General features: G+C 36.2%; 1 protein-coding gene across 2 annotated transcripts; it reads left to right on the top strand.

Moving 5' to 3' along the window:
* The first annotated feature begins 14,113 nt into the window (after positions 1-14,113).
* LOC107922128 (auxin efflux carrier component 4-like) lies at positions 14,114-17,765 on the top strand. Of its 2 annotated transcripts, none has more exons than XM_016851979.2 (6): positions 14,114-15,709; positions 15,787-16,087; positions 16,214-16,299; positions 16,755-16,912; positions 16,995-17,071; positions 17,175-17,765. In XM_016851979.2, the coding sequence occupies exons 1-6, from the start codon at positions 14,452-14,454 to the stop codon at positions 17,239-17,241; spliced, it is 1,947 nt and encodes a 648-aa protein (XP_016707468.1). In that variant the 5' UTR covers positions 14,114-14,451; the 3' UTR covers positions 17,242-17,765.
* The last annotated feature ends 54,324 nt before the right edge of the window (positions 17,766-72,089 follow it).

Consider the following 72,089-nt stretch of genomic DNA (forward strand, 5'->3'; position numbering starts at 1 on the left):
CTTAAGTTTTGGGTTTATTTGACATGCATGACATTTAATTTGATTTTAGGATATTTAAACATGGATTTTGAATTAATTACGCATAAATTTTTGGTTTTTCTGATTTAAAACAATTATGAATATCACTTTTCCGCTACAATATCATGTAAATGAGATTTTGAAAAGTAAATAAATTGAAAATTAACTTTCGCTAATTAAACTTTAAAATTCATCGTTTTGGAAAATTTTATCTTTTAGTCAAAAGAAGATAACATGCTAAGTTTTTCTACCAAAGAAAGCAAATGTTTTAAAAATATTTTTTTATAAACTCCGATAGTTTTACTAGGCCATTTCGGTGGTCAATATAATCTTACGAATTTGACTGTAACATTTAGGTTGAGTTTGGGTGGTTACATTACAGAAGGGTGTAAAACCACTTAAATTTTACCCCAATGTCCACTTACATTTTAGTTTTACACATTTTCTTATTTTTTGTATGATTACTATTTTAACGATCTAACTGTCATATTTCATATTTCATTCATATAGACCATGCATATGTCAATTTTGGAGTAAATTAAAATTTTCTAACTATTTATTTTATGTAAAATATTTTCAACCATTCAATAAATATTGATATATAAAGTAATTTAGATCAATATGATAGATATATTAAATCGGTTCAAAATTTTACATGAATGACAAGTAAAATTATATCGATAAATTCAATAGTTAAATCATTAAAATTTTAATCTATAACTTATAATATATATATATAAATATAAGTTTAAAGAAACTTTTGAATGATGAGAATATCATTTATTGTTCACTGTATTACTAAATTAACATTAAAAAAATATTTTATTTTTTAAATAATAAAGTTTTTATTCATTTAAACTATACTATTGAGATAAAGTTGAATCCAACATATCAAGAATAAGTAATATTAATTATTATAAAATTGGGGAAAAAATATTATGATAATCTCAACCCAATTAAATAAGTTGGTTTGGAACAACATTTATAATGTTTAATTCGATAATATTTTAAACAATTTGAATTTATTTTATAATTAATAATATTGTTATTTGTATGTTAAAAAATAACATTTTTATTTGATTTTATATTAGAAAAATATAAAATATAAAAATGTTAAAAATAATTTTGAATATTAAAACTAAAAGAATTCAAATTAAAATTTAACATTAATTTTAAAAAATAATAGTTTATTCAATAATAAATACTGAAGTAATCCATCTTTAATTACACATTCATTATAATTTAAAAATAATCAATATCTTAGTGAAGGGTGGTCGGACTCGTATGGAGAAAAACATGGCAGATTTTTGCAATGCTCTACAAGACTGTGATATTAGTGATTTGGGTTTCTTGGGGCGTTGGTTCACTTGGGAGTGGGGCAAATTGGCTACAACTAAAATCCATGAATGGCTTGACAGAGGGGTAGCTAATTTAGAATGGTGGTGCAAGTTTCCAGGTTATATTGTTGCTCATTTGCCTCACTCTATTTTCGACCATTTTTCAGTGTTGGTGGATACTATGGGGCGCTGTTACAATTGGATTGGGAGAGGCTTTCAGTGGTTTAGGTTCCATGTAGACTGGTATTTGTATTGTTCTTTCGAGGAAGAAGTTCGGGGTTTTTAATTTTAGGTTAAAACTAATTTGCCATCTAAACTTGAGGGCTTGGGTAAGAGACTAACACACTGTCATCGTACGCAGCAGAGTGCGCGGAAGGCAAGGAAGAAGATTCTTGAAGACAAAATGGTTAAAAAGTATGCGACAGATCTAGATGATGACACCCTTGTTGAACTGACATAAGTACAACTTGGTTTGAATCTAGAGGCTGACTAGGAGGAACTCTATTGGGAACAATAGTCACGCCTCAATTGGCTCTCATATGGTGACCAAAACACAGCTTTTTTTCCATAGGACTACCTCGATGAAGAAATAGCACAACACTGTAAAGGGACTTCAAAATGATGTTGGTTATTGGATACCAAACGAGGAGGGAGTGTTAAGGTTGGCTACATCCTACTTCAAGAATTTGTTCATTGCTTATACCGCATAGGATGCAGATAGGATATTTGCCAATGTTGAAAGGAAAATTTCCAATGAGATTAACAAATTGCTGCAACCATTCACAGTAGAAGAGATATGGGTGGCTGTCAAGGATATGGCCCCTCTTCAGGCCCCTAGAGTTGATGGGTTTTTGGCCTTATTTTACCAAAAAATTTGGGAAATTGTGGGAGAGGATGTTACTACATTTTGCCTTGTCGTGCTTTAAGGTAAGATTGCAATGGAGAACATTAACAAGACTAATATTGTCTTGATCCCAAAGGTTAGTAAGCCAAGGACCATTATGCAATTTCGACTTATTAGCTTATGCAACGTGTTGTACAAAATCATTGCCAAAGTGATTGTGAATAGAATGAGTGGCTGCTTGGATTGTTGTATACATAAGGCCCAAGGGGCTTTCATTCCCTGAAGACAGATTTCTGATAACGTGCTGGTTGCATATGAGATTCTATACTTGTTGAAGGTTCGAAGATGGGGGGAAAAGCAGACACTTTTCCCTAAAACTTGATATAAGCAAAGCTTATGACAGGGTGGAATGAGATTTTTTAGCCGAAATGATGCTTCGATTAGGGTTTCATATGGATTAGGTGACTTTGATTATGCGGTGTGTAGCCTCGATTTCTTATATGATTGGGACTAATGAGGTTAGCAGTGCTAACTTTGTACCATCTGAGGGCTATGTCAAAGGGATCCTTTAAGCCTATACCTTTTTTTTTTATTTTGTGCACAAGGTTTTTTGAGTTTATTAGAGGAGGCCAAACAATCGGGTTTAATAGGGGGTGTTCGACTTGGTAGAGGAGGACTAGCACTTAACCATTTATTTTTTGCTAACAATTGTATCCTCGTTGGTAGTGTTTCGAAGGAAGGGGGTGATGTTGTCCTCCGAGTTGTATTAGAATATGAGCAGGATTCAGGGCAGAAGGTGCATTTTAAAAAGTCACTTTTGTATTTTGGAACAAATGTTGACGCGGTTGTCAAAGATCAAGTGGGAAACATACTTAGAGTTTGTGTAGTTTTAAACCCGGAGACTTATTTAAGATTGCCGATGATGGTGGGAAAGAACAAGCATCGGGCTTTTCAACATTATGTGGACAACTTTTAGAAGCAATTAGACAGTTGGAATATGTGAATGTTATTGGTGGCAGGGAAGGAGATGTTTCTTAAGGCTGTTTGCAATCAATTCTGATTTATACCATGCAATGTTTTCTTATGCTTCTTAAATTGTGTCGTCAATTGGAGAGTGTGCTCAACGCTTTTTGGTGGAAGAATAGTAGAACCCTTAAGGGCATATATTAGAGTACGTGGCAGTGTTTATGCTTAGCAAAACCTGATGGGGGTTTGAGTTTCCGTGATTTTGCATCTTTTAACGTAGCGCTACTAGTGAAATAGGGATGGCGTGTATTGACATAGCTTGATTGCTTGTTAGCGAAAGTTTTGCAAGTGCGTTATTACCCGACTGGGGATTTCAGATCAGTAAGTCTGGGAACATACCCTTCTCTTACCTGGCGAAGCCTTCTAAGTGCGAAGGGTCTCTTAGAAATAGGGTTGGGGTAGAGTATAGGTACAGGGGAATCGGTGAACATCTGGAACGATTAGTGGATTCCTAGACCTGGAGATGGTAAACTATACTATCAATCTATTGATATACTGTATTGTATGGTGTCTTAGTTGATATCTCACAATGCGTGAAGACCTTGTTCGCACCATTGTTGCAGATGAGCAGGCAGATCGTATCCTGGCTATCTCGCTTGCTAATCCGAAACCACTAGACACTCTATTTTGGCATCACAAGAGTACAGGGACTTACACTATCAAAAGTGGGTATAAGCTACTCTTCCGTTATAAGTTACAAAAAAAAGAAGCTTACAATACCCAACTTCCTAACACTACCAAGTTGTTTTACATAGAGATGTGGGCACTACCTATTCTCAGCAAAGTGAAAATACATCTACGGAAATCCTACAACTTTCTTCCTACTTTTGAAAGCCTACACAAATGTAACATGCAGACTACAAATTTATGCCCTTTATGCCAAGAGGTTGGGGAGACTATTGACCATTTGCTGCATTTCTGCTCTATCACTCGTCAAACTCTGACTGTGTTGAAGGCTAACCTACTCCCTGTGTGGGATTATTCAAACTACAAAGATTGGTTAGTAGAGTCGTTTCTTGCAACAACTACTACCAATCGAAAATTGGTGGCTATTACTTACTAGGCTATTTGGTATTTGCAGAACATACTAGTTCACAAGGGGATCAGACAGTTTGCGCTAAGCTGACTGGATTCATATTGGGTCATTTATGAGAACTTGAAGCTGTAGCAATTGTTGAATAAACGTTAAATGAAAGGTCAAGAGTTATGTTTTTTAACGGGTTTAAATTAGCAATTTTTTTAAGAGAATGAAAGGTCAAGAGTCATTGGTTTATGGCTATTATTAGATTTTAATATTTTCAGTTTTTGTTTTAAAGAGAAGACTATAGTTTATAAATAGTTTCTAAGCATTTGATATATATAATGAACAATTTTACAATGTGGTATCCGAGCTATGGAGAGTGTGGCCAGTAATATGCCGCTGCCTTGACTAACAAAGGTGAATTGCGAGAATTGGAGCATCCAAATGAAAGCTCTTCCCGGGTCTCAAGATGGTTGGGAGGTGGTCCAAGAAGGTTTCGTAGAACCGACAACTATTGCGGGATATATGGCGGCTCAAAACAAGACGTTGAAAGAAATACGATCGAAAGATAAGGCGACATTATGCATGTTATTCCGAGCTGTTGACGAGTCGGGCTTTAAGAAGATTGCAAGTGCGACAACTTAAAAAGAAGCGTGGGACATTTTAGCGAAGGTGTATAAAGGAGCCGACCGAGTTAAACAAGTCCACCTTCAAACTCTTCGCGGCTAATTGGAAGGCATGAAGATGAAGTAATCAGAAGGTGTCTCCGACTACATCACGCGTGTTCAAATCATGGTGAACCAACTCAACCAAAGCGGAGAAGCGTTAATCGATGCACGAGTTGTGGAGAAGATTTTGAGGTCATTAACTGACAGTTTCGAGAATGTCGTATGTGCCATAGAAGAGTCAAATGATCTAGCAATGCTCACAGTTGATGAACTTATCAATTCTCTCGAGGCACATGAACAACGTAAGAAGAAGAAGAAAGAGAAGACACTTGAGCAAGCACTTCAAACAAAGACATCAATCAAAGATGAAAAGGTTCTCTATTCTCAAAGCTTTCGAGGTAGAGGCTGTGGTCGTGGAGATCGAGGAAATGGTCATGGTGGAAAAGGTCGCGGTCAAGAAGGGCATTATGAGGAGAAAGAACAATCAAACCAACAAAATTGGCATGAAAGAAGACGTGGTCGTGGAAGAGGCAGATGGTTGAATTATTCCAACATCGAGTGCTACAAGTGTGGCAAATAAGGTCACTATGCAAAGGATTGTAACTCTGATAGTGTTACAATTGTGGTAAGGCGGGGCATTTCGCGAAAGAATGTCACGTCTCGAAAAAAGTGGAAGAGATAACCAACCTAACCACATAAAATGAGGAGGCGAAAGAAGGTTTTCTCTTGATGACACACAATGAAGTCAACACCAACAACAACATGGTGTGGTACCTTGACACGGGTGCAAGCAACCATATGTGTTGGCACAAGTACCTATTCAAAGAGATGCGAAAGATTGAAACGGAACATGTATCGTTTGGAGATGCGTCGAAGGTTGAGGTAAAATGCCAAGGTACTGTTTGTTATTTACAAAAGAATGGGTTAGTTGGGTCAATCCAAGATGTGTATTACGTACCAGACCTCAAGAGCAACATTTTGAGTATGGGGCAACTCATGAAAAAAGGTTATTCGGTACTTATGAAAGACTGGGTGTTACACTTGAAAGATAAGCAAGGGTGTTTGGTCGTTCGAGTTGAAATGAGGAGAAATCGCATGTACAAGTTGAATTTGAAAAGCGTTCGAGAAAAATGTTTGCGAGTTGACGTTGAAGACAAGGCACCGGTGTGGCATCTCCATTTTGGCCACCTACATTATGATGGTCTAAACGAGTTGGTGAAGAAGAACATGGTGCACGAGCTACCAGACATGGACTACGAGGGAAAATTTTTTGAAGAATGTATGCTCGGCAAGCATGCGAGAAATTCGTTTCAAAAGAAGGTAGAATATCGGGCTAAGCAACATCTCGAATTGATTCATACCGACATATGTGGACCAATTACCCCTGAATCTTTTAGCGGTAAAAGGTATTTCATTTCCTTTATCGATGATTTCTCACGAAAAACTTGGGTTTATTTTTGAAAGAAAAATTTGAGGCGTTCGAGGTGTTCAAAAAGTTCAAAGTGATGGTAGAAAAAGTAACTGGTAGACACATCAAATCTGTACGATCCAATAGAGGTGGCGAGTATACTTCGACGGCTTTCATGGAGTATTGTGAGGAGCAAGGCATAAGACGATTTCTAACCGCACTGTACTCTCCCCAACAAAACGGTGTAGCCGAGAGGAAGAACCAGATTGTTCTCAACATGGTTCGATCAATGCTTAAGAGCAAGAAGATGCCGAAGGAATTTTGGGCGGAAGCCGTGCAATGTGCCATCTATGTGCAAAATCGATGTCCACATGTGAAGTTGGATGATGAAACACCACAAGAGGCATGGAGCAGACAAAAATCAATAGTTTCTCATTTTAAAGTATTCAGTAGTGAGGCCTATGCACACGTGCCGGATCAACGAAGAATGAAGCTCAAAGACAAAAGTAAAAGGTTTATTTTTATTGGGTATGATGAGAAAACAAAAGGATATAAGCTACTCGACCCGATAAGTAAGAAGGTTGTGGTAAGTCGTGATGTACAATTCAATGAAGCAAGCAAGTGGGATTGGAATAACTCAACGGAGGTTATCATAAAAAATAGAGGTTCATCAACTGCTACACCAACAATCATACCGACAAATCTTGAAACTACCGATGATGAAGATAAACCGCAACAACCCAAAATGCGAAGTTTGCAATATTTGTATGATTCAACAAATAAGGTACTTATTGTATGTCTTTTTACAAATTCCAAGAATATAAGTTTTCAAGAGGTGGTGCGAGACAAGAAGTGGCAAACTGCCATGGACGAGGAGATTAAAGCAATTGACCGCAACAACATATGGGAGTTAACGGAATTACTGAAAAGAAGTCAGCCCATTGGTGTGAAGTGGGTGTTCAAAAGAAAGATGAATGCTCAAGGCGAGTTAGAACGGTACAAGGTGCGACTTGTTGCAAAGGGATACAAACAAAAAGAGAGAATCGATTATGACGAGGTATTTACTCCCGTTGCAAGAATGGGGACAATCCGATTACTTTTTGCACAAACGGCTCAATTTAAATGGTCGATATTTCAAATGGATGTCAAGTCAACATTCTTGAATGGTGTGCTCGAAGAAGAAGTCTACATCGAACAACCACTCGGGTACATGAAAAATGGAGAAGAGAAGAAGGTACTGAAATTGAAAAAGGTGCTTTACGGGTTGAAGCAAGCACCGCGGGCATGGAATACTTGTATGGATATATACTTCAAGAAGAACGGGTTCAAACAATGTCCCTATGAACATGCCCTTTACGTGAAGAAGAATGGAGGTAATATGTTATTTGTTGCTCTTTATGTCGATGACCTTATTTTTATGGGGAACAATAGTGAGATGATACTAGATTTTAAAAGTACAATGACACAGGAATTTGAGATGATAGATTTGGGTTTAATGAAGTTTTTCCTTGGTTTGGAGGTAAGACAAGAAGAGACAGGTATTTTTGTGTCGCAAGAGGTATATGCAAAGGAAATTTTGAGGAAGTACAAGATGGCATATTGCAACCTGGTATCAACACCAATAGAACCAAGAGTAAAACTCTCGAAATTCGATGAAGGAGAACGAGTCGATGCGAGCAAATACTGGAGTTTGGTGGGAAGCCTTTGCTCTCTCACTTGCACAAGGCCTGACATTTCGCTAAGTGTTGGCATTGTAAGTTGGTTCATAGAGGAGCCGATTTATTCACATTGGAAGGCGTTGAAGCAAATTTTACGGTATATCCAAGGAACGATGTCACTCGGGTTATTCTATTCAGATATGAAAGATTACAAGTTGATTAGGTACTCCGACAGTGATTGGTACGGAGACTTAGATGGCCGAAAAAGTACATCGGGATACGTGTTCTTTATGGGTAACACGGCATTTACTTAGCTTTCAAAGAAGTAACCAATCGTGACACTCTCGACATGTGAAGCTGAATATGTGGCAGCATCTTGGTGTGTGTGTCATGCTATATGGCTCAGAAATTTTTTGGGCGAGTTGGAGCAACAACAACTCGGTGCAACTCAGATACGAGTTGACAATAAATCAGCGATTGAGTTGGCAAAGAACCTAGTGAATCATGAGAGAAGCAAACACATTGACATTCGCTTTCATTTCATCCGAGATCATGTAAAGGAAGGAAGTGTGAAATTAGTGCACATGGTAAGTTGGGACCAAGTCGCGGATATCTTCACGAAACTGCTACCGATGGTACTTTTCAACAACTATAAGAAAATAATCGGCATGAAGGATGGCAGAAGCATTTAAGTTTATGGGGGAGTTTTGTTGAATAAACGTTAAATGAAAGGTCAAGAGTTATGTTTTTTTAATGGGTTTAAATTAGTAGTTATTTTTAAGAGAATGAAAGGTCAAGGGTCATTAGTTTATGGCTATTATTAGATTTTAATATTTTCAGTTTTTGTTTTAAAGGGCAAATTATAGTCTATAAATAGTTTGTAAGCATTTGATATATATAATGAACAATTTTACAGCAATTGCCCACACTAATCCAAGTCCCAGTCAACAGACTTTCTGGCAACCACTAGTATCAGGAACTATTAAACTTAACTTTGACACTACATTTCATGCTTTTTCTAGAGGTTCTATCTCAGACGTTATAGCACGTGATGAAAGGGGTCAAATAATGGGTGCTTATACTTAACCTTATGTCGCAGTGGCAGACGCTTTCGTTGTTGAAGCCAAAGCTTGTGAACATGTAGTCTATTTCGCGATCGACATGGGGTTTCGAAGGGTTCAATTTGAAGGGGACTCATTAATCGTCATCAAGAAGCTGGCGTCTTGTACAATGGATCATTTGATCCTGAGTCCAATTATCACTGACAATAAGCAAAGATTGGGGTTTTTCATAAAGGCTACCTTTTTACATATGAGGAGAGACACAAACGCAGCAACTTATGCTCTAGCCTGGGAAGGTCGACTTTTATGGAGGAACGCTACTGATTGAGGATGCGCCGGTGGTGGTGGTGGAACGGGCAGCGACTGCGGACTAGTTAGCCTAGTTGTTACAGATCTAGTTTGTTTTCTCTCTTGTGGGCTTCAGAACTCGCACTTCCAATGCTAAGCCCTTCTCTTACTCTCTCTTCGGTTTCTAAATTACTACTTGTAGCTGGGTCGCTGCCCGACCATTGGAGAGCTACTTTCAAATGAATCCTTTAATTTGTTTTTCTAGGGGGGAGTCTTTTGCCTTTTGTTTTACTTTGGTTAAGGATTTTTTGGTTTTTGTTTCTGTTGGATTTTTACTTTTGTTGCTGCTTTTGGTTTGTTAGTAATAAGATGTTTGGGTGGAGCAACGTTTGGTTCCACAAGTTCCCCCTTTTCTTTGGTTAAATGGATGTCAAGTGTTTCCATAAAAAAATCAATATCTACCCCTTAATTGGTCTACAAAATGCGAATTAGACATTGGGTTTTGCTCTCGTAGTTACCTTGAGAAATAAAAAATTAATATCTTATTATTTTAAATTATTTATTATTTAGAATGAGATTAATTCTATTATTAGGTGACAAATACACAAAAAAAAAAGCAAAATCTTATTATTTTAAATTATATCTTATTTAAATCAAGATTAATTCTATTATTAGACGACAAAAGTACAAAAAAGAGACATACACAAAAATTTGCAGTATTCAAAGAGGTGTTACTATAAAAATGACACATACGAATAATTTATTTTATAATCGAAAATAACATTATTATTAATTTTTTACAAGTGAATGGAAAGAGGGAAGGAGTTTACAAACACAAAGATCGAAACAAATCTCATGCCAATTAACTTAAAACCCATACAACGTTATCACTAAGTCAATGGCATGATTGACAAAATAACATTATTATTTAAACATTGATAATAACATTAATTTATTTATCTCGATTTTATAAAGACAAAAAAATAAAAAAAAGTACGTATCTACTATATGTCCATCTTTAAAATATTGTATATATATACTTCTTAATATTGCACAATTAATTGTTTTTAATATTATATATTAATTTTTAATAATGATTACCAATGGTAATTGCATGAAATAAAAATACTTTATTAAATAATAAAATTATATACACGTATATTATATATACATTGCCCGTGGTATTGGAAACTGATCTTCCAAAAATATAAAAACATTTTATAAAAAAAAGTTTGTACGTAAAATAATAAAGTAAATGAATAGACAGAACTGAAGTGAGGTTTGACTTCGGATTGGTGGACGGAGAGGCCCAACCCATTACACTCTTCTTTTATGGACATGGCTGATGGGAATGTAAGAGCTAACGACGTAACACAGAATGACTCCTCTTTTTCAAAAGGCTTAAACAATAAAATGGTACATACACTATACTTGTTTTCTTAAATTGGTACTTAAAATATTTTTTTGTTAGAATTGGTACCTAAATTATTAAATCGTTACCCATTTCACCTCAATTGTTGGTTCCGCTAGAAAAAAACTTTCAGCCAATCATAACGTGCCATGCAAACCTCTATTTATTTAACCCATTTTCTTATATTATCTTCTCATCAAAAACTAGATTTTCTTATATTTTCTCATCAACCAAACACCCAAGAAAAAATTATTTGCTTCTTTGTACAAAGCTTCTACCATTTTATCATTTTCAAGCTTCAACTGTTTCTACCATCTTAAAGCTTTTAATCTTCTTTTTTTCTTCATCCAATTCTTTCCTTATACGATGATACGGAAAACCCACAAATTTTAACTATCTAAATCTCAGCAAGTTACTCAAGCCATTCTATAAAATTTTTACCATTAGAAAAAATAATAGTTAACAACAGTTTTGGGATGTAAATCAGAGTTAGCAAAACATCGATTTATCGAGAAAGCCACTCAAAGAATTTTTTTGGGGTTTTCAGTTGGGACCAGAGGCAGTGGTTCTACAAGATGATTCGCAAGAACTAATTTTTTTTGGGTTTTTTTTTTAGCTTTGAAATCCTACAACAGATGTGGCTAATTCAAACAAGGCTGGGTGTGCTACAATGTTGAAAAGCCGTTTTGCAGACACCATTAGCAGGGCACAGCAGAAGATGTAGTGAAATCTTGAAGAATTTTTTGGATTTTTTATATCATTGTATAAGGAAAGAATTGGTTGAAAAAAGAAGAAGAGTGGAAGCTTGAAGATGGTAGAAGCAGTGGAAGCTTGAAGATGATAAAATGATAGAGCTTTGTAAAAGGAAGCAAACGATTGTTTTTAGTGTTTGGTTGATGAGAAATTGTAAGAAAATCTGGTAAAAATTGTTTAATGGAAAGAAAATATAAGAAAATGGGTAAAATAATAGAGGTCTACATGACAAGTTAGGATACTAATTTTTATTTTCTAACGGGACTAATAGTTGGGGTAAAATGGATAACGGTTTAATAGTTTAAGTACCAGTTTTGACAAAAAAAAAGTTTAAGTATCAATTTAAGAAAACTAGTATAGTTTAAATACCATTTTGTTGTTTAGGCCTTTTCAAAAATACAAATTAACTATTTCAACCGTCCTTCCATTAATTTCTGATCATTGATTATCATTATTAATCCTAAAACGTAAAATCATAATAATTTCTTTTGTCCTTCAACATTATATAAAAAGTAATTTTAATCCTTTAATTAAATTTTTTTTAACCCTTCAACTTGCATTATTTATTAAATCATTTCAAAATAGATGGAAAATTTAATATCTGTTAACTTTGTTGACATGGCATCCACGAGACAGTCCACATTTATGCCTCTTAGAAATTAATTAATTTTTAAAATTAAATATATATACTTTTTATACTTTTTTTTAACAATTTTTAATTTTTTTAAAAATTATATAATTTTTTTTAATTTTTTAAATTTTAAAAAATTAATTAAGCACCCATATGACATGTCACATTAACAAAATTAATAAGCATTAATTTTTTCATTCATTTTGAAGTGATTTGACAAATAACACAATTTTAAAGGTTAAAAAAGATAAAAAATAAAATAAAGAACTAAAATGATTATTTTTGATAAAGTTAAAAGGCCAAATAAATCATTATATGTAAATGACTAGTAGAATGCACATACACATACACATACACATACACATACACATACACATGAGAGTAATTAATTGATTTATTATAAAATAATATAATTAAAATAGGGATATTTTATTAGTATTTGGCGGTTAAAATATTCTTTTCTCATATTTTTTTTATATATCTAGAATTTAGTTTTTTTACTTTTTGAATTTAAAAATTCAAGTTCAATTGATAATATTGTTATTTTTTTTGTTAAATTCAAATTCATTACAATGATATATTTTTCATTATATAGTTACCAGTTGAGTTTTTGTTTTTTTTCAAAAGGTTATATTTGTGAATTTACACAAAAATTTTAATGATTTTAATAAAGATAGAAATTTAAATTCTTAGAAATAAAAGTAGAGATACTTATTTCAAATATACAAAGAGTAAGTATATTTAAAACATATTTTAAACCATACTTTTAATCAATGATGTGTTTCCTAATACTAAGTCAAAGACAAACAGCAACCCAAGTCCTACGATTCACTCTTCTTTCCTTTCACTTCTATTTTTATACCTAAACAAATATGCTACCAAATAATTTCACAAAATAAAAGTGTGAGATTAGAGTTCAATTCATAGGTTTGTTCATGGTATTATAATGTGTGTTAGTAGGTAAGTTTAAACTTATATTGTATAAACAAATGAATTTAAAAATATATTTGAATTTTTTATTTTTAAATTAAAAGATTTTACTATCTAAAGTGAGATATATAATTTAATATTGATTTTTTGGTAATACAGTTAACTTAGGAGGGCTTGCTTTTCAGCAATTTATTCTAGGGTTTTTTCAAAGATTCCATCTAACAAGAATTTTATTTTATTTATTTTTACCAATTCCTCATAGATTGTGAAAGAATATTAGAGATAATTTTCCTAGTAAAAAACTTTAGATTATTAAATTTATTAGGCTTTAATGTCCAGGGGAATTGTTTTATATTTTGAAAATTTAATATTATAATATCAATATTGATGGTTCGAGCTATGATGTCTCTACGTACCTCTATTATTATTCACAAGTCTCGTATTAACATTTATTTCGAGTTTTGCAGTCACTTATCTTTATTGATCGAAGTATTTCTCCGTCAACTGTACATGGCTTTCTGTAGAGGCTAGAGATAAAATCTCGATATAAGGACAATACTTTCAATTGTTGAGGTCGAAGTCGACTTCCCAGAAGATGAAACTTCTCCTAAAAGGATCGATTCCTTGTCAACAATAATTTAAGATATTTATGGTATTTTAATTTTTTTTCTGTTTTTAAAGAATATAATATGTTAAATTAGTGGGATTTAAGTAAGGAAGAATACTAAATTTAAAATATATTTCAAAGGTTGATTATACATTTTTAATATATGATGGATAAAAAAATCATATATAAAAATATTTTAATTAATGATTTATATATTAAATTAAAAAAGTAATAAAATGGTGGAATGTTAATAAAAATAAATTATATTGATTAATTAGTGCAGTTTTAGATTAAAAAGAAAATGAGGGCCGTCCACGTCATGGAAAAAGCCAATGGCACATTAGAAGAGCCACCTGTACATTATTATTATTACTATTATTATTATTATTATTATTATTATTAACCAAATTCTGTAGTTAAGTTAACCAGAAGAGGCGGTGAATTGTTAACCCAAGTTTCATAGTTGAGTGTCCTATCATCCTCTGCTTATCTCCCTACTCCTGTATTATTTTCACTCTTTACCTTCTTCCCTTCCCTTATATAATTCCCTCTCTCTAAATTAAAAGTTGCATATCTTTTAAATTATACGCTGGCTTCTCATTTTCTCTCTTTCCTCACTTCCTTACTTTGATTACCCTTTTTATATATCACAAAAATTTTGCAGTCTTTCTTTCAGACGCAAGCAGCAGGCACCTGTCCTAGAAACAGAGATCTTCTCAAGTTAGTTAAATAACGGTTTTTGCTATCCCCATTTTGCCCTTTCATTCTTCTTCTTCTCCTTCATCGGAAGATGATTAGTTGGAACGATCTTTACACCGTTTTAACGGCGGTGATCCCACTGTACGTTGCTATGATCTTGGCTTACGGCTCCGTCCGTTGGTGGAAAATATTCACCCCCGACCAGTGCTCGGGTATCAACCGCTTTGTCGCCATATTTGCCGTTCCTCTCTTGTCTTTCCACTTCATTTCCACCAATGACCCTTATGCCATGAACTTCAGGTTCGTAGCAGCCGACACCCTTCAAAAGCTCATCATGCTCTTCGTTCTTGGATTGTGGACTAATTTAACAAGGAACGGAAGCCTAGAATGGATGATCACCATTTTCTCTTTATCTACTCTCCCCAACACTCTAGTCATGGGCATTCCTCTTTTAATCGCTATGTACGGTCCCTACTCCGGGATGCTCATGGTCCAAGTCGTGGTTCTCCAGTGTATCATTTGGTACACCCTTCTTCTTTTCCTTTTTGAGTACCGCGGTGCCAAAATCCTCATCATGGAGCAGTTTCCCGAAACTGCAGCTTCCATTGTTTCTTTCAAAGTTGATTCCGATGTGGTTTCACTTGACGGCCGCGACTTCCTCGAAACCGACGCTGAAATCGGGGAAGACGGCAAGCTACACGTTAAGGTCAGGAAATCTAATGCTTCCAGGAGGTCTTTGGGGCCTTGTTCCCTTCCTGCATTGACTCCCAGGCCTTCCAACCTCACCGGAGCTGAAATCTACAGTTTGAGCTCTTCAAGGAACCCCACGCCAAGAGGTTCCAATTTCAACAACTCCGACTTTTACTCCATGATGGGTGTTCAAGGATTTCCTGCAAGACACTCCAATTTCGGTCCAGCTGATTTATACTCTGTTCAATCCTCTAGAGGACCTACTCCAAGGCCATCCAATTTTGAAGAAAACAATACAGTAATGTCTCCACGATTTGGATTTTATCCAGCACAGACTGTTCCTTCATCCTACCCTGCTCCAAACCCTGAATTCTCATCCGTCACGAAGAACGCTAAAGCTACCCAACAACAACAGCAGCAGCCAGTTCAACCACAGCAGCAGCCTAAGGAGAAGGAGAATAATAAAGAGAATCATGATGCCAAGGAATTGCACATGTTTGTGTGGAGTTCAAGTGCCTCGCCGGTTTCAGAAGGCGGAGGTCTCCATGTCTTTGGTGGTACAGATTTCGGAGCGTCCGAGCAATCTGGACGGTCTGAGCAGGGTGCTAAAGAGATAAGGATGTTGGTCGCAGATCACCCTCAAAACGGGGAAAACAAAGGTACAATAAATTTATTAGTAAACTAGATTATTCTGCTCGGTTAGGAGTTACTGGAATTTTTTAATAATAGATTGTAGCTTGTGAAGGCATGACAGGCAGTGGTGACGTTAATGGAGAGGACTTTAGCTTTGCTGGAAGAGATGGGGAAGAGGAGAGAGAAAAGGAAGGACCCAATGGTCTCAATAAGTTGGGGTCTAGTTCAACGGCCGAGTTGCACCCTAAAGCCGCCGGAGGGCCTGAGTCTGGCGTAGGCAAACAAATGCCGCCGGCGAGTGTAATGACCCGCTTAATCTTGATCATGGTCTGGCGCAAGCTTATACGAAACCCCAACACATATTCCAGTCTCATCGGGCTGGTTTGGTCCCTAATTGCTTTCAGGTCAGCTCATTATTTGATTTTAAGGTTCAAACATTATTCAACAAGTCTTTTTTTTTTTTTACTTTTTAATTGGGTTGTTTCATATGTAATGAATTTACTGGTTTGGGGGGACTTTAATTAATGCAGGTGGCATGTGAGTATGCCGAAAATAATAGAGAAGTCTATCTCCATCCTGTCAGATGCTGGACTAGGAATGGCCATGTTTAGCTTAGGTGAGCATTTCTGTTATTTGCTTTATCTTCAACTAATAATATTTGGAAAAGAAAGAGAAAGGAAAGTTTATCTGCCTTGACCTAAATAAAATTTCCTAGACCAACTCGGCACCACTATTTGGTGCACTTAACACTATGTTTAACTATTTATGATACTTTCGCCGAATTCAGGCAACCCCATGGGAACAAAAATCCATCTAATGGGATACCATGGACCATTTAAAAAAAAAAATAGTTTGACATTGAAAGAAATCTTTGGACACTTAAATGGGATTTAACCTCCCGACATGTGGGGTCTTGTTTGCGATGTTAGTAAGCGGTCCAGGGTCGGTGGGTATTGGTTGTGATAGACGCCAATTAGGCCACCAGTTAGTGAAGGTAGGTGATTGATAGATTAGGGACACTTATGGTTTCCTATGGAAAGTCGTAACTTTTGGTGCTATATGGTGAAAAAGGTCTGTTTATGGCACTGCAACCCAAGATCATCGCTTGTGGGAACTCTGTAGCTACATTTGCCATGGCCGTTAGGTTCTTAACCGGTCCGGCTGTCATGGCTGCCGCTTCGATTGCAGTAGGGTTGCGCGGCACACTCCTCCGTGTCGCCATTGTTCAGGTAAAGAAAAATCCTTACCCTCCTCGTAAGCTTTGACTTTTAACGATTGTCTGTCAGAGAAATTTTGTTTCAAATTGAACAGGCGGCTCTGCCACAAGGAATTGTACCATTTGTGTTCGCCAAGGAATACAATGTCCACCCTGCAATTCTTAGCACTGCGTAAGTAAACAAACTTGGATATATTCAAACATAGTATATATAGCTGTTAACTACTATATATATATATATATAGCTGACGGTTTGATTTGTAAATATTTTTCAGGGTTATCTTTGGGATGTTGATAGCATTACCAATAACGCTGGTGTACTACATTCTTCTAGGATTGTGAGGGTACTTTCATAGTAAGCCAGAGATATGAATGGGAGTTTTCCAGGGGTTGATAGAATTGATCAAAACCGGATTATGTTGTTAATTAACATGAGGATATTCCGGGAAAGAAGATTTTAGTACAAGAAAAAGAAATTGTCACAAGGGTTCCAAAACCATTGGAGCTAACCTAGCTAAAGATATTTGACTTAGTAATGTGTCCTCCCTGATTTAAGGGATCATGCCCCCATGAGAAGCCAAGTTTATCCAATTTCCTAGAGTAATTTTGAGGAGAAGAAAAGAAGGCCAATCCTGCATAAGGGAGACAACGAAGAGGAAAATGGGGGCAAACAAAGCTGGTCACTTCATATCTAATTAATTCACTTTTAATCTCCCTTATGCTTTTATTGTAAAGTTCGATTTCATTCTAATGAAAGCTGCCAAGGGTTTTCCTTTTTTTTTCTCCTTTCTTTTTCAAATGCTACTGGTGCTTTTACATTTTTTTAATACAAGAATGTAATCTGATTTGTTGGCTTTGATTGGCAATTATTGGCGTAAATCATCTGGGTTATTTTTTCTCTGTCTTACTTAGGAGATTTATTTATGATTTTAAATAATAATAATAATAAGAAGAAAAAGGTGTACTTTTATTGCTCATTTGGTAATTCAGGTTTAACTAGGTGGGCAGGAAACATGTGGTAATGTCCTCGTGTGCGTGGCCTGATTCAACAGCAAACAATGGGGCCATAGGTTATCGAGGGTCATCAAGAATTAAACAAGCAAAATACCCAAAACAATTTGACTCCACCCTTCCCCCAATAATTCACCCAAAATTTATCCAGGTGACAGTATTTGGTATAAATGTGAAATAGCCACCTCCTGTTTTCCGATACGATTATAATATACATTCATATATTTGACATTGATGAATTAAATTATAGAGAAGTGGGGATAGTAGGAGGCAGCGAGCAATTAAGACATGGCTCCGACGGGAATGAATACAAGCCAACAAAGACTAATCAAGACATTTGAGAGGGAGAGGGTGATGGTCGATGTCTGCTGAACCACGGACATGAGCCAGGTGAGATGGGCCCAAGCCCAACCGAGGGACCAGGGACCATTTGAGCGATTAATTATACTTTTGATTTTGAAAAAGACATTGCCCATGGGGGACCATGGGGGGAATAAATAAATAAAAGGTTGTTTTTATTTTGGGTTAAATACCAATTCCCCTTCAACTATACCTCATCAAACAATGTGGTACTTACGAATTTTTTACTATCAATTTGGTACCTATGGTATTTCACTGGAAAACAAATCACCCCATTCCGTTATAGAATGATGATGTAGCATTAGTAACCACTCACACAACATGACACAATATTTTATAAAAATGTAAATAAATATAAAATTTCTATTAAAATTTATATAATATCGCAATTATTTTTTAAATTTGATCTTTTTCTTTCTTCTCCATCGTCGAAGAGATCTTCTCATTATTCTCCATCATCACACAACAACACCACTAAAATTCTTTGGCAAAATCTTACTTGCTTTTTGGAACACATTTTTACAAAAAAAAAAAAAAAGTAAAAATCTTACCAAAGTTTCATCGTTAAAGAGCACCACCAGAATTCAAAATTCTTACCTAGGTTCCATCGTCACAGAGAATCTCTTCCATTTTTTTAAATTCCCTACTTGGGTTACGATAAAATTTCATTTTTTTTTCTTTAAATAGGTATTGAATTTCTAGAATTTCTCTAGGTCTGCTATTGCTTTTTTTGTTAGCTTTTGATGTGCCAAAATTTTAATATGAATAAATTTTATAAATTATATTTCCTACATCATTTAGTGAAAATATAGTTAAAAATTTTATCAGGTATTTTTAAGGAGTTACAAAGTACTAAAAAATTTACTTCAAATACGTTTTTAACTTTTTTTTAATGTTTTTGAGACTACCAATGTTTTCCTTTGAGTATTTAAAATTGATTTTATGCAAGTTTGGAAGTAAGTTCTATACATATCCAAATGTTTCGAAACACAGCAATTCAGTGAGATTTTTTAGGCGACCATGCTTTTTAGAACCTATAAGTAGAGGTATCAAATCCCAACCAAGAGGTATCGAAACATATCTCTAGGTTTCAATGCATAAAGAGTCCAACAACCATAATTTTAAATCAAGTAATTGACACCAAAATTTAGGTATCGAAACATGCTATTCTGTAACTGCAATTAATATTTTAAATCGCTCCATATTATCCCCAACAACTATAAACGATAGCAAATCATTTCCTAGATATAAATACCTATCAATAACATTTCAAGTAAAAAAGAAACCAATATACAAGCATCAAAATCAAGAGAAAAACTTCTAGGTAAGACATTGCCTTGAATACAAGCAACTCTGTTGTGTTTTAAGTAGTTTTTCCAAATTAGTTTTAATTTAATAAAAAGTGTAATTTGATTCGTTTTATGACCTTAGGGGCTAAATGAGGGCTAAAGGAGGGATAACGTACTTAGTGAGTGTGCATGACACCATTCAAAGGCATAAGAGCTCGAGGCTAATCACCATGTTGCAACACGGGAGTCCAATGTCGCAACGTAGGGAGTAGAATACAAGAATTTCAAGGCTACCTTTGGTGTTGCGACACACACCTGAAGTTGAACTTGAGCCAAGCAAACTACCTTTCGATGTCGCGACATAGGCACTAGATGACACAACACCGGCCTTACATCGAAAAGAATTATGAGATAAGGGCATTTTGGTTCACACAATATGTTTTTACATAAAAATGTCAGTCGGCCTAGGGCTAAGGACAACAACCAACCCTAACTCTATAAGTAGACTCTTTAAACACTTGTTTAGGGATGATTTTTATAGTTTACAATTTTCATTGTAATTCAGTTTTCAGTTTCTTTTAGGATTTAGATTTATTTTTAGTTGTTTTGTTCGTGTCCAACGTAGAATCTGATTTGTGGATTTGTCCAAACTCTCTTTGGATTCTTTTAAACATTATTCTTGATTTATTCTTTATATTTATTTTATTTATCAAGTTTACAATGTTTATGGATTCCATGAGGAACTAATCCTCTTATGGGGGGATTAGTAAATGGAAGTGTGATTAATTAATTGCTATGTAGGGTTTTCTTAGCGGATTAGCTATTTGGGGATATGAAGAACTAAAAATCTAGGCCTGACAACCTTAGAAAGTCATCTAGGTAGGAATTAACCCAAAATTTGTATTGCCTATCCGTGAACCCCTTACCTCAAATCGGTCTGGACTGTGAGGTCAAGAGATAAGTAATTCTTACCGACCCATTAGTTTAGTGGAAGATCAAGAGATCTTGCTACGATAACGACTAGTTGATTGAGTAGAAACCTGAAATAGGAACTAGTTATGATCACCGAAGTGACCTAATCTCCCATGCTTAGAATTGGTTGAGTTTAAAGATTAGGATTTCTTTTGTCACTATTTTCTACATGTTATTTCTTTCCTTAAATTTATAGATAATTTTTTTTTATTTTATGCTCATCGTAATATAATTTATTTCAAGTACTAATTAGATCTATTTTCGTTTAGGTTAATATTAATTTAGTACTCGCCTTCCTTTGGTACGATCCTCGAAGTACTCACCTACTTCGTTGTAACTATATTACAACCTGACCCATATACTTGCGAACATCGCCTCAATATTATATCTTTAGTTGCAATAATCACACTTTGGATGTTAATACATCCGGAGGCGGTCAATAACAGATATACACGCAAGTACAATTCACACTTGACAAACTTACATCCGAACATAGTTCACCAAAAACACAACTAAATTGTTGAGATGGCGAACAACAAAGGGATGATCCAAGGCGTAATCCTGCAAAAGAAACAGTTGAACCAAGGTGGTATTTTTCCTAGTCCTTCCCCATTCAAACAATGACACAAACATGCATAGCACTTCTAATACTTGGTGAACTTACCTTACCTGCTCTGGCGAGCTGACCTTGCTAAATTTGCCAGACACACCTTGCCATTCTAGCGAACTCACCTATTATGTAAATGGCCTGGCAAACTAATCCTGGTTAGCTCTACCTTGGTGGACTCTAGCCTTGAGAGCCCTAACTTGGCTAGCTCTTATACCCTACCAATGTAACACCAAAAATCAAGTCGAGTAGGTTCAACCCGAATCTGGCGAGCTACATTATCCACTTAAGTGACTCTCCGTTAACTCCCAACCTAACCTCTAATACACCACTTACTTACAACAAATAATGTGTTAAGGTACAACACAATAGCGGAATACAATCAAACATATAAAGTAAAACATGTGAGTTATTTTGAAGGTTCGCACAACAACTAAGGTTCACATATGATACACAACATATGTTCGCCTAATAGAATATCTTATCAGTTCGTAGTATCGCATAAAATCATGAGTTCGCATGTTGGTTCACATATTAGAGTAACACACACATTATTCACATAAAAACATGAGTCATGTGCTCGCTTAATAATATAGGTTCGCAAGCTAACTACAGTTCACATATTTCCTAGGTTCGCACCTGGAATACTAAGTTTGCATGCAATACAGACTTCGAAAACAGAAAAGTCATTCACAAAAAGTTCATTCATGCAAGGGTTCGCAAAAACTATTACTTTGCAATAAAACTGGCATGCATGTGATATTTAATACATACTATGACAAAGTTGAAAGAAAATCACATGGTACGCATGCAATGAGAAATAAATAAAGAACATAAATATAAATCCCAACGCCTATTTCCCAAGTTTGCTAATATCTATTCAGGGGTGATATAACACCCATTACCCGAGATTGTTGTCGGAGTCGAGCACGAGGCGTTACTTGACTTAACTTACTAGTTTGAGGTATAAAAATTTGCTTTTAAAATTAATTTCACTATTTACAACAAAGCAGTCCAATCGTATAGCAGTTATTAAATTAATTATAACTCGAGCTACGAAACTCGAAATTTAGATCCGTAAATTTTCCCTGAAACTAGAGTCAAATATCTTCTTATCATAAAGTTTTTAGAATTTTTGGTTTAGCCAATTAGTACAGTTTATTAGTTAAAGTCTTCCCCATTTTAGTATTTAGCTGTCCTGACCTCTCATCACTAAAATTCAATTTTCTCATTGTATGATTTTAATATGGTGTTCTCACTTATTTCTACAAAAAATAGACTAATTAAAAAATCTAGACATATAAATTACAACTCATAAATATTTTTGTACAATTTTTAATTATTTTCTAAAGTCAGAACAGAGGACTCCAAAAATAGTTCTGACCATATCTAACTAAAATCCACATATCTCAGAATATAAAATTCCTTTTTCTACACCGTTATTTTTCTATGAAAATAGACTCAATGCTTTAATTCTATATATCATTCACTCTCTAATTCATTTTATACTATCCTTGGTGATTTTTCAAAGTCACGTCACTGTTGCTGTCTGAAATCTATTTCATTGCAATTTTTTACTCTTTCACAATTTCTAGGTATAAACTATCACTTAGGCATTCATAATACCAAACATATTCTTACTTAGCCATTTTAATAGCTAAACATTATCACATATTTACACATCATCATTTAGCATTATCATAAGGACATACATTCAAAATGACTAAGTCCCTATACATGCCATAGTTCAACATTGATCATCATAATCTCAATGATGCCAATGCCATGTCCCAGACATGGTCTTACATGGGACCTCTTTACCCAAATGTCATGACATTTGTATCCAATACACTCCTAATGTTTCAACGGGGCTTTTATCACTGATTCTCTGTCATCTTATACTTAAGTCAACATTAAATAATTTCACGAAATAAATACATAATTGCTGGAAAATAATAGCATTAATAATAATTATTGAAATATTGTATTTATTTACTGTAAACTTACCGCGGAACAAAATTTGACCAAATCTAGCAACTTAGTCCTCTATCTTTTTCTTTCCCCGATCTAACTCCGAATTTCATTCTTCTTGATCTATAATAGAAAATTTAACTTATTTAATACTCAAATTCATCAAAACAATCATTGACTCAAACTTTGGAAAAATTACGATTTTACCCCTAAACTTTTGCATAATTACACTTTTTCCCCAAAGCTCGAAAATTAAACTTCATCCCATATTGTTATGTTTTATGACATGCTGGACATTTTTCCCTTCTATGGCAACATCAAATTCCCACTCTAACATGTACTTATGAACATTAGGTATTTTTACCGATTATGTCGTTTTACTCGTTTTCACTTAAAATCGCTTAGAAAAAGTTGTTTAACATAATTTCAAACTTTATATTCTACCATAAAACATCAAAATAAACACATTTCACCTATGGCTATTTTTCCAAATATAAACCCTAGGTTAAATTATTGCTAGAATAAGCTAAATCAAGTTACTGGGACTCCGAAAACGTAAAGAACATTAAAAACGGGGCTTTGAATCCCTTATTATGGAGCTTGGAAGCTTGAAAACCCTAACTATGGCTTCCCCCTTGCTATTTTTGTTCACCATGGAGAAGATGAGCACAGTTTTCCATCTTTTTCCCTTTTTAATTCTTTTTATTACTAAATTACCAAATTGCCCCTAACTTAAAATTTTCCTATTTCACTTATCTCATGTTCATTTTTGTCTACCAACTTAACCAATGGTCTAATTACCATATAAGGACCTCCAATTTAAATTTTCATAACAATTGGACACCTCTAACATGTAGAACTCAACTTTTTCACTTTTTATAATTTAGTCCTTTTGACTAAATTGAGTGCCCAAACGTCGAAATTTTTGACCGAAATTTTCATGAAATCATACCGTGAAATTGTAGGTCATAAAAATATAGTAAAAATAAATTTTTCCTCATCGGATTTGTGGTCCCGAAACCACTGTTCGACTAGGCCCAAAATCGGGATGTTACATTTCTCCCCCCTTTTTTGGGATTTTCGTCCCCGAAAATCTTACCTGTGAAGAGATTTGGGTACTGTTTTCGCATAGCCTCTTTGGGCTCCCATATAACCTCACCGACCCCATGCCTATTTCATAACACTTTCACAAGTGCAATACTCTTGTTCTTTAGTTGCTTAATCTCTCTATCTAGAATTTTTACCGGTTCTTCAACATAAGTCATGTCTGGCTAAATTTCAACCTCTGTCGGTGAGATCACATGTGAGTGATCAGAACGGTAACAACGTAACATTGACACATGGAATACATTATGAATATTCTCTAACTTAGTTGGCAAAGCTAACCGATATGCTAACGGCCCAATTCTTTCAGTCACCTCGAACGATCCAATGAAACGTGGACTTAGTTTGCCTTTCTTGCCAAATTTGAAAATTTTCTTCCACAAGGATTCTTTCAAAAACACTTTGTCACCAACTTATACTCGATCTCTTTTCTTTTTAAATCAGCATAAGACTTCTGTCTATCTGAAGCTGCTTTTAAACAATCTCTGATAACTTTTACTTTCTCTTCCGTTTCTTTGATTAAATCAACCCCGTAAATCTGATTTTCCTTAAGCTCTTTCCAATAGAAAGGCGTACGACACTTATATCCATACAAAGCTTCATAAGGAGCCATCTTCAAACTCGACTGATAATTATTATTATAGGCAAACTCTACCAACGGAAAATATTTCTCCCAACTACCTTGAAATTCTAAAACACAACATCTGAGCATATCTTCAAGTAGCTGAATAACTTTCTCTGACTGACCATCGGTCTGAGGATGGAAAGCTGTACTGAAGTTCAACTTTGTACCCAAAGCTTCCTGCAATTTTCTCTAAAACCGCGAAGTAAATCTCGGATCTCTGTCTGAGATAATCGATAACGGTACCCCATGTAGTCTGACTATCTCTGAAACATACAATTCAACCAACTTGTCAAGTGAATAATCCATACGAACCGGGATAAAATGAGCTGACTTCGTTAACTTATCAATCACAACCCATACTGCATCTTTCTTTTTCGGTGTCAATGGCAACGCTGCTACAAAATCCATGGTAAGTCGGTCCCATTTTCACTCAGGAACTAACACAGGCTGCAATAAACCTGAAGGTACCTGATGTTCGGCCTTTACCTGTTGACAGATCAAGCATTTAGAAACAAATTCTGAAATATCTCTTTTCATTCCTGCCCACCAGTACATTTTTTTAAATCGTTATACATCTTTGTACTACTTGGATGAATAGACAAAGAACTACTATGTGCTTCCTGTAAGATCTTCCAAATAAGCTCATCATTCTTTGGTACACATACTCTATCTCTGAACATCAAACAACCATCAGAACCGATCTGAAAATCAGACTCTACACTCGACTCGCATTAAGCTCTTTTAGCTTGCAACTCACTGTCATTTTTCTGAGCTTCATAGATTTCTTCGAGAAACATCGGTTTAGCCATCAACTCAGCTAAAATGGAACCATCATCAGATGAAGCCAAACTGGTATTCAAAGCTCTTAATGCAAATAAAGATTTTCTACTCAAGGCATCAGAAACAACATTTGCCTTACCCAGGTAGTAATCGATCACTAACTCATAATCTTTAATCAACTCTAGCCATCTTCTTTGCCTCAAGTTCAAATCTTTCTGAGTCATCAAGTACTTCAAGCTTTTATGGTCGGTAAATATTCGGCACTTTTCACCGTACAAGTAATGTCTCCAGATCTTCAACGCAAATACAATAGCAGCCAACTCTAAGTCGTGTGTCGGATAGTTTTTCTCATGTGGCTTTAACTGTTTGGAAGCATATGCGATGACTTTATCTTCTTGCATAAGTACACAACCCAATCCGTTCAAGGATGCATCACTGTAAATTACAAATTCTTTACCCGGTTCTGGTTGTACTAAAACAAGAGCGTCAGTCAATAATGCCTTTAACTTGTCAAAACTCTGCTGACACTTTTCAGTCCATTCAAACTTAACATCTTTCTGTAACAACCTAGTCAATGGGGTAGCTATAATGGAAAATCCCTTTACAAATCGTCTGTAATAACCAGCTAATCCAAGAAAGCTTCTAACCTCTGATACTTTTCTAGGAGGCTTCCAATTAACAATTGCTGAAATTTTACTTGGATCAACTTTAATACCATCACCTGAGACAATGTGTCCAAGGAATCCAACTTCTCGAAGCCAGAACTCACTTTTACTAAACTTGGCATAAAGCTTATTATCTCTCAAAATCTGTAGAATGGTTCTCAAATGCTCAGCATGTTCAATCTCATCACGAGAATAAATTAGAATATCATCAATGAACACAACTACAAATTTATCCAAGTAAGGTCTGAAAATTCGGTTCATTAAGTCCATGAAAATAGCAGGAGCATTAGTCAAACCAAATGGCATCACAAGAAACTCATAGTGACCATACCTAGTTCGGAAAGCAGTCTTCGAAACATCTGACTTTTTAACCCTCAACTGATAATAACCGGATCTCAAATCTATCTTGGAAAACATAGTAGCTCCCTCCAGTTGGTCAAATAGATCATCAATTCTAGGCAGTGGATATTTGTTCTTTATAGTAACCTTGTTAAGCTGCAGATAATCTATGTATAATCTCATCGAACCGTCTTTCTTTTTCACAAAAAGCACTGGTGCACCCCACGGAGAACAACTAGGTTTCGCAAAACCTTTATCAGTTAATTCCTGCAACTGAGCTTTCAATTCTTTCAATTCCAACGGGGCCATTCTATAAGGAGCTATAGAAATAGGAGTTGTACTTGGAATCAACTCAATACCAAATTCAACTTCTCTAATAGAGGGCAAACCTGGCAATTCTTCCGGAAACACATCTAAATATTCACGTACCACTGGCACTGATTCAATTTTCAACTCTGGATCTCTAGTGTTCAATACAAAAGCAAGATAAGCTTCATACCCTTTTCTCAAACATTTCTGACCAGACATAACAAAAATCATGGCAAGAGAACTATCTGACTCATCTGCCTTACAGGCTCTCTCAACTAGAACAACAAACTCTTTTATCTTTAGAACACCAACTGACGGTCGGATATCATCATTGAGCCCATCCATAAATCTTTTACACATAATAGCTTCTGTAGATACACACTCTCGAGCATACTTGCTGAGTCTGACAAATTTACGTTCATACTCAATAACAGTCATCTTACCCTGCTTTAACTCAAGGAACTCTTTTCTTTTCTGGTCAATAAACCTCTGATAGATATATTTTTTTACGAAACTCCTCCTGAAAGAAATCCCAAGTAACTCTCTCACTCAGTACAACTGACACAAGGGTCTTCCACCAATGATAGGCCGAATCTATAAGGAGTGAGACAACACACTTCAACATTTCTCAAGTGTACAGGATAACTTATCAAATACTCTGATAGTATTCTCATGCCAAAATTCTGCTCTTTCTGCATCTCATCTTTAGTAGCCCGAAACTCTTCAGCGTCTTGTTTTGTGATCTTATCAACTGGTGGCCTTTCTCTTATAACTGTACCTGTACCTGTAACTGGGGGAGCTACATGGGGAATCTGAAAATCATGAGAGGGTGGAGGTCTAACAGCTGGATTCGTACGAACGAACTTGGCAAACTATTCATTCATAGCTTGGAAGAAGGCTTTTCGAGCCTTTACTCCCTGACTAACTATAATGGGCCTTTCACTACCATCTGGTGGCACCATCCCTTCTACAAGAGCGGGTGCATTACTTTCAACATCATCTGTATCAGCTCTTTCGGGATCCATACCTATAAAAGAAAAACATTTTAAAATCGTCAAGAGTCGTCACACTATCAAAATACAAGTATGGCATGTATAGCTAGACTCTTATTCATACTGAATATTCTGAGAACCGGCTAAACTTGCTCTGATACCAAAAAATGTAACACCCTTTACCCGAGACCGTTATCAGAGTCGAGTACGAGGCGTTACTTGACTTAACTTACTAGTTTGAGGAATAAAAGTTTGCTTTTAAAATTAATTTCACTATTTACAACAAAGTTATCCAATCGCGTAGCAGTTACTAAATTAATTATAACTCGAGCTACGAAACTCTAAATTTTGATCTAGAAATTTTCTCTAAAACTAGATTCATATATCTTCTTACCATAAATTTTTTAGAATTTTTGGTTTAGCCAATTAGTACATTTTATTAGTTAAAGTCTTCCCTGTTTCACTATTTGACTGTCCTGACCTCTCATCACTAAAATTCAATTTTATCATTGTATGATTTTAATATGGTGTTCTCACTTGTTTATAAAGAAAATATACTAATTAATAAATCTAGACATATAAATTACAACTCATAACTATTTTTTTATAATTTTTGATGATTTTCTAAAGTCAGAATAGGGGGCTCCAAAAACAGTTCTGACCATATCTAACTAAAATCCACATATCTCAGAATATAAAATTCTTTTTTCTACACCGTTATTTTCTATGAACATAGACTCAATAAGATTTAATTCTATATTTCATTCACCATCTAATTTATTTTATACTATCCTTGGTGATTTTTCAAAGTCACGTCACTGCTGCTGTCTGAAATTTGTTTCATTGCAAATTTTTACTCTTTCACAATTTCTAGGTATAAACTATCTCTTAGGCATTCATAATACCAAACATATTCTTACTTAGCCATTTTAATAGCTAAAAATTATCACATATTTACACATCATCCTTTAGCATTATCATAAGGACATACATTCAAAATGACTAAGTCCCTATACATGCCATAGTTTAACATTGATCATCATAAAATACCGAGTTGTAGTGGTTGATAGTGTGCACGCTCTCCGACGTCTTTAAGATCCCTGAAGTAGCTTTGCAATACTATAAAATAAAGAAAAATAAAAGAAGTAAGCATAAAGCTTAGTAAGTGTACAAGCAAATAATTAACAACATTTAACACAAATAAATATACTCAAGTGTCATGATCTCTAATTTCCTCTTTACTTAATCTCTTACTCGTTCACTTACTTGTTTACTTAGATAACTCATGATTATAACTTACTCTTCTCTTGCTGAAATGTTGGTTCTCAATTGATAACATATATGTTCTTAACTCTTATAATTCACCTGAATTTTCTATTTATGCTTTTACCTGAACTTTCATGGAACATAATTTGTTTACTAGCCCGTTGAGCCACATTGGAATAATAAGGATACTTGAGTCTCTTTTCTAATAATAACATGCCAAAGCCATGTCCCAGACATGGTCTTACATGAGATATTTCTTGTATTGCCAATGCCATATCCCAGATATTGTCTTACATGGGAGTTCTCATATCGGTGCCCACGCCATGTCCCAGACATGGTCTTACGGGGGACCTCTCATCTTGGTGCCAACGCCATGTCCTAGACATGGTCTTACATGAGACCTCTCATCTCGGTGCCAACGCCATGTCCTAGACATGGTCTTACATGGGACCTCTCATAATCTCAATGATGCCAATGCCATGTCCCAGATATGGTCTTACATGGGACCTCTTTATCCAAATGTCATGACATTTGTATCCAATACACTCCTAATGTTTCAACGAGGATTTTATCACTGATTCTCTGTCATCTCATACTTAAGTCAAAATTAAATAATTTCATGAAATAAATACATAATTTCTGGAAAATAATAGCATTAATAATAATTATTGAAATATTGTATTTATTTACTGTAAACTTACCTCGGTACAAAATTTGACCAAATCTAGCAACTTAGTCCTCTATCTTTTTCTTTCCCCGGTCTAACTCCGAATTTCGTTCTTCTTGAGCTATAATAGAAAATTTAAATTATTTAATACTCAAATTCATCAAAAAAATCATTGACTCAAACTTTGGAAAAATTACGATTTTACCCCTAAACTTTTGCATAATTACACTTTTTCCCCAAAGCTCAGAAATTAAAATTCATCCCATATTCTTATGTTTTATGACATGCTGGACTTTTTTCCCTTCTATGGCAACATCAAATTCCCACTCTAGCATGTTCTTATGAACATTAGGTATTTTTACCGATTATGTCGTTTTACTCGTTTTCACTTAAAATCGCTTAGAAAAAGTTGTTTAACATAATTTCAAGCTTCATATTATACCATAAAACATCAAAATAAACACATTTCACCTATGTGTATTTTTCCAAATATAAACCCTAGGTTAAATTATTGCTAGAATAAGTTAAATCAAGTTACCGGGACTGCGAAAACGTAAAGAACATTGAAAACGGGGCTTGGAATCACTTACTATGGAGCTTGGAAGCTTGAAAACCCTAACTATGGCTTCCCCCTTGCTATTTTCATTCACCATGGAGAAGATGAGCACATTTTGCCATCTTTTTCCCTTTTTAATTCTTTTTATTACTAAATTACCAAATTGCCCCTAACTTAAAATTTTCATATTTCACTTATCTCATGTCCATTTTTCTACCAACTTAACCAATGGTCTAATTACCATATAAGGACCTCCAATTTGAAGTACCATATAAGGACCTCCAATTTAAAGTTTCATAACAATTGGACACCTCTAACATGTAGAACTTAACTTTTTTACTTTTTACAATTTAGTCCTTTTGACTAAATTGAGTGCCCAAACGTCGAAATTTTTGAACGAAATTTTCACAAAATCATACCGTGAAATTGTTGGCCATAAAAATATAGTAAAAATAAATTTTTCCTCATCGGATTTGTGGTCTCAAAACTACTATTCTGACTTGGCCCACAATCGGGATGTTACAGGTGAGCCTCGCCAAGTCATCTACCTCGCCACTACCATACACGAGCTACTTACTTGCGATGTAAGAGAGGAGTGGGTGAGTTCATTGTGAACTTAGTGAATAATCAGGAATCACAGTGTATGCTTGTAAAGTAAAGTTTAAAATAGAGAAAAGACTTAGTCTGAAGAAAATTGTATCGTGTGCTGGATGCAACACCCCGCTCGGTGAAGTCCAAGTGTTCGAATACTATTTATTTGAGTATTGTGTTTATAGCAAGTTTAGAGTGTGTAAAGTATTAACTGTGACTAAGAATGTAAGTTTGTGAGTGTGCCTTTGGGTGAAGTCTACGTTGGACGAGGTTGGTGGCTTGACGGACCCCCTTGTAGAGTATACGCCACCCTAATTGCTAGGAAATTATGTTAAGTCTTTAGTAGAAGAACTATTTATCATATTATTTATATATTATTTTATCGGTTTAACAATTCAGTTAGACAAATGAGAATTTTTTATGTAACGCCCCAAAATTTCTAATTTCGTTATTGTGAAAATATGATACAAATATCTGTCAGTTTTAATGGTAATGTGTTCTGGGAGAGTGTTTGGAAGGTCCCAAGTTCAAGCCTTCGCTTGGGAAAATTTTGGTATTTTGAATGAATTAGGCCTTACTCTTGTTTAGTAGGCTTTTATTTGATTGTTGGGTAAATCACATCAGAATGGGCCTGCTGGTCTGGTGGTTAAATAGTGTGTTATTATGGTGGAGGTCTTGTGTTCGAATCCCTATGCAGACAAGGGTATTATTTTTCTGCTCAGATTTCGGGATAGAGTTATGTAATAGGGGGATTCTGAGTAGTGGATGTGTAGTGGGAATTAGGGGAGAAGATTAAGAGATTTTGGGGGTTATCGGGATTTTATTTTATTTTTCCCATAACTGAATTTTGACTCTCTTTTTCCTAAAAAATTCTGCCGTCTATTCTTCTTCCTCTCCTCTTGTCGAAATTCTCTGAGTTTTTCCATCTTTCTCTTCTTTTTCTTCTTCTTGATTTTTCCCTAATCCATTTATTTTCTTTCATTTTTGCACGCGATTAATGTTCACTTAGTTTCGGTAAGTGTTTCTCTTCATTTCTGTCCTGAATCTCTTAACGAATAAAGTGGTAATGTTTTTTCTCTGCGATTTGGGTGCAGGGGGAGGCTCGGACTGGTGAATTTAATGTTATCGTCTTAATAATACTTAGATGGAGGGTTATCGTTGGGGGTAAGTTGGGTTTCGGTTCGTCCTTGGTTGTCAATTCACTTGTAAACTAGTTAAATTGATGTTGAGTGTCTTGATTATAGGCTTTGGAGTGCTTAGGGACAATTTTAGCATCAAACAAAACCAGGTTTGTACTCGAAACCCAAAAGAAAAGGGATTCGGCGAAAAGCCAAAATTGCTTGCTGTTTGGACAGCAGTAGTAGGCTAACTTTAAAAAATTTCCATAAATTGTGGAAATTAAATTAGAGGATGAAAAAAATATGGAATTAAAGCTTATTGAGTCTAGTTTTTCATATAAGAAACGGTGTAAGTAATGGAATTGTAAATCGTGAGGTATAAAAAACTTTGTGAGACAAGGTCAGATTGAATTCGAGTTCCCCTATTCTGACGTTGGAAAATCATCAAAAATTAGAAAAAAATAATTAGGGGTTAAAATATACAGGTTTAAATTATTAATGAGTTTATTTTCAATAGAAACAAATGGAAACATCATCCAAATTTTGTACTAAAAGATAATTAATTTCTAGGAAAGAAGGGACGAAACTATTAGACAGCAGAACAGGGGTAAGTTTGAAGATTTTACTGTACTTATTAGCTAAACCAAAAATTTTGAAAATTTTATGGTAGAAATTTAGTTGAGTCTAGTTCCAAAGACATCAAACGGATCTTAATTCAGAATTTTGTAGCTTAAGAGATAAATAATTTAGTAAAAGTGACTCAAGTAGACAACTTTGAAGGAACATATAAGTAAATAATGAAAACATATATGAATAATTAACTAGCACCGGTTACATTAAGAATGGATCACGTGGCTAAGGCCAATTTGGGCCAAGTGGGCCACATGGGCGTGTGAGCCCATTTTTTTGAAAAGTTCTGTAAGGGTGCACGGGTTGCCCAAGTCGACTGTAGACCTACTGTAGGGTCAGTAAGCTTTACTTAGACTCCTATATGTGTGATCTATCCGTCTGATTTTTATACCGAATATGACTTATGATATCTGAATGTATGTACTATTAATTGCATAATGGCATGACATATTTTGTATGTTGCATTGCATCAGGGTGGGTTGATGATATTTGGAGGAAGTGTCCGAAAGACAATTAAGCCTGTTATCTGGCAGCTCAGTTGTAACCTTCTGAATATGTGCCGTATTTTGGTACAACATGGTGTGTAGGGATGGGTGGGTTGATTTAATCCCCGCATGGTGTGTAGGCTTGGACGGAGATGGTGTGTAAAGGCTGGTGGGTAGGATTCTGATTTACTGTATCTGCATTCTGTATCTGATATGGGCTAAGGCCCTAAATATTTCTAAGACTATATATGAATGGGCTAAGGCCCAAACTGATTCTGTAATGGGCACGGGCCCTAGACTGTATCTAACTGAATTCTATTGATTATCTATATGCATGTTTTCTATGGGTATTACACACTAAGTTTACGAAAGCTCACCCTTTCTCTGTTTAATCTGTACAGGTAATCCCTAGACTTGATAGGCAGGTGCAGCGGAGGACTCAACGATGACCACATGTAAATTTTAGACTGTTTTTCGTTAATGTCTAGTATTTATTACTTATTTGGGGTTTTTGTTGTATCTTCTGGACTATGGACTGGTTGGCTTTAAATTTGAGACTTTATACTATTTTATGGATTTTCTTTAAAAAAATTGCAACTCCACAAAAGACGGGTTTTTCTTAAAAACTAAGGTTGTTCGTAAATAGAAATGATTTTCCCTAAATTAATTGGTTACAAAAGCTTCCGTTAAGAGACAAGTTTTAAAGCAGATCAACTAGTTTTTTTGAATTAAATAAAAGCTAACTTACTGTAATAGTTTTTAAACTCGACAATCTTGTTTTCAAATCCCTTTCCATGTGACATCGCCAGATTCGACCATAATGTCTAGGCCGAATTCGGGGTGTTACATTTAGTGGTATCAAAGCCAGGTTACAAAAATCGGCTGTGGATTATGGGTTTTATAAAATTTGGGCTTTCAAAAAATTGATTGATTTCCAAATGATTTGAAATGTTTTTACTGAGTAAGTGGTACACCGAGTCTCTGGCGTCGATCCTGTAAGTATTTTGAACTGTGATTTGTGTTAAACTAAAAATATTCTGGATAGTATATTCTGAAACTACTATAGGTAGTAAACTGTATTGAAAACACTTTAATTAGTACTTATTGAAATTTGTAGAGAAACTGGAAACAGTAGTGAGACTGCGATTTACGAAAATGAACACTGAATAACAAATACTGTTTTACATAAAACATTTGTTAATAAACACTGAAACTGTAACTGATTCATAAAACTTATAATACCAGATAAATCTGATTAGATATGAGTAAATGAGGGTTTTAGAGAGGGTCGCTGGGCCCAACACTGTGGACGATGCATTGTCCCAGGTTATGCTAGATTTGGGGTTTGAGGGTCGATTATGAAACGAATCCGATCCAATTGAGCTAAGGTGTTCAGGGGTGTCACTGGAGTCACCCCTAACGTGGCCAAGTATTAGATTGAGGCCACGGAGAGGATCATGGATGATCTAGATTGCACCCCTAAGCAGAAACAAAAGGGCGCAGTTTCGCTACTGCGGGACGAGGTATCAGTGGTAGCTGACTGTTAAAGAGGGCATTCATCCCGAACGTCTGACATGGGAGTTTTTTAAGACCACCTTCTAGGGAAAATATGTCGGAGCTAGTTATGTGGTTACATGTAAGAGGGAGTTTCTGAATCTTACACAAGAGGATCGATTAGTGGCCGAGTATGAGGCTGAGTTTCTAAGATTGAGCCACTATGCTCGAGGTATGGTGGCATCTGAGTATAAGCGATTTGTTCACTTTGAGGATGGCTTCCAAGATAATTTGAGAGTTCTGATAGCCCCGTAGAGGAAGTGAGATCTTTCTGTCCTGGGCGAAAAGACAAAAATCACCGAGGAGGATATGGAGGTAGTCATGATTGGAGAACGTCAGAACTACTGATCTAATATGATCTCTACACTAGTGGCGGAGAAGTTGGTTCGTATGGGATGTGAGGCGTTCTTGGACTTTGTAAGTGTTTTAGATTTTGGGGATTTTACAGTTAAGGATATTAGAAGGTAAAGGTTGTTCCGAACGTTTTTCCTGAGGAGCTACCAGGTTTACCTCTGAATCGTGAAGTGGGGTTTGAGATAGAGCTCATTCCTAGTACAGCTCCAATGTCTTTCACTTCCTACCGAATGACACCGAAAGAACTTACGGAGCTTAAGGCTCAGATTTTGGAGTTATTGGATCGTGGGATTGTCCGCCTTAGTATGTCTCCATGGGGAGCATCGACACTGTTTGTAAAGAAGAATGATGGATCCATGCAGATGTGCATCGACTATCGGTAACCGAACAAGATGACCATTAAGAACAAGTACCCCCACCAGGGATAGATGATCTGTTTGACTAGTTTTGAGGAGCATCGATTTTCTTCAAGATTGACCTCTGATCTGGATATCATTAATTGAGGGTTAAAGAGGCTGATATTCATAATACGATGTTTAGGACTCGTTATGGTCACAACAAGTTCCTAGTGATGCCATTTGGATTGACTAATGCATCGAAAACTTTTATGGATATAATAAATCGAGTGTTCCAGCCTTATCTGGATCGATTTGTGGTGGTATTCATCGATGATATACTAGTTTACTCGAAGATTGAGGATGGGCATGATGAGCATCTTCGAGTTGTTCTTCAGACTTTAAGGGAAAAGTAACTCTATGCTAAGTTTAGTAGGTGCGAGTTTTGGCTACGTGTGGAGAGATTTCTTCGTCATGTAGTTTTCGCTTTGGGGATTCAAGTTGATCCTTGAAAGATTGAGGCTGTGTTGGAGCGGAAGCAGCCTAGAACGTGTCTGAGATTTGTAGTTTTCTGGGTATAGCGGGATATTATCGACGATTTGTAGATGGTTTTTCATTGACTGCAGCACCCTTGATTAAGCTACTATCTAAGGGTGTGCCATTTAAACTGGATTGATGCGGAGCAAGAGAGCTTTGAAAAGCTCAAGACTGTATAGACTAAGGCCCTTGTTCTGATACAGCCGGAGCCTAGAAAGGAGTTCACTGTTTATAGTGATGTATGACATGTCGGTGTGGGATGTGTGTTGATGCAGGATGGTAAGGAGGTAGCCTATGTGTCTCGTCAATTTAAGACCCATGAGGCGAATTATCCGACGCATGACTTGGAGTTGGCCACTGTGGTATTCACACTGAAAATCTGAAGGCATTATTTGTATGGTGAGAAGTGTATCATCTACATTGATCATAAGAGCCTCAAGTATCTCTTCACTCAGACAGAACTTAATCTTAGACAGTGCAGATGGATTGAGCTACTTAAAGACTGTACCATTGAGTACCACCCTGGTAAGGCCAATGTGGTGGCTAACGCACTGAGCTATAGGGATGTGACTGATTTGAGGGCGATATTTGCTCGCCTATGTCTATTTGGTAATGGTAGTTTATTAGTCGAGTTTCAGGTTAAGTCGTCATGGATTGAGCATATTAAGGGTAAGCAATTAGAGGATGAGTCATTGGGTCTTCGATTTAGGCAGATTGAGGGTGGTAGTACTACAGATTTTAGACTGAACAGTGATGGAGTACTCTGTATCTGTGGGAGAATCTATGTTCCGAATGATACTGATTTGAGATGGGCCATGCTAAGAGAGCCACATAGTAGCCTTTATGCTATGCAACCTAGCGGAAATAAGATGTATCGAGACCTCTGTGAGTTATATTGGTGGCCATGGCTGAAGCGTGAGGTTACCGACTTCGTTTCTCACTGTTTGATATGTTAGCAGGTTAACGCTGAGCATCAGTTACCTTCGGGTTTGCTGTAGTCAGTTAAGATACCGTTATGGAAATGAGAGCGAGTAACGATGGACTTCGTTAGTGGGTTGCCTCTAACACCCACTAAGAAGGATTCTGTCTGGGACATCGTGGATCAATTGACCAAGTCTGCTCACTTCTTCCCGATAAGGACAGACTTTTCTCTCAGAAATTAGCTAAGTTCCACATATCAAAAATAGTGAGATTGCATGGGGTACCTGTCTTGATAATTTCTGTTCGGGATCCTCGTTTCACGTCTTAGTTTTGGAAGAAGCTTCAGGAGGCTCTGGGTTCAACATTAGACTTCAGTACTGCCTTCCATCCTCAGACAGATGGTCAGTTGGAGAGGGTGATTTAGATACTGGAGGACATGTTGATGAGCTATGTTATTGATTTCTGAGGCAGTTGGGAGGAATACTTGCCGTTAGCGGAGTTTGCCTACAATAATAGCTTCTAGTCTAGCATCTAGGTGGCACCTTACGAGGCACTGTACAGTCATAAGTGTTGCACTCCTTTATGTTGGACTAAGTTGGGTGAGCGACGTGTTCTAGGTCCTGAGTTGGTCTCTGAGATAGAGGATAAGGTTAGATTGATTCGGGAACATTTGAAAGTGGCTTCTGATTGGCAAAAATCGTATGCGAATTTTAAGAGGCGTGAGATCGAGTATTTTGTAAGGGACATAGTTTTTCTCAAGGTCTCACCATGGAAAAAGGTTTTGAGGTTCGGTCGCAAGGGCAAGCTGAGCCCTCGGTTTATTGGACTTTACCGCATTCTGAAACGTGTGGGACCTGTCGCTTATCAATTGGAGTTACCTCCGGAGTTGGACCGCATTCATGATGTTTTTCACGTCTCGATGTTGAGGCGCTACTGCTCTGATCCCACGCATGTTGTTTCTGTTGAGAAGATTGAGGTTAGTCCATACTTGACTTTTGAGGAGCTGGTTCAGATTTCGAAGCGTAATGTAAAGGTCTTTCGGAAAAAGTCTTTTATCTTAGTGAAGGTTTTGTGGTGTAATCATAGTAATGAGGATGCCACGTGGGAGCCTGAGGATGCGATGCATCAGCAATATCCTCATATATTCTTATCAGGTAAAATTTCGAGGACAAAATTTCTTTTAGGGGGTAGAGTTGTAATGCCCCAAAATTTCTAATTTCGTTATTGTGAAAATATGACACAAATATCTGTCAGCTTTAGTGGTTATGTGTTCTGGGAGATTTTTTGGGAGGTCCCAAGGTCAAGCCTTCGCTTGGGCAAATTTTGGTATTTTGAATGAATTAGGCCTTACTTTAGTTTAGTAGGTTTTTATTTGATTGTTGGGTAAATTACATCAGAATGAGCCTGCTGGTCTAGTGGTTAAATGGTGTGTTGTTATGGTGGAGGTCTTGTGTTTGAATCCCTATGCAGGCGAAGGTATTACTTTTTTGCTCAGATTTCAGGAAAGAGTTGTGTAATAGGGGGATTCTGAGTAGTGGATGTGTAGTGGGAATTAGGGGAGAAGATTAAGGGAGTTTGGGAGTTATCAGGATTTTATTTTATTTTTTCCTATAACCGAATTTTGACTCTCTTTTTCACAAAAAAAATTTTGCCGTCTATTCTTCTCCCTCTCCTCTTGTCGAAATTTTTTGAGTTTTCCATCTTTCTCTTCTTTTTCTTCTTCATGATTTTTCCCTAATTCATTTATTTTCCTTAATTTTCGCACGCGGTTAGTGCTCGCTTAGTTTCGGTAAGTGTTTCTCTTCGTTTCTATTATGAATCTCTTAAATACAGAAGTGGTACTGTTTTTTCTCTACGATTTGGACGTAGTGGGAGGCTCAGAGTGGTGAATTTAGTGTTCTTGTCTTAACAATTGTTAAACGGAGGGTTATTGTTGGTGGTAAGTTGGGTTTCGGTTCGTTCTTGGTTGTCAATTCGCTTGTAAACCTATTAAATTGATGTTGAGTGTCTTAATTATAGGCTTTGGAGTGCTGGAGGGCTGTTTTAGCTTCAAACAAAAATAGGTGTGTACTCAAAATGCAAAAAAAAAGAGATTCTGCGAAAAGCCGAAATTGTTTGCTGTTTGGACTACAACAGTAGGCTAACTTTGAAAAGTCGTCATAAATTGTGGAAATCGAATTAGAGGATGAAAAAAATATGAAATTAAAGCTTATTGACTCTAGTTTCTCATAAAAGAAACGGTGTAAGTAATGGAATTGTAAATCGTGAGGTATAATAATCTTTGTGAGATAAGGTCAGATTGAGTTTGGGTTCCCCTGTTTTGACTTTTGAAAATCATCAAAAATTGGAGAAAAATAATTAGGGGTTAAAATTTACATGTTTAAATTATTAATGAGTATATTTTCAATAGAAATAAATGGAAACATCATCAAAATGTTGTACTAAGAGATAATTAATTTTTAGCAATGAAGGGACGAAGTTGTCAGACAATAGAAGAGGGGTAAGTTTGAAGTTTTTACTGTACTTATTGGCTAAGCAAAAAAATCTAAAAATTTTATGGTAGAAAGATATTTGAGTCTAGTTCCAAAGACATTAAGCGGATCTTAATTCAAAATTCTGTAGCTAAAGATATAAATAATTTACTAATAATGAGTCAAGTAGACAACTTTGAAGGAATATATAAGTAAATAGTGAAAACATATATGAATAATTAACTAGCACGGGTTAAATTAAGAATGGATCACGTGGCCAAGACCAATTTGGGTCGAGTGGGCCACATGGGCATGTGAGCCTATTTTTTTAAAAAGTTCTATAAGGTTGCACGGGGATGGTGTGTAGAGGCTGATCTTTAGGGTGTCACTGGAATTGCCCCTAACGTGGCCAAGTATTGGATTGTGGCTATGGAGAGGATCATGGATGATCTAGATTGCACCCCTAAGCAGAAACTAAAGGGTGCAGTTTCGCTACTGCGGGACGAGACTTATCAGTGGTAGCTGACTGTTAAGGTGGGCATTCAGCCCGAACGTCTGACCTGGGAGTTCTTTAAGACCGCATTCTAGGGAAAATATGTAGGAGCTAGTTATGTTGTTACATGTAGGAGGGAGTTTCTGAATCTTACAGAAGAGGATCGATTAGTGGCCGAGTGTGAGGCTGAGTTTCTAAGACTGAGCCACTATGCGCGAGGTATGGTGGCATCTGAGTATAAGCGATTTGTTCGCTTTGAGGATGGCTTCAAAGATAATTTGAGAGTTCTGATAGCCCGGCAGAGGAAGTGAGATCTTTCTGCTCTGGTCGAAAAGGCAAAAATCACCGAGGAGTATATGGAGGTAGTCATGATTGGAGAACGTCAGAACTACTGATCTAATATGATCTTTATACTAGTGGCAGAGAAGTTGGTTCGTAAGGGATGTGAGGTGTTCTTGGCCTTTGTAAGTGTTTCAGATTTTGGGGATTCTACAGTTAAGGATATTAGAAGGTAAAGGATGTTCCGAACATTTTTCCTGAGGAGCTACCGGGTTTACCTCTGAATCGTGAAGTGGAGTTTGGGATAGAGCTCCTTCCTAGTACAGCTCCGATGTCTATCGCCTCCTACCGAATGGCACCGAAGGAACTTACGGAGCTTAAGGCTCAGATTTTGGAGTTATTGGATCGTGGGATCATCCGCCCTAGTATGTCTCCATGAGGAGCATCGACACTGTTTGTAAAGAAGAATGATGGATCCATGCAGATGTGCATCGACTATCGGCAACTGAACAAGATGACCATTAAGAACAAGTACCCCCTACCAGGGATAGATGATCTGTTTGACTAGTTTCGAGGAGGTTCGATTTTCTCCAAGATTGACCTCCGATCTGGATATCATCAATTGAGGGTTAAAGAGGCTGATGTTCATAATACGACGTTTAGGACTCGTTATGGTCACTACAAGTTCCTAGTGATGCCATTCGGATTAACTAATGCACCGGTAATTTTCATAGATTTAATGAATCGAGTGTTCCAGCCTTATTTGGATCGGTTTGTGGTGGTATTCATCGATGATATACTGGTTTACACGAAGACTGAGGATGAGCTTGATGAGCACCTTCGAGTCGTTTTAGGGATTCAAGTTGATCCTCGAAAGATTGAGGCTGTGTTGGAGCGGAATCAGCCTAGGAACGTGATGTGATCCGGCTCGGTTGATTGAGTCGGGTTCACTTAAGTTGCCCGATCATCTACGAGGAGTAGTTGGAGTTGTCAAAATTGGGTGATTTAGGCTAAGGGTTGTGGAAGCTTTGAGAGGGTTTAGATGAGTGGTTTGGTGTTGATAAATTCGGTTTAGAATAGAAACAAGGTAGGTTAGAAAAAGGTAATTGATGGAGATGGAAAATAAAACTTAAACGTCAAGAATGTTCAATACTAAAAAGTATTGCCCGAGTCTTATATTGCTTAAGGTGAAATTTGATGAAGGATAGAAGCGAACCTTGACCCAATACCTATATAGAGGTAAGAACCAAAGGTATAAAAATATGGTTGAACGCCACACCGGTTTGGTGATAAGTTCAATTGAGTTTGGATGGACGCCACTAGCAAGCTAGATAAGTCGCTTCGAGACTCGAACGAAAGAAGAGAGGAGGTAACCTCACAAGAACAAAAGTTCTATTTAGTTTAATAATCAAATTCTGTAACCTTTTACAATAAACAAGTAAGCTATTTATAAGCCTAAAATGCCTATTGATATTCGGCATCTATGTTGTTCACACTAACTTAAATTCTGTTCACACAGGTATTTAACATGTTCACACAAATAGCATTAAAATCCAGTTCATGCTTGAAGATGGTACATGAATTGGCCGAACCATCATGATGCTTCACTTGATGCATTCATGCATCCTTAGCCTTGAAGAATCTCCATAATTCCATGAATGTGCAGCTCTTTAATGATCCTACATCTCCCTTGGCTGAATGAGGCATTAATATGCCTAAAATACTTGAATGGTCATCTTGAAAATGCATGAATCATGCATGAAACGTCCCATGTATTTTCCCCCATAAATATGATCCATGAATCTTCAAATACATGAACTTTCAGCAACTCCCTCTTGCATGAACGTCCCAAATGCATGTGCTCCTTTAAATGCCATCCATTGAACCTTAATTGTGCATGCACACTCCCATACATTGAACCTATCATGCATGAACCTTGTATAATTACTCTCCAAATTCAGCTCACCTACAAAAACACATGAACCAAAATTAAATCACATAAAATTCAGCTGAACAAACATTAATATAATTTAGACACACTAATTAAACATAAATTAAATTAGACAAATTTAATAAAGTCTTAACAAGACATATTAAATTCGGCCAAGACACATTTAAAACATGTAATAAGTCAAAACATAATTATGAGCCGTAGTAATTTAAGCTAAATTAATAAATTACTTAATTTATTCAGACATTAAAATAAATGAGTTGAAATAAACTTAAGCCAAGCTCAAACGAGCTAAAGTAAGCTAAATTGAGCTCAAACGAGCTAAATTAAGCTCATGTGAGCTAAATCGAGCTGGGAAAAACTAAGATTGAGCTTGTTGAGCTGAGATTGAGCTTCATCTTGCACTTGGGGCCCTCGTGTTTAGGCCAATCATGATAGCAACGAGTGGTGCCACAACATGATGCGATTGAGATCACATCAGAACGTGTCTGAGATTTGTAGTTTTCTGGGTATGGCGGGATATGATCGACGATTTGTAGAGGGTTTTTCATTGATTGCAGCAGCCTTGACTAAGCTACTATGTAAGGGTGTGCCATTTAAACTGGACTGATGCGGAGCAAGAGAGCTTTGAAAAGCTCAAGACTGTACAGACTAAGGCCCTTATTCTGATACAGCCGGAGCCTAGAAAAGAGTTCACTTTTTATAGTGATGCATCACTTGTTGGTTTGGGATGTGTGTTGATGCAGGATGGTAAGGAGGTATGCGTCTCGTCAACTATAGACCCATGAGGCGAATTATCCGACGCATGACTTGGAGTTGGCCAATGTGGTATTCACACTAAAAATCTGGAGGCATTATTTGTATGGTGAGAAGTGTATCATCTACACTTATCATAAGAGCCTCAAGTATCTCCTCACTCAGACGGAACTTAATCTTAAACAGTGCAGATGGAATGAGCTACTTAAAGACTGCACCATTGAGTACCATCCTGGTAAGGCCAATGTGGTGGCTGGCGCACTGAGTTGTAGGGATATGACTGATATGAGGGCAATATTTGCTCGCCTATGTTTATTTGGTGATGGTAGTTTATTAGTCTAGTTTCAGGTTAAGTTGTCATGGATTGAGCAGATTAAGGGTAAGCAATTAGAGGATGAGTCGTTGGGTCTTCGATATAGGTAGATTGAGGGTGGTAGTATGACGGATTTTAGACTGAACAGTGATGGAGTACTCTGTATCTGTGGGAGAATCTGTGTTCTGAATGATACTGATTTGAGACGGGCCATACTAAGAGAGCCACATAGTAGCCTTTATGCTATGCAACCTAGCGGAAATAAGATGTATCGAGACCTCTGTGAGTTATATTGGTGGCCATGGTTGAAGCGTGAGGTTACCGAATTCGTTTCTCACTGTTTGACTTGTTAGCAGGTTAACGCTGAGCATCAATTACCTTCGAGTTTGCTGTAGTCAGTTAAGATACCGTTATGAAAATGAGAGCGAGTAACGATGGACTTCGTTAGTGGGTTGCCTCTAACACCCACTAAGAAGGATTCTGTTTGGGACATCGTGGATCAATTGACCAAGTCTGCTCACTTCTTGCCGATAAGGACAAACTTTTCTCTTCAGAAATTAGCTAAGTTCCACATATCAAAAATAGTAAGACTGCATGGGGTACCTATCTCGACAATTTCTGTTAGGGATCCTCGTTTCACATCTCAGTTTTGGAAAAAGCTTCATGAGGCTCTAGGTTCAAGATTAGACTTCAGTACTGCTTTCCATCCTCAGACAGATGGTCAGTTAGAGAGGGTGATTTAGATACTGGAGGACATGTTGATGAGCTATGATATTGATATCTGAGGTAGTTGAGAGGAATACTTGCCGTTAGCGGAGTTTGCCTACAATAATAGCTTCTAGTCTAGCATCTAGATTGCACCTTACGAGGCACCGTACGGTCATAAGTGTTGCACTCCTTTATGTTGGACTGAGTTGGGCGAGTGACATGTTCTAGGTCCTGAGTTGGTCTCTGAGATAGAGGATAAGGTTAGATTGATTCGGGATCATTTAAAAGTGGCTTCTGATTGGCAGAAATCGTATGCGAATTTGAAGAAGCGTGAGATCGAGTATTCTGTAGGGGACATAGTTTTCTCAAAGTCTCACCATGGAAAAAGGTTTTGAGGTTCGATCGTAAGGGAAAGCTGAGCCCTCGGTTTATTGGACTTTACCGCATTCTGAAACGTGTGGGACCTCCGGAGTTGGACCGCATTCATGATGTTTTTCACATCTCGATGTTGAGGCGCTACTGCTCTGATCCCATGCATGTTGTTTCTATTGAGAAGATTGAGGTTAGGCCAGACTTGACTTTCGAGGAGTCGGTTCAGATTCTGGAGTGTAATGTAAAGGTCTTTTGGAAAAAGTCTTTTCCCTTAGTGAAGGTTCTGTGGCGTAATCATAGTACTGAGGATGCCATGTGGGAGCGTGAGGATGCGATGCATCAGCAATATCCTCATATGTTCTGATCAGGTAAAATTTCGAGGACAAAATTTTCTTTTAGGGGTAGAGTTGTGATGCCCGAAAATTTCTAATTTCGTTATTGTGAAAATATGACACAAATATCTGTCAGCTTTAGTGGTTATGTGTTCTGGGAGAGTGTTTGGGAGGTCCCAAGTTCAAGCCTTCGCTTGGGAAAATTTTGGTATTTTGAATGAATTAGGCCTTACTCTAGTTTAGTAGGTTTTTATTTGATTGTTGGGTAAATTACATCAGAATGAGCCTGCTGGTCTGGTGGTTAAATGGTGTGTTATTATGGTGGAGGTCTTGTGTTCGAATCCCTATGCAGGCGAGGGTATTACTTTTTTACTCAGATTTCGGGATAGAGTTGTGTAATAGGGGGATTCTGAGTAGTGGATGTGTAGTGGGAATTAGGGGAGAAGATTAAGGGATTTTGGGGGTTATCGAGATTTTATTTTATTTTATTCCCATAACCGAATTTTGACTCTCTTTTTCACAAAAAAAATTCTGCCGTCTATTCTTCTCCCTCTCCTCTTGCCGAAATTTTACTGTACTTATTGGCTAAGCCAAAAAATCTAAAAATTTTAATTCAAAGACATTAAGCGAATCTTAATTCAAAATTCTGTAGCTAAAGATATAAATAATTTACTAATAATGACTCAAGTAGACAACTTTGAAGGAATATATAAGTAAATAGTGAAAACATATATGAATAATTAACTAGCACAGGTTAAATTAAGAGTGGATCATGTGGCCAAGACCAATTTGGGTCGAGTGGGCCACATGGCTAAGACCTATATGTGTGATATGTCTGTCTTATTTCTATACCGAGCACGACTTATGATATCTAAATGTATGTACTATTAATTGCATAATGACATGACATATTTTGTATGTTGCATTGCATCGGGGTGGGTTGATGATATTCGGAGGAAGTGTCTGAAAAGCTATTAAGCCTGTTATTGGCAGCTCAGCCGTAACCTTCTAATTATGTGCCGCATTTCGGTATAGCATGGTGTGTAGGGATGGGTGGGTTGATTTAATCCCCACATGGTGTGTAGGGTTGGACGGAGATGGTGTGTAGAGGCTGGTAGGTAGGATTCTAATTTACTGTATCTGTATTCTGTATCTGATATGGGCCAAGGCCCTAATGTATTTCTGAGATTGTATCTGAGTGGGCTAAAGCCCAAACTGATTCTATGATGGGCACGGGCCCCAGACTGTATCTAACTGAATTCTGTTGATTATCTATATGTATGTTTTCTGTGGGGATTACACACCGAGTTTGCGAAAACTCATCTTTTCTCTGTTTAATCTGTACAGGTAATCCCCAGATTGGACGGGTCGATGCAGCAGAGGATTCGACGATGGCTACACGTAAATTTTAGATTGTTTTTCGTTAGTGCCTAGAATTTATTACTTATTTGGGGTTTTTGATTTATCTTCTGGACTATGGACTGGTTGGCTTTAAATTTGAGACTTTATACTCTTTTTATGGATTTTTTTTAAAAACTGCAACTCCACAAAACATGGTTTTTTCCTAAAAACTAAGGTTTTTCCTAAATAGAAACAATTTTCCCTAAACTAATTGGTTACAAAAGCTTTAGCTAAGAGACAAGTTTTAAAGCAAATCAACTAGTTTTTTTTAATTAAATTAAAGCTAATTTACTGTAACAGTTTTTAAACTCGACAATCTTGTCTTTAAATCCCTTTCCATGTGACATCGCCAGATTCGACCATAATGTCTAGGCTGGGTTTGGGGTGTTACAATTTAGAATAGAACCAAGGTACTGTAGTCGATAAGACTCACATTTATGACGAGATAGAAAGTGCTTAGTCTTAGGAATCGAGGGGGTTTAGCGGAATAATCAGACTTATCCACTAAACCCAGCTTCTATGTATAGTTGTATAAGGTTAGTATAGGCTTTTTGAGCAAGTTCTATGTTTTTCCCTTGCATCCATATTTTCTTCTTAAACTTTCTTTGCACTTTTTTCTTGAAAAACATTAGACCATAAGGCTACTTGAAGATTTGGGTTCACTATATTCACCCAACTCCTTCGTTGTTTTAGCACTTGCTCAAGATACTTCTAAAGGTTCTCGTGATAAGGGCAACAGTCCTGTTGTTTGAACTTGCTGCACTTTCTAGTGAGTTCCTTTTTACTCAATGTGTGTGTAATGCCTTTATTTATATTTGGGTTTAAGGTAAGTATACATATTTTGTGAAAATGAAATATTTTTGCAAGAGTGATGGACGCATGTTTTGAGTATCTGGTTTGGTTTGTCTATTTTAAATATGTAAGAACATTCTTTCATGTTTAAGCCACTACCCCTTGCTTCTAAAATGAAAAATGTGATATGAAATATGAAAATAAATTCATGGTATTGCCTTCAATGAAATGAGCATTGAACTGACAAATTGTGATACGTGAAAATGGTCGTGAAGCCTCTGGTAGGTGTAAGAGTATGCCTAAAGAACAATCATGAGATGGTTGTAATAACATACTTGATTTACCATGTTTATTAATATAAGGCATTGCCATTATTATTTCAGTTTCTTTTCAGTGTGTATAAATAAACTGCTTTATAATAATGTCCTGAGAATAATATGATTATTCTTAAAAGATCCTTAGTCAAGTATTATTGTTGACTAGGACAACAATAATGCATTAAGACTAACATGTAGTTGATTGATGATAAAGAGTTGTCATTGACATGGAGTGTCAAAATCAATGCATGAATATGTGTGTTAGAGAATAACATATTGGACTGACCTTCTATGAGTATGTTTATTGGATTATTATGTAATTGTCACAACATTACTCATAGTGATTAATATGTATATGATCCTCAGACTTGAGATCATCATTATCCCAACATCGTGAGTTGTATATTTTGATACAGTCAAACATACACCATAGCTGGTTGTTCTATAAAGGCTGATGTTGTATATACCACAACCTATGTAGAGGGATATGGTTGATCAATATAGGATAACTCGCTCCTATATAGTGGGAGTAATATCTTAGGCCACTTGATTGAGTTAGATTAAAAATGCACGGCCATGCTCAAATAAGTTGATATGAGATGTCATACTTATTTATATATCATAGTCTACTCAAGATATCAAGGAACATGGGATGGACTATGCAAGTGTGACTATTCCATGAATTGTGTCCATTCCAAAGATAAAGGACTTAAGGATTAAAGCATGAAAGGTTAATCACAAAAAGGTTATGTCGAATCATGACTTCTTGTAACTTAGGTAGCAATGATGCATTGCTAACGTTACAAGAAGTAGTTGGTCTGTATGATTTCATGGGCGTAGTGTACATGCCAAAGGAATAGTGTCCTGTGTATAGTTTATCTCTGTTTGGTATTCGCTAGATGGTGAATTGTGTGACTAAGTTGAGTTGCAAAGGTTTATATGAATTATATGTGTATATTGCAAAGTTTTCCTTCGTAACTCATTAAGTACTTTGAACTTACTTCATTACTTTTCCTTCTCAGGCTTGCTGGTGAAGTAAAGGAATCTCTGAAGACTATGCCAGAGGACTATCGTCGTTGTGAGACTTCTTATTTTTTGTATTATGCATGACATGGGGGTGGTGTCTAGACATTTATATTTTGAATAATGTATTTTGTATCTAAACTCTTGATCATGAACCTATGTTTTTAATGAAATTTTAGTGAAGTATTCATGACTTTCAAAAGGTACTATCTTATTTATTTTTAGTTGATAAAATAGTTTATATTTTATACTAAATTAAGCTATAGATTTAAATTGGTTTACACCGGATACAATTTTAAAAGATAACAATTTTAAGACAGTGACACGCCATTCCTGGATCCTCCTTAAGTATCGAGTTTGGAGTGTTACAAGTTTGGTATCAGAGTCAAGGTTTAACCAATTCTAGAAAAACCGAAGGTAACTTCACATCCTATCATGCATAGTACATCTATGGCTTAGTCTCTAATGTTTTGTACTAAGATAAACCTCTTTTGTAGTGTGTAAAGAAAATGTATGGTAGCTCAAAAGAAGCCACTAGTGAGGAGATGAAAAGTTATGTCCCCACCCAAGAATAGACTACCACAGCCAACAACAACAACATAGGAAATGCAGTGAATTCATTTATAAATATGTTCTTTGTAATGATGACTCAACTATTAGACCAATTCATGGGAAATGAATAAGAACAACAATCACAACAGCCACAACACCCTCCTTAGCCACAACCTAAAGTGGTTCGCTTGACTCAGCCTGCTGCTCTTGTACATGCTACAACTCTCCCTAAGGCTGATCCTGTTCAAGAGATTCGAAAAAAGGCACCAAGGAATTTCTTGGTGATAAAGGATATGACCCTACTATAGCTAATCAGTGGTTGTCTCGCTTGTGTAGAGTTATTAAGGAACTAAAATGTAACCATAAGGATAGTCTTTGATTTGCTATATCATTGTTGGAAGGAGAAGCTTACCAATGGTAGAAAACCTCGGTTAGTGTTACCCCAGAACCAATGATCGTATGAGATTTCATCTTAGAAAGGTTTAGAGAGAGATATGACAATCAGATGTTTGTAGAGCAGATGTTGATGGACTTCTTGTATTTGAAACAAGAAAGAATGTACCTTATGGAGTATGAGCATGAATTCCTCTACCTCAGTTGCTATGGTAAAATATGTTTCAGATGGAGAAAGATATGTGCGATAAGTTTTAATGGGGATTTAGAGACAACATCTGAGCTTTGGTGGCAGCTTCTGAATACAAGACTCTGCTAGAAATGACAATTAAGGCCTACAAGATGGAATCGATTATCAAGGATAGAAGTAAAAACTTTGAGAGAGAAAGAATGAAAAGAGGCAAATCAAGTCTTCCATATCCATCCAGTTTTAAGAAATTTAAGGACCACACCTTTTCAGCTTTAAGGAAAGATTCATAGTTCACCAGTTACAAGAGTGAGGGATTCCACAAGTTAGCTATGTCTTTGGCAAGTTTTGATGGTTCCATAATGATAAAAAAGTGAATATGACTAATGTGGTAGAAGTCATGGTGGTGAGTGTAAGACGAAATTAGAAGCTTGTTTTGGTTTTGGATCTAGAGACCAGTTGGTTAATGACTGCCCATCTAAGTTTGAATTTAGCATTGTCTAATCTATTATAAGCCTGAAAAAGTGGCAGCTAAATCTAGCTCAGTACATGAATCACAAAGGAAGAACTTTTGTTTGATGAGCTTTAGCGCATTAGCTCGAGCCTACGTGATGAAGGTTAAGGAAGATGCAAATCTACTAGAAGTCATAAGTGGTAATGTTTCTTCCTTGGCAAAAATATTTATTCTTTGACTGATTCTGGTTTTACTCATTCTTACATTTGTACTAAGGTTATAGAGGGTCTTAGTCTTGAAATAGAGTATTCTGAAATGAATGTGCTGGTAACAAATCATTTGGGTCAAAGTACTATAGTGAATAAGTTGATCAAGAATTGTCCTTTGGGTTTTGGTGAACACATATTTTTGGCGGGCTTGTTATTGCTGAGTTTTCATGAGTTTGATGCCATTTTAGGATTAGATTGGTTGACTATACAGAGTGCTATGGTTGATTGTCGAACTAGAAGTGTACGCCTAATTAATACTGGAGGTAAAGAGATATTAATGTCTGGTAAACAATCTGAATTGGCAAATAGAATTATTTCTGCAGTGTCTGCCAGATGAATGTTCAGGGTGCAAATGCTTTTCTAGCATACATCATAGATACGCACGAGTTTTGGAGTGAGATCAATGAAGTACCTGTAGTGAGAGAGTTTTGGACATGTTCCCTGAGGAACTTCTTGGGATGCCTCCAAAGAAGGAGATAGAGTTTTTGATTGAGTTGGAACCTAAGACAGCCCTCATATCGTGTACGCCCTACAGAATGGTGCCGTTAAAGCTTAAAGAAGTAAATTAAAAATTGCAAGATCTGTTGAGTAAGGGTTTCATTAGGCCTAGTGTGTCACCATGGGGTGTGCCAATTTTATTTGTTAAGAAGAAGGATAGATCGATTTGCCTGTGTGTAGATTACTGTCAATTGAACAAGGTTACGATAAAGAACAAGTATCCCCTACTAAGGGTTGAAGAATTATTTGATTAGTTAAATGGGGCTTCAGTTTTGTCCAAGATTAATGTAAGATTAAGTTATTACCAGATAAGGATTAAAGGTGATGATGTTCTTAAGTATCCCCTACGCAGACCCGCTTCCTCCGACCACCTTAGATCCCCATCTTCTTACACTATGTTTTATAATAAATAAAATTTGGCGGGCCATAAAAGGTTGAGAGGATATTTTATAGTTCACCTTAGCAAAATGTTGAATTATGCATGCTATTTTTGACATGCACGGTGTTTGAAATGCATAGTTATAGCCCGATGACCCATTTGATAAAAGGTTGTAATTTTTATAAATACGGCCTGCGTGTCATGCCTTACTACTATTCTCTTGTATTTCTCTTCTCATCTTACTCCCTCGTATGTAAAATGAGTTTCTGCATATTGTTATTTGCAAGAGTTGTTTTAGGCTAGATGAGAAGGAAGATGGGCCAACTAGTTTGGACCGATAGCTTGTGAAATGGCTTACACCCTTTGGTTCTCCCATTGGCTTGGGTTGAACCACCTTAGTTTATGAGCTATAATTATTGCATTTATTTATTGCTTTATTTATTCATGTATGAGATGCTATAGATGTCTAAAGCATGCCAATTTTAAAATTTGATAATAATAAACCCCATTAATTGATGAGATCAATTAAAAGACTAAAAGGACTAAAGTAGACCATAATTGGTGAGAAGCAACAACCTTAATAAAATCCCTCTATTAAAATATAAAGTCAACATAGCCTTCCAATTTTGCCCTTATTAAGGCCTCGATCAATATTGCATAGGTTCTGCCAAAATGAAGTACTAGTATTTATCTTGGTTAAATGCGAAGAATAAACAAGTGATTTTCACTGGTTAAAAATTGGTTAATGACTTAACTAAGTTACTCTAATAGGATTAGAAACCTAGAGGAAAGTAATTTGGATAAATCATAAGATGATTAGAACAAGAGTTGTTCACCAAATATTAGGAGTTACATATGATGTAATTAGCAAGTGTTGCTTACCTAAATAACATAAGGAGGTGAAATATGGATCCTTAACCCACTAGAACTACTTTCGAGAAAGTATTTCCAAAATTAATATATGAGGGTTATTAATTTTGAAATAAAATAGTGGGAACATCTTTTAATAAAGTCCTATTAATGATTGATATAAACTTGGTAAATTTACTCACACACATATTTTATAGTTGTAGATATATTATGGCTGCAAACACTAATACACTCTCATTGCGATCGATTCTTGAGAAGGATAAATTGAATGGTTTGAACTTTCTTGACTGGTTCCGTAACTTGAAGATTGTCCTCAAACAAGAACAGAAATTATATGTCGTTGAACAACCACTTCCTAATGAACCACCCGCTAATGCCTCGAGGGCTGATAAAGATGCTTACAAGAAGCATCTCAATGACATGGTAGACGTTGGATGTCTTATGCTTGCGACTATGAATCCTGAGCTTCAAAAGCAACATGAGGACATGGTTGCTTATGATATGATCGAGCACCTGAAAGAACTTTATCAGTAGTAAGCACGACAAGAGAGGTTCGATACCTCTAAGGCCCTATTCCAATGTAAGCTGGCTGAAGGAAGCCCAGTAAGACCTCATGTCCTTAAGATGATATGCTATATTGAAAGCCTATCTAAGCTTGGGTTTCCATTGAGCCAAGAGTTGGCCACTGATGTTATTCTGCAATCGTTTTCGGATAGCTACAGCCAGTTTATTCTCAATTTCAATATGAATGAAATTGACAAGACTCTGCCACAGTTGCTCAATATGTTACGAACTACTGAAGGCAACATGAAAAAGGTTGGACCCAAGCCCATACTGATGGCCCGTAACAACAAGGGCAAGGGAAAGGCCAAAGTTCAAACAAAGCCCAAGGGCAAAGGTAGGCCCAAGCCTGGAAAAGGAAAGGCTACACTGAAACCTAAAGGAGGGGTGTCTAAGGAAGGAAACTGCTTTTATTGTGGTGTGACTGGGCATTGGAAGCGGAACTGCCCAATCTATCTTGAGGAAGTCAAGAAGGCCAAAACAAGCAGGATGTTTGCTTCAGGTATTTATGTTATTGATATTAATTTATCAACTACTACTTGGGTATTAGAAACTGGTTGTGGTTCTCATATTTGTATTTCTGTACAGGGACTACAAAGGAGTAGGACTTTGGCTAGAGGAGATGTGGATCTGTGAATTGGAAATGGAGCAAAAGTTGCTGCATTAGCTATGGGAACATATACTTTATCATTGCCTAGTGGACATGATTTATGTTTAGAGGATTGTTATTTTGTGCCCAGTTTGACTAAAAACATTATTTCAATTTATTGTTTAGACAAAATTGGTTTTCAGATAATTATTAAGAATAATTGTTGTTCCTTTTATCTCAATAATGTTTTCTATGGTTCGACACAATTGATTAATGGCCTCTATATTTTAGATCAAATGAATCCCATTTACAACATAAATACTAAAAGATCTAAAATAAATGACTCAAATCAAACTTATCTATGGCATTATCGTTTGGGCCACATAAGTGAGAAACACATATCCAAACTGTATAAAGATGGTCTCTTGGATTCATTTGTTTTTGAACAATTTGAAGTATGTGAATCTTACTTATTGGGAAAAAATGACTAAATCTTCTTTTACTAATAAAAGTGAACGAGCTAGTGATTTATTGGGCCTAATACATTTTGATTTATGTGGACCAATAAATACACAGGCTAGAGGTGGATTTCACTACTTCATTACTTTCATTGATCATTTCAGTAGATATGGGTATGTTTATCTCATGCGCCATAAGTCTGAGTCCCTTGAAAAGTTTAAGGAATTCAAAGATGAAGTACAAAACCAACTAGGCAAAACTATCAAGACACTTTGATCTAATCGAGGTGGAGAGTATTTAAGCCTAGAGTTTGATGATCTTTTGAAGGAATGTGGGATTGTCTCACAACTTACTCCTCCTAGTACTCCTCAATGGAATGAAGTTTCTAAGAGAAGAAATTGAACTCTGTTAGACATGGTTCGATCCATGATGAGTTATGATGATCTACCGACTTCTTTTTGGGGACATGCACTTGAGACAGCTACTTTCACATTAAATCATGTTCCATCTAAATCGGTTCAAAAGACGCCATATGAGATGTGGACTGGGAAACATCCCAGTATGTCTTTTATGAAAATTTGGGGTTCCGAAGCTTATGTTAAACGTCAGACGTCTACTAAGGTTGAACCCAAATCTGAAATGTGTATTTTTGTGAGGTATCTGAAAGAAACTAAATGATATTATTTGTTTAATCCCACTGAGAACAAAACGTTTGTTGCTCGGACTGGTGTCTTCCTAGAGATAGAATTTGTTTCTAGAAAAGGAAGTGGGAGAAAGATTGAACTTGAAGAAATTTGAGAATCACAAGATACCACTGAACTAGAGATAGAACAACAACAAATTCCATAAGAAATTAAGGAACAATTAATTGCTATAGAAACACAACTACTACGCGGATCTTTAAGAGAACACCATGCACCTGAGAGATATGAATTTCTCATTACAACGCATGGTGACGCTCTTCTTATAGATCAAGATGAGCCTAGGACTTATCAAGAAGCGGTGACGATCCCAGAATCTAAAAAATGGCTTGAGGCCATGAGATCTGAGATCGATTCCATGTATGAAAACCAAGTATGGAATTTGATTGATCCACCTGAAGGGGTTAAACCTATAAGGTGCAAGTGGGTTTTCAAAAAGAAAACTGACATGCATGGTAATGTACAAAAATACAAGGGGCGATTAGTCGCTAAAGGTTTTTGCCAAATTTATGGTGTTGACTATGATGAAACCTTTTCTCCTATAGCTATGTTTAAATCCATCAGGATCTTGCTCGCCATAGCAGTATTTCATGACTGAAATCTGGCAGATGGACGTCAAAACAGCTTTTCTTAACGGGAAACTTAAAGAGGATGTGTACATGACACAACCTGAAGGTTTTGTCAATCCAAAGGATGCTAGAAATATATGTAAGCTACAAAGATCCATTTATGGATTAAAGTAAGCTTTTCGAAGTTGGAATCTTCGTTTTAACGATGCAATCAAAGAGTTTGGTTTTATCAAAAATGAAGATGAGCCACGTGTTTATAAGAGAGTTAGTGGGAGCACTATCACATTCTTGGTACTGTATGTGGATGACATACTTATCATGGGAAATGACATACCTACCTTGCAGTCTATTAAGACTTGGTTAGGAATGTGTTTTTTTATGAAGAACTTGGGCGAAGCCACTTACATGTTAGGAGTCAAGATCTATAGAGATAGATCAAGACGACTACTAGGTCTAAGCCAAAGTACATACATAGATAAAGTACTGAAAATGTTCAGTATGGAAGAATCTAAGAGAGGATTCCTACCTACGAGACATGGTATTTCACTCTCGAAGGAAATGTGTCCTTCAACTCCACAAGAGAGAGAACGCATGAATAAAATTCCATATGCTTTCGCTATTGCATCTATCATGTATGCCATGTTATGTACCCGTCTAGATGTCTCATATGTCTTAAGTATGACGAGCAGGTACCAAGTAGATCCCGGTGAAGGTCACTAGACCACAGTCAAGAATATCCTTAAGTACTTAAGAAGAACTAAGGATACATTCCTAATATATGGAGGTGAGGAAGAGTTAAGTGTAAAAGGTTACACTGGTGTGAGCTTCCAAACCAACAAGGACGATTCTCGATCACAATCAGGTTTGTGTTTTGCCTTAATTGTGGTGCTGTGAGCTGGAAGAGTTCAAACCAAAGTACAGTAGCGGATCCTATAACATAGGCCTAGTATATTGCAACCAGTGATGCAGCAAAGGAAGCAGTTTGGATCAAGAAGTTCATTACTGAACTAGGGGTTGTGCCTAGCATATCAGATGCTGTAAAACTTTGATGTGATAACAATGGAGCCATTGCACAAGCTAAAGAACCCGGATCTCACCAGCGATCCAAACATATACTTAGGCACTACCATCTTATTCGAGAGATTATCGATCGAGGGGATGTAGAGATATGCAGAGTACCTAAAGATGATAACATTGCTGATCCCCTGACCAAGCCTCTCATACAACAGAAGCATGATCGTCACACTAAGTCGCTTGGTATTAGATATATGAGTGATTGGTCTTAGTGCTAGTGGGAGATTGTAAGAGTATGCCTAAAGATCAATCATGAGATGGTTGGAATAACATACTTGATTTACCATGTTTATTAATATAAGGCGTTACCATTATTATTTCAGTTTCTTTTCTGTGTGTATAATTAAACTGTTTTATAATAATGTTCTGAGAATATTATGATTATTCTTAAAAGATCCTTAGTCAAGTATTATTATTGACTAGGACAATAATAATACATTAAGACTAACATGTAGTTGATTAATGATAAAGAGTTTTCATTGATATGAAGTGTCAAAATCAATGCATGAATATGTGTGTTAGAGAACAACATATTAGACTGACCCGCTATGAGTATGTTTCTTAGATTATTATGTAATTGTCACAACATTACTCATAGTGATTAATATGTATATGATCCTCAGACTTGAGATCATCATTATCCCAACATCGTGAGTTGTATATTTTGATACAGTCAAACGTACACTGTAACTGGTTGTTCTATATAGGTTGATGTTGTATATACCACAACCTATGTAGAGGGGATATGGTTTATCAATGTAGGATAAGTCCCTCCTACATATTGGGAGTAATATCTTAGGCCACTTGATTGAGTGAGATTAGATATGCATGACCATGCTCAAATAAGTTGATATGAGATGTCATACTTATTTATATATCATAGTCTACTCAAGATATCAAGGAGCATGGGATGGACTATGCAAGTGTGACTATTCCATGAATTGTGTCCATTCCAGAGATAAAGGACTTAAAGATTAATGCATGAAAGGTTAATCACAAAAAAGGTTATGTCGAATCATGACTTCTTGTAACTTAGGCAGCAATGATGCATTGCTAGATGCCACTCATTGTTTGTAACATTAGAATCATTCTAGTATTACTGCTAACGTTACAAGAGCCTACAGGGTCACACCCTATGGTTGAAATGAACGAAGTAAAACATAGTTGATATTGTGTTTGGTTGTCACATGAATTAAATTAATTATAGAATTAATTAAATTGGGCAATCAAATATCGAACATATTATATGTACAAGGATGTTGTACACATAATGAGAACATCGTTCTATTAATATATGAATTTGGTTCGTATATAAACTTAGGGTCTGTTTGATTGACGAAATTGATTTTCTGGAAAATCATTTCCAACTTTTTCAGCGTTTGATTGGCGGAAAACATTTTCCATTTGAAAAATGAACTCCAAAACAAGGGAAAATGGGTTACATTTTACGGAAAATGTCTTACCCTTTCAATTTCCGTAAGACATTTTCCATGCTCTCCTCTCTATCACCTCCTTCATTCCTTCCTTCATTTCCGGTAGAAAACTGCTTCTGTTTATCGATTTTCCAGTAACTTGTTTTTTAATTATTCAATACTTGTTTTTTTAACACAATTACAAATAATTTATTTGATATTAGTTTTTTTCAATTTATAACGATTAATATTGTAGCTTAATAATTGAGTATTATTATAAATAAATCATTGCAATATATGTAAAAACAATTTTAAATATAAAAATTTATTAATATATATTAATATATGTAAAAACAACTTTTCCGAAAAATATTTTCAAGAAATCTGCCAAACAGCAGAAAATATTTTCTAGTAAATCATTTTACAGAAAAGTAAAACATTTTCCAGAAATCATTTTACGGAAAACATTTTACTGGCAATCAAACAGACCCTTAAATAAATATAGTTTACCGAAATCCTTGTTATAATTAATGTAATTATAATTTTTAGTTAAAAACATTATTAGATTTATTAATTTTTAATTATGATTATTATGTTTGGATAATTTTTTTTATGAATTATGATTCATTATATATATACCAATTATAAAAAGGGTTATATAGAGAGAGTTTTAAGGAAACCCTAAAAAAAAACTTTTTTTGTGAGGTCTAGCAACCGTCAAGCAAAGAATTCTCCAAAAATAGTTTTGGAGATTTCTTTCGTTCATTGTCAAACTAGGTGAATTATGTAGAGGTCGGAATCATAAAAGGTTGCAGGTTGGCTCGATAGTAGATCAGAAGTCTCATTGCCGAGACGTCGCTGTCTACTCAGATTGAAGTTTCGGTAAATTTGAAACTATTATTTCACTCTGATTCGTTCCTCGCACATGGATCCATGGGTTGGATCACCGAAATTATTATTTTTATTAATTTTTGCTGTGCCATGGGGGTACCAACAGTAGGGCGAGGTTATTGCAAACCAGATTGGTGAATCATGACAAAGAAAAATTAATGAATGAATGATATGGCTTTGAATATGGAATAAGGTTTGTGCCTATCATGAAGAAGTTGGTCTGTATGATTTCATGGGTGTAGTGTACATGCTAAAGGAATAGTGTCCCGTGTATAGTCTATCTCTGTTTGGTATTTTCCAGATGGCGAATTGTGTGACTGCGTTGATTGGAAAGGTTTATATGAATTATATGTGTATATTGCCAAGTTTTCCTTCGTAACTCACTAAGTTCTTTGAACTTACTTCATTACTTTTTCTTCTCAGGCTTGCTGGTGAAGTAAAAGAATCTCTGAAGACTATGCCAGAGGACTATCATCGTTGTGAGACTTCTTATTTTTTGTATTATGCATGACATGAGGGTGGTACTATCTTATTTATTTTTTGTGAGACTTCCTATGTTTTTAATGAAATTTTAGTGAAGTATTCATGACTCTCAAAAGGTACTATCTTATTTATTTTTGGATGATAAAATAGTTTATATTTTATACTAAATTAAGCTATAGTTTTAAATTGGTTTACACTAGATACAATTTTAAAAGATAACAATTTTAAGGCAGTGACACACCATTCTTCGATCCTCCTTAAGTATCAAGTTTGGAGTTTTACAAGTTTGGTATCAGAGTCAAGGTTTAACCAATTCTAGAAAAAATCGAAGGCAACTTCAGACCCTATCATGCATAGTACATCATGGCTTAGTCTCTAATGTTTTGTACTAAGATAAAACTTCTTTTGTATTGTGTACAGAAAATGTCTGGTAGCTCTAGATAAGCCGCTGGTGAGGAGATGAAAAAATATGGCCCCACCCAAGAATAGACTACCAGGGCCAATAGCAGCAACACAGGAAATGCAGTGAATTCATTTATAAATATGTTCTTTGCAATGATGACTAAACTATTAGACCAATTCAAGGGAAATGAATAAGAACAACAATCACAACAGCCACAACACCCTCCTCAACCACAACCTAAAGTGGTTTGCTTGACTCAGCTTACTCCTCTTGTACATGCTACGACTCTCCCTAAGGTTGATCCTGTTCAAGAGATTCGAAAAAAAGGCACCAAGAAATTTCTTGGTGATAAAGGAGATGACCCTACTATAGCTAAGCAGTGGTTCTCTCGCTTTTGTAGAGTTATTAAGGAACTAAAATGTAACCATGAAGATAGTCTTTGATTTGCTGTACCATTATTGGAAGGAGAAGCTTACCAATGGTGGGAAACCTTGGTTAGTGTTACCCCGGAACCAATGATCATATGAGATTTCATCTTAGAAAGGTTTAGAGAGAGATATGAAAATCAGATGTTTGTAGAGCAGATGTTGAAGGACTTCTTCTATTTGAAACACGGAAGAATGTATCTTATGGAGTATGAGCGTGAATTCGTCTACCTTAATCGCTATGCTAAAATATGTTTCAGATGAAGAACGATATGTGTGATAAGTTTGAATGGGGACTTAGAGACAACATCTGAGCTTTGGTGGCAGCTTTTGAATACAAGACTCTGGTAGAAATGACAGTTAAGGCCTACAAGATGGAATCGATTATCAGGGATAGAAGCAAAAACTTTGAGAGAGAAAGAATGAAAAGGGGCAAATCAAGTCTTCCATATCCATCAAGTTTTAAGAAACTGAAGGACCACACCTTTTGAGCTTTAATGAAAGATTCACAGTTCACCGGTTACAAGAATGAGGGATTCTGCAAGTCAGATATGTCTATGGCAAGTTTTTATGGTTCTAGAATGGTAAAAAAGTGAATATGATTAATATGGTAGAAGTCATGGTGGTGAGTGTAGGAGGATATTGAGAGCTTGTTTTGGTTTTGGATTTAAAGACCAGTTGGTTAATGATTGCCCATATAAGTATGAATTTAGCATTGACTAATCAATTGGAAGCCCTAAAAAGTGGCAGCTAAATCTAACTCAGTACATTAATCACAAAGGAAGAACTTTTTTGTGATGAGCTTTGGCGCATTAGTTCGAGCCTACGTGATGAAGGTTAAGGAAGATGCAAATCTACCAGAAGTCATAACTGGTAATTTTTCTTTCCTTGGCAAAAATATTTATTCTTTGACTGATTCTGGTTCTACTCATTCTTACATTTGTACTAAGGTTATAGAGGGTCTTAGTCTTGAGATAGAGTATTCTGAAATGAATGTGCTAGTAACAAATCATTTGGGTCAAAGTACTGTAGTGAATAAGTTGATCAAGAATTGTCCTTCAGGTTTTGGTTAACACATATTTTTGGCAGGCTTGTTATTGCTTAGTTTTCATGAGTTTGATGCCATTTTAGGATTAGATTGGTTGACTATACATAGTGCTATAGTTGATTGTCGAACTAGAAGTGTACGCCTATTTAAGACTAGGGGTAAAGAGATATTGATGTCTGGTAAACAATCCGAATTGGCGAATAGTATTATTTCTACAGTGTTCGCCAGGAAGATGATTGCTCAGGGTGCAAATGCTTTTCTGGCATACATCATAGATACGCACGAGTCTAGGAGTGAGATCAATGAAGTACCTATAGTGAGAGAGTTTTTGGACATGTTCCTTGAGGAACTTCTTGGGATGCCTCCAAAGAGGGAGATAGAGTTTTTGATTGAGTTGGAACCTAAGACAACCCTCATATCATGTACGCCCTATAGAATGGCGCCGTTAAAGCTTAAAGAATTTAATAAAAAATTGCAAGATCTGTTGAGTAAGGGTTTCATTAGGCCAAGTGTGTCACCATGGGGTGTGCCAATTTTATTTGTTAAGAAGAAGGATGAATCAATTTGCCTCTGTGTAGATTACTGTCAATTGAATAAGGTTAAGATAAAGAACAAGTATCCCCTACTAAGGGTTGAAGACTTATTTGATTAGTTAAATGGGGCTTCGGTTTTCTCCAAGATTAACCTAAGATCAAGTTATTACTAGATAAGGACTAAAGGTGATGATGTTTTTAAGATAGCTTTTCGATCAAGGTATGGTCACTATGTGTTTTTGGGAATGCCATTTGGGTTGACTAATCAGTAGTATTCATGGAATTAATGAACTTGATATTTGGGCTTTATTTATATTAGTTTGTTGTGGTATTTATCGATGATATAGTAGTGTATTCTAAGAATGATAGTGATAATAAAGAGCATTTGAGGACTGTATTGAGAACCCTATGCAATAATTAGATGTATGTAAAGTTCAGTAAATGTGAGCTTTAGTTGAAACAAGTAAGGCAGTTCTAGAATGGAACTTACCCAAGAATTTTTCTGAAGTCCGTAATTTTCAAAGGTTAGCTGGGTACTACAGGAGGTTTGTGAAAGGTTTTTCGGTGATAGTATCACCTCTCACACGATTGTTGAAAAAGAAGGAAAAATTTGTTTAGAGTGATGATTGTCAACAAAGCTTTGAGAAATTGAAGACATTTCTGACTAAAGCTCCGATATTAGCACAACCAGAGCCTGGAGGTAGAATATACAGTTTTTATAGATGCATCTCTAAATGGGTTAGGATGCGTGCTTATGCAAAGAGTAAAGATTATAGATTATCCGTCACGCCAACTAAAACCTTATGCAAAGAACTATCCAACGCATGATCTGGAATTAGCAGCATGGCCTTAGCATTGAAACTATGGAGACATTATTTGTATGGAGAGAAATGTCATATATTTTCTGGTCACAAAAGTCTGAAGTACTTAATGACTAAAAAAGACTTGAATTTGTGCCAAAGAAGATGGTTAGAGATGTTAAAAGACTATGACTTGATAATTGAGTATCATCCAAGAAAGGCTAAGTTAATGGCATATGCTTTGAGTAGGAAAACTGTGGCAGCTTTGCTGTCTCTTAGAGCCAAGGTAACTATGTCTGATAATGGAGCCCTGATGGTAGAATTAGTTGTATAACCAACCTATCTCTCACAAATATTAGAGGAACAACGGAAATATATTTAGTGTGATTGGCTCAAGCAAAGAATGATGTCTGGCAAAGCAATAACTTTAGTATAAGCAAGGATGCCAAGCTAAGGTACAGGAACCGAATGTTTGTACTAGTAGGAAATGGGTTGCGTAAGGAATTGCTAAAGGCAGCTCACCAAGGACCATTTTCACTGCATCCTAGAAGCATCAAAATGTACAAATATTTCAAAGGCTCTTATTGGTGGCCTTGCATGGAAAAAGAAATTACAGAGTATGTCTAAACTTGTTTGACTTGTCAGAGAGTCAAGGCTGAACATCAAGTTCCATCAGGCAAACTGTATCATTTGGAAATTCCAAAATGGAAATGAGATAGGATCACTATAGTATTGCATTTCACCCTCAAACCGGTGGACAATCAGAAAGAATTATTCAACTTTTAGAAGATATGTTAAGAAGTTGTGTAATCAACTTTAGGATAAACTAGGAAAGGTATGTTCCATTGGTCGAGTTCACCTACAATAATAACTACCGTGCCAGTTTGAAGATGTCACCATTTGAAGTTTTGTATGATAGAAGGTGTAGAAAACCTACTTGTTGGATGGAACTTAGTGAGAAAAAGATAGTGGGGTACGATTTGGTATGCGGAACTGAGGAGAAAGTTGCTATCATTCGTAGTCACTTAAAAGCTGCACAGGATCGATATAAAATATATGCAGAATTGAAAAGGAAATAAATCTCCTTTGAGGTTTAAGATAAAGTGTTTTTGAAGGTTTCCTATTGGAAAAAGATCATCAAGTTTGGCCAGAAAGGAAAATTGAGTCCAAGGTTTGTAGGACTTTAGGAGATTTTGGAGAGAGTTGGACTCGTGGTGTATAAGTTAGCTTTGCCTATTGAATTGTCAAAAATCCACAATGTGTTTCATGTATTGATGTTAAGAAGTTATAGATCCAATCTTGATCATGTTGTGCAGATTGAAGAACTAGAGGTTGAATGAAACCTGCCCATGAAGAACTTGTTTGTATCCTAGCCAGAGAAGTAAAAGAGTAGAGAAATAAAAGAATTCCCTTGGTTAAAGTTTTATGGAGGAAGCATAGTACTGAAGAAGCTATTTGGGAATGAGAAAGCCTATTGAGAGATTAGTATTCTCAGCTAACTGGGGGAGAGTTGTAACATCCTGCCCGGAGAAGTTGGACAATAGAAATGTGGAAGTGTACACAATCGCAATGAGTAATAAAGTGAAAAGTAAATGTTGAGTTATCGTACACACAGGGACTATGAAAGAAAAATATTTATGAAATGTAAATCAAACACTTTGGTGATGGGAAAAATATTTTATTTTGTATAAGTGATGTAAAAACTAAAAATTAACTAAGTAATAAAAATAAAAAGTAAAAATTCTAAAGCACAATTTCAAAAGGACGAGTTTTAATCAATATGACATAATTGTGCTAGATCGATTACATTCCTTAACTTAGAATTACTAAACCCATAGTCATATTGTTACGAATATTTTCATGGCAACTTGGTAATTTGTTAACTACTACAAATACATACTTACTAAATTAACTAATCTCTTGAACAGTTTTTCAATGTCAGTTCAAACAATTAATCAATCTTCATAAGCACATATAAGATTAAGTGAGGTAACAATATATTTCTATATTGAAATAGTTTAATCACAATAATTTTGCAAGTTATGCAAGGCTAATGTACCATTTAATACCGTCATTAATTTAACCTTCAACTACCTTAAAAGATTAAACATACGCTAATTAAATACTGTGTCAATTAGTTATAATTTCAATACGTTTAATAATTAATTCATTCGTTAGATTACATTTTATAATGCAAGTATAACATAACCATGGTTTTATTTAATTTAACAACTTACCAAGGCCTATAATAACACAAACATGACTTTAAATATTCAAGTGGACAGAATGCAATCAATCTAATGTGAATTAATTTAAGCCATTTTAATTAGAACAAGAACAACAACAAAACAATTATTCATATTCATGATCACAACAAAAACATGAAAATTAAAGAGAAGGGAACTAGGAAGCAAATCCAGTATTTCTCTGAAGCCAGACTAGTGTGCTCCTTTTCTTCTCTACTTGTTCTGTTGAACCGAGGCCTCCACGACAATCGAATGATGCTATTACAAGGTGGAAGACAAATTCTTTTCAAGAGGTAAATCGACAAGGGAAATGGACAAGAAAAAGGGAAAAACAAAGGAGAGAAAGTGAGTGAAAGAGATAGAGATGTGTGCGAATGAACGTGTTTTGAGTTAATAGGTTTAGGGGGTATTTATAGGTGGGAGTGGCTGCTAAAACTAGCAAATAATTAGCATCCATGCACTTCTTTTGGCTGGCCACACATGGAGCAAAGTTTGAATGTTTCAAACTGTGCTAAATTTAGCTTGGGGCAAATATTCAAAGGCAAAAAAAGTGGAGGGGTTTGAATAGGATTTTAAGGAAACTTGAGGGCTATTTTGCAATCAGTTTAATTAGCTAACTAAGCTGATTGGGTCAGTTTTGGGCTGCAAATTTTCTTATTGGATCAGTCTTAAATGCTTAGCACACTGGGCCATTTTCTCATTTAGGCTTTATATTAATTTTTAACCCAATTTAACTTGGATAAAAACTAAATATAAAGTATATAAAATGATCATCATTTGGAATGACCTTGGTTAGAAAAATATTTAATCTAGTCCTTGGTTCTCTTGATGCAAAAATTCCCCAACGATTCAAGCATTTCAAGGTGTCTACTGAGCCAATTTTCACCTTTTGTGTAAAACTACTGAAAATAAACCAAATTTGTGAAACTTTATTATAAAAATAATTAAAATTAAATATATTAATAATTTAAGTGCAAATTAATTATTTTATAATTAAAGTGTGAATTTTCACAAAATTTACTACGAAATTGCATGGATTAGAGCTCAAAAGGTGCTGAAAAAGTCTATATATTTTTGTGTTTCTGGAAGTCCTAGTGCTCGAATACTGTTTATTGAAGTATGGTGTTTAGAGCAAGTTCTAAGTGGGTGAAGTATTAACTGTGACTAAAAATGTAAGTCTATGAGTGCACTTTTACGCGAAGTCTGCATTGGGCAAGCTTGGTGTTTTGGCGAACTCTCTTGTAGAGTATACGTCACCCTAGTTGCTAGACAATTATTTTAAGTCTTTAGTAGAAGAAATATTTATTATTTTATTGCTATATTATTTTACCAATTGAACAGTTTAGTTAGACGAATGAGAATTGGTTAGAATAGAACTAAGTTACTGTAGTCTATATGACTCATATTTATGATGAGAGAGAAATTGCTTAGTCACAGGAATCGAGGGGGTTTAGTGGAATAATCATACTTATCCATGAAACCTAGCTTCCGTGTATAGTTGTATAAGGTTATTATTGCCTTATTGTGCAAGTTTTATGTTTTTCCCTTGCAACCATATTTTCTTCTCAAACTTTTTCCGCACTTTTTTCTCTAAAAACCTTAGACTAGAAGGTTGCTTGAAGATTTGGGTTTGTTGTATTCAACAAGCTCCTTCGTTGTTTTAGCATCTAGTTAAGATACTCTTGAAAGTTCTCGTGATAAGGGTAAGAGTCCTATTGTTTGAAATTGATGCACTTTCTAGTGAGTTCCTTCTTATTCCATGTGTGTGTAATGCCATTGTTTATGTTTGGGTTTAAGGTAAGTATACATATTCTGTGAAAATGAAATATTTGTGCAAGAGTGATGGATTCATGTTGTGAGTAGTCTGGTTTGGTTTGTCTGTGTTAAAGATATAAGAACCTTCCTTCATGTTTAGGTCACTACCCCTTGCTTCTAAAATGAACAATCTGATTTGAAATATGAAAATGAATCCATGGCGTTGCCTTCAACGAAATGAGCATTGAACTGGTAGATTGCAATACATGAAAATGGTTGTGAAGCCTCTGGTAGAGCAAGGTTATTGTAAACCAGATTGGTAAATCATGACAAAGAAAAATGAATGAATGAATGATATGACTCTGAATATGGACTAGGGTTTGTGGCTAACACGAAGAGGGTGGTATGTACACGTCAAAGGAATAGTATCCGGCGTATAGTTTGTCTATGTGTGGTATTTGCCACCTGGCAAACTGTGTGACTTTGTTGAGTTGGAAAGGTATATACGAATTATTTGTGTATATTGTAGATTTCCTTTGGAACTTACTAAGTTCTTTGAACATACTTCATCACCTTTCCTTCTTAGTCCTATTGCCGAAGCAAAGGAATCTTTGAAGACTACGCCAGAGGACTATCGTTGCAGTGAGACTTCATATATTTTGTATTATGCATGACATAGGGGTGGTGTTCAGACATTTACATTTTGAAGAATGTATTTTTTTTATCTAAACTCTGGATCATGAACCTATGGTTTTAATGAAATTTTAGCGAAGTATTCATGGCTTTCAAAGGGTACTATCTTATTTATTCTTGAATGATAGCATAGTTTATATTTTATACTAAATGGAGTTGTTGTTTTAAATTGGTTTAGGTCAGATACAGTTTTAAAAGATAAAAATTTTAAGGCAGTGATGCGCCATTCCTGGATCCTCCTTAATGGTCAAGTTCGGAGTGTTACACTGGGTTCGCGGTGAATATGTGAGACCTAGTTCGTAGATCTTGCTCGTAAGAAAACTTAAGTTTGTAAAAATAGTTTTGAATGTACTTACTGACAACCATACTTAAAGAAAACACTTAGTTTTTTCTTGTTTGAAAATAGATAGCATGAAACATGCTTACATACTTGTCTTATCAGAATGGCTGAGGAACATAAAATATGTTGTCGCACTTGTCTTAACACACTTATCTTATCAGAATCTGTTCTGTAATACCCCTCACACAGTCCCTTCGTGGCACCCGAGCAATAGAATGCTACGAACAAATAATATACAGTTATGAACAATTTATAATCCAAAATCACGAATAATTATTAAATTATCTCATACGTGCATGTATAATCTCACTAATTAATCAATTTCAGGTAAATATTGACTGTGCAGAAGCTTAAAAAAATTCGGGACTAAATAGGGATCAATTTGAATTAAAAAAAGTGTATTTTTTTGAAACAGGGGTCACACGTGTGACAGCCCAAAATTGACCCTAGTCGGGAAGTGGTTTCGGGACCGCTAAACCGAGTCACCGAAATGTTTGAATGTGATATTTATTGTCTAGAATATGTAATTATGAATGTGTGAAAATTTCAAGCTTCGATTTAGTCGATTGCATGTGAATTTAGTCAATAGGACTTATGTGCGACATTTTTGAAATGTGATAGGTCGAAGCATAAGGACCTATTAGTGCATGAAATAAAAAGGGGGGACTTGCATGTCAAATTCCCCCCCTAATTAGTAGTGGTCGGCCATGACAAGCATGGTAGACCAAGTGTGATGGGCAAGACATGTCATAGACATGTTGTGTTGGTGCACCATGGGTGGAAAAAAATAAAATAAGGAGCATGGGCATAAAATAATAAAAGGGAATATGATGAAAACAAAAAAAATGTGTGGTTGTTTCCCCCCCATTGCCGTGAGTTAAAGAAAAGAAAAGAGAGAATTTTGTTCATCCTTTTTCATCTTCATTTGGCCGAAAATTCAAAGGAAGGAGGAAGGAGTTCTTGCTTCATGTTTGGTTTGGAAGAGGATTAGGAGGAGGTTTGGCCATACTTGTATCTAGATCAAGGTATGTTTGAGGTTGTGCCATGATATTCATGCATGTTTTTAGTTGCTAGCTTGAGTTCTAATTAGCCCATGGTTCAAATCTTTGCTATGTCATGGGGATGATATTCGGCCTAGGTAGATTTTGTGTTAATGCCATTGCATGCTAAATATGAAGCTTGTTAATGGTGCATGTGTTAAATTGATGGAAAGGGAGAGGATGCTTTACTAGTGTATATATGTGTGTATTAGCCAAGTTTTGAACTTGAAACAAAAGGGTGTTTAGTCAATACAAGTGACCATACTTGTAGAATGTATTAAGTGTTGAAATCGGCCCCAACATAGACATGCATATTCGGCCATAGGAAGGAGATTGGTGTTGCATGTATTCGGTTAGAGGCAAGCATATTGATGCTTTTGTCTTGGCTTAGAAAATTCGGCCAAGGGGGAAAAAGTAGCTAAAATGTTGAGTTTGATTCATGATTCCGTACATATGTGACTTTAATGTCTAATGTATAAAAATGGGCTAAGTGCCTTGTGTTCCTCTTTCCGATGCTCAAATGATTAAATCAATTTATTTGTTTAATTAAGCTCAAGAGCAAAGGGGAACTAAATCCGATAAAGGGAAGGAAAAGTGGTCGAATAGCTATCGGAATCGTTCGACAACACCCGAGGTAAGTTCTTGAGTAAAAGAGCTTAAATTATGATTTGATTAGATCATGTTTTAAGTAAATTAAAATCATGCTCTTTGTGTGGCTATTGAGCCGAAATTGCAAGAATGATAAATGTCTTGTGTTTGAGTTTTGCTAACGAAAACGAAATACGAATGTGCCATGATTTATTGTTAAATGTGCATGGTTATTTGAATGATGTCCGGGCTAAGTCCCGAAGGCCTTGTGCTAAGTGACCATATCCAGACTAAGATCCGAAGGCATTTGTGCGAGATACTAATTTCGGGCTAAGCCCGAAGGCATTTGTGCGAGTTACTAAATCCGGGTTAAGTCCCGAAGGCAATTGTGCGAGTTACTATAACCGGGCTATGTCCCGAAGTCATTTGAACGAGTAGCTATATCCGGTTAAATTCCGAAGGTACGTGATTTGGGAATGAATGATCTTGCTGTAAAAATTTCAGTAAATACTCTAGAAACATCCCAACATTGAGGTATGTTTCGTATGTGCTTGAATTTAGTTGAGCCCTTACAAATAAGTATTCACTCAGTTGATAAACGAGCTACCGGCCTTTGGCTAAGTTGATCTTTTGTGTATGTACATAAGGGTTGGTAATGTGAAGCAAGTATGATATTGAAAAATTGTGCATATGAAATTATCCGTTTAGCTACATGAATGCTATACTTTTGTTGTGCTGGAATTCCTTGCTCAAAACTTACTAAGCATAAATTGCTTACTCCGTTTCTTTGATCCTCTGTTTTATAGATTTTGGTTCTCCAGCTATCAGACTCGAGATTTTGAAGTCGAAGTCGCCCACACTATCAAAGCCCCCCCTTTTTTGGTACAATTTTGGTTGAACTTCGAAATGGCATGTATAGGACTACCCGTTTGTTGTGGGTCATGGACCCTTTGGACTTGTATAATTTTGGATAGCCATGCGAAAATGGCTTATATATGTTTGAGTATAATGTTATAATCATTTGGTGTGGATATGCTTGACAAGGATTGGCCATGGGAATGGTTAATCACTATCATAAATTGTGCTATTTATGCAAAAAGGGCTAGTTGAATCATGGAAACTATGAAATAGGTAAAGTCTACCTTAAAGGCAGATGCTGACAGTAGCAGTGATGTAGATTTGGAAAATCACTAAAAATAGTAGGAATGGAATTAAATAGTAAATAAATTATGTAAACGAACCTTGATGAATATGTTTTCATAGGAAAGTGACGAAACAATCATACGGACAGTATGTTAAGAGATATTCAGGTTCTTGTGAGACAGGGCCAGAACGGTTTCTGGATTTCCTGTTCCGACTTTGGAAATTCATTACAAATTAAACAGAGACAATTAGGAGTCTATCCATATATGTATAGATTCCTCTCTCAGTCTAGTTTCTATAGAAACAAACGGCATCAGTGTTTAAGCCCTGTACAGGGAGATATCCAAGTCGTAATGCACAAAGGTCAGTGTAGTGGATCCCTGTAACATGGGAGACTTTGACTAATAAACTGTACTAATTGGTCCAACCAAAAATTCTAGAAAAAAATGTGTAGATGTGCATATGAGTCTAGTCGCAGGGAAAATTTACAGAACTGGATTCCGAGTTTCTAAACTCAAGATATGATTTTTAAAGAGACTAGTACGCAGATTGCCAGTGTCTGGGAAATTTTTTTAAAGCTGTTAACACCTCGTGTTCGACTCCAGTGGCGGTCTCGGGTTCGGGGTGTTATATTTGATTGGTATCAGAGCTACGGTTTAGTCGATTCTAGGACTACCGTAATGCGTTGGGTCTAGCTATACATGCCATTTTATGTGATTATTTGATAGTGTGGTGACTTCTGACATTTGCAAATGTGTTTATTTATAGTAATGGATCCCGATCCCGACCGAGCGGTAGCTGATGATCTTGAGAGTGTAGCGCCTGCTCCCGCACAAGGGACAACGCCGGTGGACTCTCAACCTAATGCTAGTAACCTGAATGATGAAGCTAGACAAGCTTTCTATAGCGTGATGAATGATTGGTTCAACCAATACATTCGAACTAATACGACTGTTCCACAACCTCCCTTCCCGACAAATACAACCCCCGCACCTACAATACCTCCGGTAACTGACCAAATAAGGTCAAATAAGCCCCCAGTTGACAGAATCTGAAAACATGGGGCTACTGAATTTAAAGCTACAGATAGCGACGATGCCGAGCAAGCTGAATTTTGGTTGGACAACACTATCCGGGTACTCGATGAGCTATCTTGTACACCCGATGAATGCCTAAAGTGTACTATCTCCTTGCTACGCGATTCTGCCTACTATTGGTGAAGTACTCTGACTTCTGTTGTGCCCCGAGAGCAAGTAACTTGGGAGTTTTTCCAAACTGAGTTTCGGAAAAAGTATATTAGTCAGAGATTTGTTGATAAAAAACGGAAGGAATTTCTTGAGCTTAAGCAAGGTTCCATGTCGGTTACTGATTACGAGCGAAAATTTGTTAGACTTAGCAGATACGCTCGGGAATGTGTTTCGTCCGAGGCTATCATGTGTAAACGCTTCGAGGATGGGCTGAATGAAGATATAAAAATGTTCGTGGGCATTCTTGAAATACGAGAGTTCGTAGTACTTGTCGAGCGAGCTTGTAAAGCTGAAGAGCTTAGAAAAGAAAAACAAAAAGTTGATGTGGGAACTGGAGAGTTTCGTAAAAGATCTTCGGGAAAGTCTCTTCAACAGGCATCGAAGAAATTTCGAGATGATGTGGGCTGGTCTAGAGGCACTTCGGGCCTTTTTAGACGAGATCGTGATCGACCCCCTGTGGGTACACGAGGCACTTCGGTCGCCAGTGTTGGGAATGAACGTCGAGACCGAACGGAATGTCGATATTGCGGAAAATGGCATTCGGGGAGTTGTAGATTCCCTGACCGCTCCTGTTACAAGTGCGGATCAGTTGACCACTTCATTAAAGATTGCCCGAGGTTGTCTGAACAGAATGTAAATCAGAGTGGGAAGCCGGGTGCTACCACTGCTCGAGGTAGACCATTTGGAAATACGGGCAATGCTAGTGGTGGTCAGAGAGGATCTAGAGATGCTACGACCAGATCCGAGGCTCGTGCGCCTGCTAGAGCTTATGCTATACGTGCCCGCGAGGATGCTTCTTCGCCTGATGTTATTACCGGTACTTTTACTCTCTTTGATACTAATGTAATTGCTTTGATTGACCCCGGTTCTACTCATTCTTACATATGTGAAACCTTAGCATCCAGTAAGACTTTACCTATTGAGTCTACTGAGTTCGTAATTCGGGTGTCAAATCCCTTGGGTCGTTACGTGCTTGTCGACAAAGTGTGTAAGGAATGTCCCCTAGTAATTCGAGGTTCCTGTTTTCCGGCGGACTTGATGCTTTTGCCATTTGATGAATTTGATGTTATTCTTGGTTTGGATTGGCTGACCGCGCATGATGCAGTTGTGAACTGCAAAAGCAAGACTATTGATTTGAGATGCACAAATAACGAGATAATCCGAGTTGAGTCTACGGACTTAAAGGGGTTGCCAGCTGTAATATCCTCAATGTTGGCCCAGAAATATGTAAGAAAAGGGTGCGAAGCATACCTTGCGTATGTACTTGATGACAAAGAATTAGAAAAGAAACCCGAATCTGTACCGGTGGTTTGTGAATACCCGGATGTTTTTCCTGAAGAAT

Source organism: Gossypium hirsutum, chromosome D01 (assembly GCF_007990345.1).
Source record: "Gossypium hirsutum isolate 1008001.06 chromosome D01, Gossypium_hirsutum_v2.1, whole genome shotgun sequence".
Classification (NCBI taxonomy): domain Eukaryota; kingdom Viridiplantae; phylum Streptophyta; class Magnoliopsida; order Malvales; family Malvaceae; genus Gossypium; species Gossypium hirsutum.

What these genes read in the sequence shown, in the direction of transcription:
- LOC107922128 (XM_016851979.2), top strand. Translation starts at nt 14,452, where the DNA reads ATGATTAGTTGGAACGATCTTTACACCGTTTTAACGGCGGTGATCCCA. An exon ending in TGGTCCCTAATTGCTTTCAG is followed by an intron (nt 16,088 to 16,213) that starts GTCAGCTCATTA and finishes TAATTAATGCAG; the next exon opens with GTGGCATGTGAGTATGCCGA. An exon ending in CCTGCAATTCTTAGCACTGC is followed by an intron (nt 17,072 to 17,174) that starts GTAAGTAAACAA and finishes AATATTTTTCAG; the next exon opens with GGTTATCTTTGGGATGTTGA.